This window comes from Larus michahellis, chromosome 1, assembly GCF_964199755.1.
Source record: "Larus michahellis chromosome 1, bLarMic1.1, whole genome shotgun sequence".
Taxonomy (NCBI): Eukaryota; Metazoa; Chordata; class Aves; order Charadriiformes; family Laridae; genus Larus; species Larus michahellis.
Window position 1 is genome coordinate 61,153,476 of NC_133896.1, and position 72,089 is coordinate 61,225,564.

The window sequence follows — 72,089 nt, forward strand, 5'->3', positions numbered from 1 at the left end:
TTCTCTGAGCTAAAACCTTTCCTGGTTCACCTCTGTTGCTTTGGAAATGGGGTGAGCCAAGCTGCCTTTAGCATTCAAGATGCTTGTGCCTCATAGATTTCTATTGCTATACAAGAGTATTTTTTTCTGTTTTGTTTTCAGTTCTCCTTAGAACACTTAGCATTGTATATGTTTTTCTGCCTACTCTTGAACATCGAGATAATGTTTCAGAGAGTGAGCCACAAGGCTTACGGATCTTTTTATGGAGTGCATATACTGATTTAAAGACCATCCTTGGGTCATGGTTATTTTTTCCATGTGCGTGTGGATTAACGCAGGATTTCATTTGCTGCCTGTCCCCCCTGACTTGATGTGAAGTCCTTTTGCAGCTTGTCATTCAATTGGCCTTACAGTTGACCTCCCCAAATATTTTTGTGACATGATATGTTTTGTTGCCTCATTATAACTCCATTTTCACCTGTGCTTTCCGCATAGTTATGCATCTCAATCTCACTTCCTTGTCAGTATTTCCTCTGTAATGTGAAAAATTGGCAATCTATTCTTTTCCTTTATTTCCTGAGTTTTGATCAGTTAATAATCCACTGGAAGAACTTTATTCCATATGCACTCTACTTCTTTTAGAGGCTTTTATTAAGGGGTATTACACTTTGCAGCCTAGATGGCTGTGTCATATAAATGGGTATAGCTCTGATGGAGTTGGGGATCTACACTCCTTGGAAGAGCAGACTGTCTATCTTAAAGAATTCACAATTCTTTAATCATCTATTCCTCTTCTTGCAAGTGCTGCATAAGAAAATCTATTATCTCAGTTTCTTGGCCAAGATGCCTTAGATGTGTCATCATCTTGCCATAAAAACATTGTATTTCATCTATCATTCCTTTATCCAAAAGGAAGATGTTGGTGCAGACTTATACTCCCACTTATTTTTACTCTTTGAAGCAGAGAAATTAAAAGTGTTTGGTCATCTGGCCCTCATGCGGAACTAAAATATAAGGTAGTATATCATAAAGTGAAATATTTATTATTTTTGCTTAAAGTTGAGCAAGAATAGCTAAACTATTTTGCTGGTTTTTATGAAAAGCTTGTCCAGTGAGCAGCATATTGCTCTATCCTTTGAAAGCAAAGGTTGCACGATAGCTGGAATTAGAGTATTGTTTTGAGCAGTCTTTGAATAATTTGTTTTTTGACTGGCTTGATGTTATAACCTCATGCTGCCCCTGGTGTAATGTCTTAGATTGGTTGGAAATTAGATACCTGCACGGAGCTGCAAACATCATCCGCAGAACATGAAATAGAAAATCTCAAATGTATTTGGAGTGAGGCTGCCCTATATATAACATACAAGGAAGTGTGCTTTGAGACATAACGTTGTGGAAGTTGTATTTTCTTCTTTCTATTATTTAAACCACTTGAGCTTGTCTCTCAAACTTAATAACACCATGAAAATCCCTTGGTGAAACTACAGTTTATGATACCAGGTAGGGTGCATTTTATTCTCTATTTCCTAAATTATTATTTGTCAGCAAGTGCTACAGATTGCTTTTCTGTAATTGCCTTCCGTGTGATAGATGCACTGAGATGTTCTGTCTCTTAGACTCTTGGTCATGCAGAGTCCTTTACAGAAGTATCCAGAAATCTCCCTCATTCTGGTTATTGCTGGCTTCAGAAGGGGTTTGGGTTTTGTTCTCTTTACCAAGGTAACGCTTAGGAAGTGCTTGGACGTATGGCCCTATCAATTAAAAACTCAACCAAGTGCAGCTGAAGACATGGATGCCTGGGATGACAAAGCATTTGGGCGTCCCTTTGACCCGCTCTCTCAGTGCAGTAGAAACGTCGAGAGCCCCAGAAGCGCCAGGCATGCCTGGGCACCTCCGTTTTGTCCCAGGGCCTGGGGACCCCCTCGGTTTCTCGGTCTGCAGGTGCCTGGACACACTGCCAGCCTGGCAGGAGCGGAGCAAAGCCTGAAAAGGGGTGAAGCATCCTTTTATGAGCCTTAAATGGCTTGAGTAACCTGACGGAGAGGTGAACAAATCTCTCTCTGTCCTTCATAAATGCTTGCCAGGCCTGTGTTGGTGTACATGTTGTGTTATTAATTCGTGGTGCTCATGATATTGTAAGTCCTTGCCTGACACCAGAGAGTACAACAGCACTTCCCCACCTGTAGTGCAAAGTAGTGCAGGCCGTGTGGTCCGCACCAAATTCAGGATGTATGTGGGTCATTGATGCCATATATATTTTCATTTGCACATCCCAGTGGCGTTACTGGTGCCACTTGTCGCTTGTCTTCTCTTGAACAGACTAGATGTTAGAGCAGTCATTCAGGAAATGTAGGATTTGGTCTCTCTTTGGCAATTTTTGTGTCGTCTCTTTGCTGCAAAATGTGTCACCAGCCCAGGGACAGGGCATGCTGCCGTGCCGAAAAAGTGTGTTCCTAAAAGGGTACCTTGGTAATTGTTTGTTTGGCAGGAAACACTTCTTTTTCTAAACTTCAAAGAAAAATTACAGGAAACAGACATTTTTAATGAAATATTTTTTTCTTTTAGGAATATGAAACATAATTAAGATTTTTCGTGAAAATTTTCATATTGATGCCGTTTGTCCAAAAATATCGGTTCAAATATTTTGCCTGTTTCTGTTCTGAACACTGGCAATTATGAATTCTGGCATGAACACATAGGCAATAACATAAGTTTATCTCTTATTGATATTAATAATTAACTGCCACAAGGCACTAATCTCAATGTGTTAGTATTAAAATGAAGCTCTTGGAAAATCTGGTTTTCCGCAAGAGATTAATGAGGCTAAGTCTGTTTAACTACACAAAGCCAAGAGGTAGCTAATGGCAAAAATGGTAGCTAGTGCCTCTATAATAAAGGCAGTAATGTAGGAGGAAAGCATAGCCAGACAATTTCAGAAAAGAAAAATAATGCATTTTTTTATATTCGGGGCAATTAGTCCAGATAATAACCTGTTGGGGTGAGCTGGATTCTCCAAGAACTGAATGAAGATTTTGGGTATCTCTTGAAAGCAGACGTTATATATAGTTGTACCACATAAAGGTATGACTGGGACTTAGTGCTGCGCTGGAGGGTTTAGGGTGGACTGTTAGGACGGGTCCTTAACTTCTGCCCAAGTTGCACTATGGGGCTTTAGCCCTTTTACAGATTTGGGCTTATGTGCATGCTTGAAGTATGACTGGACAAGATGGCCCATTTCACTTAAATCAGCTGATTTGGGGTTGTTATTAGAGAGATGTTAATGATGCCAAAGCTGAATTTATCAGGTAGGTTGAATACTGTATTTGTTGCAGCCCAAAAAGTGGTTTCGTGGCAGCAGAGAGTAGAGAAATTGCCCCTGAATGTCATTGAAATGTTTTCAGAACAAGGGGAGAAAAACTGTGATTTGTGACTTAAGGATGTATTTCCAAAATCCATTCAGGAGCAGGTAGAAAAGGAGCCAGTTAGTTGTAAGAAAAGGAGAGATTTATCCAAAGTGGTTAAAAAAGGGAGAATAGGCTGTTGGCTTTGCGTCCAGTCAGCCTAGAGATGTTATAGTTGGGACCACAAAAATAATTTGTGTTGGATTCATTCCCCTGAAAATCAATGGTAAACCACAGAAGGCCACACAGTGCTGTGATGCAGCATGGGATGGATCGAGGAAGAACTCGTATTACAAACTTACATGCTTTTATCCCATATGGCCCCTCTTGCGGCAAGACTCTTGTGAAACCTGGAAATTCCTCAGCTAGATCAAACCTACAAGAAAACGGGGACCTGCTACTGTCTAATTTCAACCTTGGCTAAATCTTCTTTATTAGCGTCTTGTTTTTTCCCTTGTAGAGATATTAAAACGTGCCAATAATGTAATTCATGAGAACGTGAAAATTCTCTGAAAATTACAGGTTTGGAAGTCAGACTAAGCAGGCTGAATGTGTAAAACACAATTTACACCACGCTGAATGGGAGGTCCAGTGGCATTATTACTTCCTCTCAAGTGACAGAGGTATGTGTTTGGGCATTAAGGATGTCAAATTCATACTCTGGCAACCTGTGTGGTACGGACCACTGTAAATCCCTCTCTAAACTTTCATTTAAAAAGGAGTACTGGAGTCTGTCCATAAAAGCCAACATTCTGTTTTCCCCAGTGATAAATTACCGTAACATTTGATAAACACAGTATGCCATAAGAGGGTATATCAGCCACTGTTATCAAAAGTTAATTTTCTAGACTAAATATTCATTTGGATCATTAGAGCTGTTAAATACTGTGTCAGTATTTAAGGAGCTGGCTGTGCCTGCGCGCTAGAAGGAGCCTGAAAAGAATCATATCCTGTCAAGATAAATGATTGAACTGTTCAATGAACTCTTTGACTGGCATTGGTTCCAGTCATGCCAGCTGAAGCTCAATTCCTCTTTGTCTGTGTGGTCTTGTTTTCACCTTGCCTGTGGGGTGAAAGCGGTTTGATGTGACCTCCTCGCAGACGGAGGCATGAGCCTAACCTCTATTTACACCCTGTCATAATAGGGAGCTGGCAAACACTGCCGCTTGCTGCCGCTCTCCTCATTTTCCCTGCCTTTTTTTTTTTTTTTTTGTCAAATAGTTAGAAGTTGAGCGTTCTAATAATAATCTAATTAGCATAGCGGGCTTATAACATCTTGTTTATGTTGTCTACTCTATTTTGAACAAAAAGGAGCAGAGAAAATATACTCCTTTGGACAGCTTAAGTACAGCCTTAGGGACCGCGTATGAAGCGGAGCAATAAGGTAACTGGCTGATGTATACACAGTGTTGTCATTTTGAAATTAAAATTTGAGATGTTGAACTAATTCCATAGTGTACCAAGTCTGAGGCTCAGACTTTAATGTGAAAGTTGGTGTACGACAATCGATACCTGGTTTATTTTTTGGCATTCAGCAAACCTTCTCCTAACAAGCTGAGTTCTTTTGATAGTGCTTATGTTTGCACTGACTCTAAATTCATTTATTTTCTGTAACAGTGAAACTATTGTTCAGCCCTCCTTCTTTAGGGACAGATTTTTTATGTCATCTACCGTCTCCCCCTTCCTCCCTCCCTTTCCCTCTGGTTCATCGACTCTTTCTTGGGCCAGGCCTGGAATGGCAAAGCAGCAAAGTCCCCCAAAATCTCTGACGGTGGCTGCCCCGGGGCACCTGGGCTCCTACAGAGCTCGATGGAAGCCTGCATGTCCCCTGGAAAATGGAAAGGAGAAAAGACCTGCTGGGGACTTCTCTGGAAAGTAACTGTGTGTTTGAGGATTTTCAGGTGAAGTGGGACACTGTGTTGCTGCATTAATGTGGGACAGAGCCCCGTTATCTACACAGTAGCTGCCTCCTGACAGTGATTTATCACCGTAGTGCGTAACAAGTTTGTGGCCCGCAGCAGCGACTCATAGCCACCCTAGACTTCACAAAAGGGAAGAAGAGAAGCCTTATTTATAACTACAAAGGCAAGAGGTGATTTTAAAAAGCAAGAAAGAAAGGAAAAAGACCCTGATGAATCTCCTTTGCGTTTTGAGGGATCATTTCTATTTGTACAAGAAGCTAAGTTATAAATAGAACCACAACACGTATACCATTCTTTTATTGCTGCATTAAAAGGAAACAAGATGCAAATGAGATGGTACAATGCAGGGAGACAGCTAGAAATCTGTCGCATAATATATGCAAATATAATTTTAGAAAAGAAAGAGAGTTCCTTTGTAAATAAAAAAAAAGAAAAATTTTAATAAATATATTTTTAATCTATTCAGCCTGTAATTCATATTGGTAAATTATTTTAAAGTAAATCCAGACATAAGCAAAGGGAACAGGGACTAGCTAAGTTCGTTGGACGTCATCTTGAGCAGTTACACACGTGTCCATACCAGATGGGAGATCTTGTGACAATTGTGTCAAAGTGCTGCTCTAACTGTGCAGCAGGTCAAAGCAAGCCTCTAAATTTGGGGCTGTGGAGAAGACACTAAATCAGGTTGCCTCAAAGGGTAAAATTCGTTGCCCTCTCAGGGTACTCCTGGAAATGGAGGAGATGGGTGGGCGAAATCTTTGGTTAGTGCTCAGAGGGAGCCTTGGCAACTCCTTCCCCGACATGTCTGATCTCTGCCCTCGAGGCCAAGGAGATGGGGAGTGATTTAGATGGTCACGCGTCTGATCATGGACATCAGCAGAAGGTCTCTCTTCGAATCTCTTCCTGCATCGTAATACCTCAGAAGGGAAAACTTGCACTTCTCTCCTTTGTCTTCCTTTGTCTTGTTTATATTACTCCTGGAAGGCAAAAACATGCAAATTAGCATATGAGTTTTAACCCTGTTTTAGACCTGCTGCCATGTAGGCTAGTAAGGAGTTGCGTGCTCTGTAATACTTCCTTTTTTTGGTCCAAGTAATTGCTTCTGCTACGGTAAGTCATTAGTCGCGTGAGCTGTGGGAAACCAGCACTTCTGCTGTGCAAATATTGTACTGTGCTACTCATCCTGTGTGACTCACAAGTGCTATAAGGGACATCTGAAGTCAGTTGTAGATGGGTCTACTTGTAACGGAGCTAGTTAGTTAGATACCTCCAGAAAATGTCTTTCTTCTTTCCTGTGAGACGGTATTTAGTTACAACAAGGCCTGTTTTCAGGAAAGGACAAATTCTTGAAACTGCCTATTTCAACATTTTCTAAGATGAAAATTTTTATTTTTCTGGGTTGGAGCACTTGAGACTATCAAAAGGAAGCATTTCAGCTGACCTTCCCCTTCCTTCTCTCCCCTGGGCTATTGATTCGCAAACTTTTTCAGGATTTTGGCTTTTTTGTTCCATTGGGAAGTGAAAGATTTTTGGATCCTCAAATGGGCAGAGAAAAGGAAGGCTGCTCCGGCCGGCTCTAATGCCCCGTGCCATGGTGGCAAGGGTTCACGTACATCGGCGAGCCGAAACCTTGCAGTATGTTACCTCAGCCGCCTTCTGGTCCCCGAGCAGGGCTCTGGCATGTGGCAGCCGCTGCCGCAGCTTACAGCAGAGAAGTCACTTGCTAAAGCCTCTTCCTGGAGCCACTTTGTATGCACAGCAAAGCCTTTTTACTCGGTGCCTCAGGGTTTGTCCTTACGTTACGATGAGCTTCGTGCTTCCAGGGGCTGCTTGGTTTCGGGGTAAGCCGTGAACTTAGAGCACCGATTGCATTAATTGTTTTCACGCCAGCATATTTCCATTGTGGCTGCCATTATAGTTGTGTAATGTTTCTTCTCTCTCTTCTTTCATGGCTTTCTTTGCCTTGACAGGCTCAGTCAGATTCCCTCATTCACATCTGCTAATGTGAGGGCTGAATAGAATAAATCTATGCAATGATGGCTTCAGAAAGGAGGGGAGGAAGATCGGGGGGAGAAGGAGCTGTCTCAAAAAATAATTTCTACTTAATAGGTGGGATTTCAATAGACAATTTCAGTTAGTTTGTCCCAAGCAAGATGCTTATGGTATGAATGGCAACAGGGCCCCACATCCAAAAGTCTTATCCCTCCCAGCTCCTTTATTTCCCAACTTAAAAGTCACCCAAGCGAAGGAATAGACAATGCACAGATTACTTTATTTGGCTCCGTCAGGTTTGCCAGGAGAGGAGAGGGCTGCCAAGCTCCTCAAGACAAGCTATGCTGGGTGCTTGCCCTTGTGCCAGTGTGAAGACAAAAAAAAATCAGGAGCCTTGAAAAGAAGCTGGTGCAGCACATGGCTCTTTCCCACTCCTCACAAATGATGGCTGTTGTGCTCGTTAACCTCTTCTGGGGCTCAGTCAGTTCACGCTGTGCAGCAGCGGAGAGCTGAATGAAATAAAAGGCTCGCAGGACCCATAGAAACGCCATAACTCCTTCATTCCCAACGCACACGCAAAGGCCGCCTTCCTCACAGAATACCAAGTGCCTCTCGTCAAACTCTTAATAAGTCAATCCCGGCTCCATGTGGCGGTGACAGCTCAGATTCCAGCACGGGCGTGTGGGGCCAAGCCCGGCTCCCCATTTACCCCACCGGCTTTGGCAAGCCACCTCGGGCTCGTGCTTGGCTTCGCTCTGACAACACGCTCTAATGAGTCTGGGTCTTCTGCAGCCACAGGTTCAGCTTGGTTAGACCAGCCCGGTCTCTACGCATAGGCTAGTCCTGCTCAGATCCTTAGCAGGGGTCTGAAAGGAGACGCGTAATGAGCCTTTAGCTTATAAGATCATTAAATAACTGTAACTCTGTATCATCACTTATAAAAAAACCTCCTTTTTTATCCGAGCAGCTACAGTTCTGATAAATGAAAGAGAATCTCCTCTTTGTGGTGATAAATGAACAAAGAGGACTGTATGAGTTGATCCGAGGCCCACAGAAATGAAAGGAAAACCAAAGACTTCAAGGCACTTCAAATGTAGGCTCTCCTAACTAGTAGCCTTTGATTTTAAGGATTTTTATCTCAAACTGAAGAGGACAAAGCTACTGTTTAAAATTAACTACAAGCAGGGTGTGATAAACTCTCGTCTGAGGCTGCAGAAGGAATCTGTGCTCCACAAACAGAGTGAGATATGAGCTCCAGTATTTAAAACAAAAGGGGGAAAAAAATTGAAACAAAACATAAAGCTAACTAGAAAAAACTCAGAAAATGTAATAAGGAAAAAATCTAAATAAAACTCTCCATGGCAATTCGAATGAAACAGGGAAACACATTGCACCATGACTGAATGTTTTTCATTAGCATTTTTCACCTGAATTTAAACATCAAAGGGAAAAGAAAACAGGGGGAAAAAAAAGGAAAGAAAATGCTACTGCAGCAAAACTTATGTTAAAACACATCAAATACATTTAATTATGTAGTATTTAATGCATTGTGTTGTGACCCTGAAATACAGTATTACCCTGTGATTCTTAGATGTCAGTGAGTGCAGAACAGAGAGCTGCTTTCTCTGCCTTGTGAGTTTGTTGCCTTTCTGGATGACAAACTATTGCTGGAATTGTTCTTCTCCTTTTTCACCTGCCCCAGGTCCAAACCACTACTGGTTCCTTGGGTTCAGTGAGCTTTCAGATGGTGTTCCTCCTATACTGAGGCAATGACTATTTTGTTTTGCTGTCAGAGACTGAAGAAACTTTTCCCTTGATGCCTTGGTCAAGCTGAGAAAGCTCTCTAGGCTCACCATGCAGTGAAAAATAACCAGATCAGGAATTTTTTATAATAGTAATTTTCAATTTAAAAACTACATCAAAGCTACTATTTTAATAATCCTGTATATCATTAAAGGAAATGTCACCAGAAAGCATATAACTTGTCTGACTTACCCTTGGAAAGAAGCATTTAATTGAATTTATTCTTGTTCTATTTCAATTTAAATCCATGAATGTCTGTGTGTTAGTCTTACGTGGGTATGTAAAAACCAGAAAGCGAAGCCTAGTTAGGAGAAGCAACAGCAAAATGGTATGAGTGTTTCTAAAGGATGAAAAGTGTGTGGTCTTCATTCAGATTTCAAACTGGTTTGACCCCATGTCATCCTATTGGCTTTAGTTATTGTCCTGATTTATGTTAGCGCAGACAAGAGCGGGATTAGATATAAGTGTGGTAGTCCATTGTTTAGAAGAAACATGTTTGTTTTCCATGCTCTCATCCAGAGAAATTGTCTAGAACGAAGTTATTTCAAATATCTTAATTTTTTAAAAAGGTATATAGAACCATCTGCATGTTCATTTCATGCAGAATTTAGAATTAGAGATTGAAACATTAAAGCAAAAACCATAGTTCCAGATCATTAGCAAAGCATTGTTAGACATATTTCTCTTCTCAGTATTTCAGTAATTAACATACATGAAGAGATGAATCAATTTTGTAAGTGAGCTACAAATTGTATCAGCTGCAAACCCCGTGACTATACTTTTGATAGGTTGGACCCAATTCACTGAAAAATGATTAAAAAAGTGCTATATGCCTTTTTACATGTACCTAATTTACAAGAACATTGCACTGTTACTAAAGCCCACCTGACTACGCTTATTCTTGTGAAGAGCAACTTTTTGAAACGGGCATAATTTATTGCTTGCAAGCTGAATGTAAAATAAGGCTGACTTAGTTTGGCTGATTTTCGGAGTTTTAATGTAGTTAGGGAAAAGTTGTGTCCTCACTTCCATACTCACTTGCATACCACCCTATGGACACCGGGACTGGGTGGAGCCCGCAGAGTGTAGAATATGGCCCTTACTGTAAAGTCTAATACGGCTTAAAATTAGAAAGCAATATGAATAATATATATCACATTTGTATTCGTCACCTGAGCTGATGAAACTAGGTGTACCAGCAACAGGGAGCTGAGAACACTTAGATATATGTGGCACTGGCTAACGTGAAAAGCCCAAGGAAAATCAAACACAGCATCAGTAGCGTGTCAATAACACGTTGGAACATGAAGACTGGCATGAAGTTGGCAGTGAAGAGTCCTGTTTAAAAGGCAAAGGGGGGTAGATAAATATCTTTCCATATCATGGTACTATTTCTGTTAATTGAACATGCTGGAGCCCAATGTGGTAGCCACTGATGGCCTCTGGTTTAACCCTGACTAACTTTAGTGGGACCAAAATGGGGCCGAGAGCTTCTAGACCAGAATTTTCCTCTTTTGCTTTCTCACTGCCTCTGCGTTTCTGGCTAAGTGACGTTTCTACAAGGTCTCTTCCAAAGGTGCTGTGATCCTGGGTCAGGCCAATCTGATACCTGTCTTCAGCCTCAGGGACACCGAGAGGCGAAAAGAGACAACGTAGGAGACCAACTGGGGAAGGTGGAAGGACTGGAGAGGGAGAGAAGGAGGGAAATAGGGAAGAGGAACTGTATATATTGTCTTGGGGCTAGATTTTGTGACCTCCATCTCGTGATGTGATCCCTGTGAACAAAGCTTTGTGGAGTCCTGCTCTCAGACTGATGTGAGACAGTGACGAAAGGAAGCTTTCTGCTTTGTGCTATCTCACATTCAGCATTTTGCCCGTAAAGTTTTATTGGTGAAATCGTATATGATACCGCCTCGAAGATATAGTTCCCCAGATAATTATGCCTCTGCCTCTGGGATTTATACTTCTGTTCTTAATTTTGAGTAAACTGTTTTAAAATGCCACATCAAATTATGCTGAGAAGTTTAACATTGTGAAAAAATGCGCAGGAGTCAAGAAACACTGAAACTGAATCACCTTCAGCCATCTCCTGCAGTATACGTGTTCTCATACAGCTTTTAATTGAAGAATGACACTGTTTTGCAATAGAGTCCCACTGAAAAGTGAACAAGGAATTTGAAAAAGCCTTTCAAAAAGATTATTTGTTTTTTCCTAAAAGACTAGAAGTAGAGATTTAATAGGTGGACTAGAAGCCTTGCATATACGATGTTTAGTGTGGATGTATGTGTTTAATGGGATGAAATGGTACAAATGCTCCTCTGGACACACAGCTGAGTGAACAGCAGTGGTTGCTACTGCTCTATAGCTGTGGTAAGCACCTAGCTCTAGCAACGTGGCCTCAGCATGAGAGAAGAAATGATTATTTATCCAGCTTCTGAGTGGACCTGCAAGCGTTGACTGCAAGGTAGAGACAACCTCACTATTAATCACTGAACTTGAAGTTGATGTTGATGTTCCTAGAGATGAGCCCCTGTCTGGTTTAAGAATTATATGTGGGAGAGGATGGCCTCTAGTTCAGAGTGCCCGCCGTGGTAAGAGAGGATGACGTATGGATGTTCTGGCCTTTTGGAGTCCTTTTAGCGTGCACTTTGTTGGAAAAAAAAAAGTAGGTATTACAAAGACTGTGCCTGAACTTTAGGAGGCAGACTGACTAAAACAGAGCTCTGGCAGGCACAGCGACTTCCCCAAACACTGGGAATAAAAATGATTAAGAAAAAAACCCAACTAAATGCTCTGTCAGTGGCGAAATTCTCCAGAAATATGGGAAGCCTTAAATGGTGCATCATTTTGTGCTTGCAAGCAGTGTGTGCCTGTAAAAGAGGACCGTAGAAAAGGTCTTATTATTTCTATAGGCAGTAGTTAGCTCCGTATTCTGGCGTGTCTTAGTAGTTTCAGTTAAATCTGGCAGAGTGGGCCAGGTGTGAAACTGCGCTGAGGAGTGTTGCACTAAATCTATAACAGAAACCAAAATGAAAGATGAAGCATTTTTGAGTGAGCTGAGGTTAAATCTTTCATCTTCGTAGGAGGCAACTCATTTTCTGAGGGTCAGGTCCTCACTGCAGCCCAAAGCTGAAGGCCTCAGACAGTTGAGCAGATCAGAAATAATCCCAAACTTTGCGAATCCACCGAAATAACCCTCTCCAGGATGAATTTTATATTAAAGGGTCAGGTCTTCCCTGAAACACTGTTGTGTTGGATTTGCAGTCAGGACATTAAGAAAAAAAGAAAGGCTGAGACAGAAAGAGAGATCTTGGTGTCAGAGCCCAAAGAGGATAAAACCTGCACAGTTGTCACAGGAAGAAAAAAGTAGCACCCAATGTGGGTGGAAAGGTACAAAAGTTGAGGTAGATGGGCTCAGCTTGTGAGATGCAGAATCCCACAGCCAGGGGAGGTGAGGCCAGTGCGGATGCCCACTGCCACCACTCCCGTGGATGCTGTCCCAGTGGGTACCACAGTGCTCATGGGTGAGCCGGAGGGACCTTGGTGCAAAACCAGAGTGTTGCCAGAGGTAGGAATCTGGCTGATAAAACTGAAGACATTAGGAAAGGTAGAGGTTAAATCAGAGCTCCTTCTGATTGAAAGAAGATTGAAAATACCTATCAAATCTTCTTGCTGCATGATTCCCCAAACAGTGTGGTAAGGAACATCTCTTATGAAGTGAGAATTACTGGGTTATGTGTATTAACTAGGGCTCTGATAGACGTTGTCTATTGATTTGTCTATCAGCCTCCTGATTAACATTTATATTTTTCCATGAAGGAAAGCACTGAAAAATAGCTTGATTCTTTTTTTTCTGCTCTCAAATGGCTGAGCAAAGCGGGGAAACCATTGCTATGGGTGCTTACCTGGCTCCTGGCTGCTTCTGCGTTCGACTTTCCGGCTCTCTAACTACTCATGACAACATAATGTGATTTTTTTTTTTTTCTCCACCATGTTTACAAACATTTTCATCAGCAGAGGAATCAAGCACAGTACTTAGTCTGCTTGTGATGGGTTATTAATCATAGGGCACCCTGACAGAAAGTTGCTCAAGGTACTACTGTGGGCAGAAAAAAAGGCAAAAGAAGCCTACAGTGCTTAGAAAATTATGGTTTTAAATACAAAGCAACTGTTTATGAAGACAAGTACTAGTGTAGGTATACCTATTGCCAGCTTTGTTTTGATCTTTGATTCTGAGATGCAAAGAGAAGGTAGTCCTTGCCCTCTCTGGCAACAGAGACTGAGAAAGTTTATTTCTGGTACTAAGAACAAAAGAGGAGGTATGGAAAATGATGAATCTTCCCTTTTTTGTCTTCCTTTTTGCCAGTGCTGCTGTAGAGGAAACCTTCCCCTTTAAATAAAGAGTTCCCTTGCTGTCAGCTTATTTGTCTACATGATTTTAAATCTCTCCTATAGCAAAGAAAAATTAAATGGGCTTTTGCTAGTTCTATGACATTTGTAACAATGCAGGGAAGAAAAAAAGCCCATACAATGAGCAGACAAAGGATAGGTGGAAGAAACTTCAAAGAAAAATGATGTACAAAGGAAGAGTAAGGTGGTAGGAACACCAAGTTAATGGAAGAGGCAAAGACTCTGTCTGAAATTAAACCCTAGATAAAGTGGGACAAAAGACAAATCCTGCAAATGCAAATATATTAATTGACTTGTATTTGTGAAAGATGCACCGTGTGGAGCCATGTTTTCCATTTTCATTTTGTCTTTCTTGAAAAGGCTACTGTTATTTTTCCCACTAGTATTGATCAATGCAATAGAAAGCTTGTTTTCAAATAAGATCATTTATTGGAGAATTAAAAAAAATGAAGATTAGTTAATGAAGCATTGGCACTTTTATTGACTCTGTGTGTGTGGGAGGCCCGAGAACATAAAAAAACCCCAAACCATGCTAATAGACTGCAGAAACAAGATAACACCTATGTATTTCGCTGTGTAGAAGACGCTTTTAACAAAATGTATCATAAAATGAAAAAGAGCTGTTTATTGGTAATGGTCATTGTTTGTTTGCCGTCCTGGTTTTGCTCTTCTCCCGTGATGAAATGAGTGTATGCACTACGTCACTACAACCCTCACTCCCCATGCCAAGCGCTTGAACTGAAGCTCTGTGATTCAAGGGGCTTCAAAAAAGAGCTCCCTGTGTCAAGATTTAGACCTCCAATTGTAATTTCACCTATGTGCTCACCTGCATTTATATTCCTTCTCTGCAAATGGAGGACTGGTGGTACTTGCTGTCTGCTTAGAAGGAGGCAGCACCCATCCTCTTCTCCTGTCCATTGCATCCGTAGCATCTCTTTAGTTCTTGTTCCCTTCCTCCCCTCAGAGGGTAAGATTTTTAAAGCAGCTTAGAAGTGTAGGCCCTAAATCGCAGAGAAATTACTGAAATTTGCATTTTTAAATGCTTTGTTTGGGTTTGTAATGGGACATAGGATGTACAAGACATGCTTGTATCAACTCTACCCCTACATCTCCAGAGGTTATTTTCACAGGCATTGTGGACCAGCCGGGCTCCATCTCAACCTCTCTTCTCTTAGAGAAAGACAGGAGACACTATTGAATGAATCCTCAAAGTCCTGGGACATATTGAGTGTTACGGGTGTTTTGATGCATCTAAAACCTTAGTGTTGCACTCCTCATCCATTCTCATGCACACATGTGTGGACACACACACACACAAACAAGCAATACTGAATTGGGCTTGTCTGTTCTCACACAAACTGATGAGTTAAAACACATGAATTGAAAAAATTGAGGGACTGACTGACAGTATGAAACTTCAGGTTACTCATATTGCAAATACAGTGTATTTGTCAGTTCACAATAAATCACCTCATTGTCATGTAACAGACAGCATGGAGAACGTTAGTCTCCATAAACATCCAATTTGCCTACTTGTACTGAAAGTGCTCTTCTCTGGGAACGCTGCTGCAGCGTTTTACACGCTCTCTTGCTCACACGTGCATGTTATTTGAAAGGATGCTGTTTTCATAACTGCAAAATACCACTGGAGACTAGGCAGTTTTATTAAAAGTGTGTCTCCTGCTGGCAGTTTACATGTTTTGACAACCACTTGGAAAGCAGCGATAATCAACTCGAGAGCGTGCAGCGTATGGCCTCGGTGATGCATGGCAGGAGCGGCGGAGACCCAGCTCCGCATCCCGCCCGCCCTCGCCCCCGGTGTGCTGGAGTGGAAGGCCAAAGTGCAGCTCCGCGTTCATTACCACCTAATTATCCGGCTCAACGTCTTTCAAAGTCATTTTTCCTCATGACTAAACTCAGTCCAAATGTTTTTATTTACCTGGGTGGACAGATATTTGAAAGGGTTTCATGTCATCCCATCTTTGCACGCTCGTGGCTCCAGTCTGAGCAGAGGCTGCACCAAGGTAGGTCTGTGTTATTTGGGGACGTGAGGGAGCTCTGCTTTCTGCTGGCCAACCATAACTAATTTTGCAAAAAAAGTAGTAAATTCTGGGCTCCCCTCTCCATATCCTAGTGCAATTTGAACTGTCACATGCATAAAATGAATAATTTTTTTTTTTCCCCCTAAAATTAATTATAGTGAATCCTAGGCCACAGAGTGAAGTCAGCACGGGGGTGACAGCACAGATCTGTCACAGGGAACTGTAGGTCAGCTTCTAAATGGACAAGCTGTTTTTCTTAAAAGCATCTTTCTTAAGCATCTTAAGCATCTTTCCAGTGCTTAATTAAACTGTTAAAAGAAGGCCTTTGGTATCATGTACTTTATCTGTTACTTACAGATGGATCCTTTGAGTGCAAACGAGAATATAACACAATGGTTGTGTCTTGTGGTGGTTGGATAAAATGAAATTTTGTTGCATTTCATGAATTTACTACTGATTTTACAGATACCTGTATGGAACTTACAAACAATAAACTTTGAAGGAATAATAGTGGAAGGGATGGAAACAGTTTTGAGAATGAGGAGAGCTTCTTGCAAACCCATGTAACTGCCATGACCAAAATAAGAGAGGCTTTCTTTTCCTCTGGTGAAAAGTAAAACAAAATTAAAGGCAAACTTCCTACCCTACACAGTGCTTTATCACGGCCAGATTGCCTTTGCTTAGACCCGGAGCTAAGCACGTCTTCTTATGAGGAAGAGTCTTATTCATCGTGACTAGAGTGGTTTAACAAAACATCCTGCCAAAACCTTTCTTCAAGCTTTACCTTGTCTTTCATTTGTCGTTCACCCTGGTGCTATATCGAAATCCATCCGGTTCTCCTCTTTATGTCTCATGAAGGTAGGCTGCTCTTTCCAGTCCATGCTGCAGAAACTTTCACCCAGGCCCTCACCTGCAGATTAATTAAACTTCTATAGATTCCTGAGTGTCTGCCCCATCCAGTGAACCTGCCTAGGTCTTTCTTTTGCATCTCACGGAGAATCTCACCATCATCTTGGAGTAATTTCTGCAACTTTCCCCGTATTTCAATATCCTCATTTTGCTTGTTATTTTCACTTTGTCCTCTGCAGCATCCCTATTAGCTATATCTAGGCTCCTTTTAAAAAACACCCTACGTCCCCTTAATTTTATTCAGTGGTGCTGGTTGTGACAAATGGTTTGTCTGTCCCCAGTTACTTTTTTCTGCTGCTGCTTCTTTTTCCGGGTCTGCTCCCCCCTTTTCTTTGTTGAAATGCTAGCTGAGAGCAAATGATCATTAAAATAATTCATACGCATGACAGCCAGCATGCAGCTGGCCTGTGCAACTAAGAAATCTTACTGACGTTACCTGTGTCTGTTTTTGTTTATCTTTTCAGTATTTGTTCGTTTTTAGGGTATTCCGGCTTAAGTAATACAAACTTGTTTGGACCAGAAGTTGTCCACCTTTTCAGAGATTGTCTCATAATAGTACTCAAGGGAGACTTAGTGTTAAATGACGCCCTGAGTACTAATTTAGCATAAACAGTAAAACTCCCAATAAATTTGGGCAAGTCTATACATTTCCAGAAGGAAATATGGGATAATTCTTGTTTGATAACTGGTGCTATCAGCAGGATATCCTGCAGATCCTGGTGGCAGGACAAGAGGCAAGGGGTACAAACTGAAACACATTAAATTCTCTCTGAACACAAGAAAGCACTTTGTTGTTGTTGTTGTGGGGGCTGCCCAGAGAGGCTGTGGAGTCTCTGTCTCTGGAGATACCCAAAACCTGACTGGCCACAGTCCTGAGCAACCTGCCCCTGTGGACCCTGCTCAAGCACGGGGTTGCACCAGGTGATATCAAAAGGTCCCTTCCAGCTTTGATTCAGGAATCCTGTGATGCCTCATGGCTGAAGCAGTGAATTAGCAAATTGACTATGAGACCAACGGGGAAATTTCTGACAAGAGGCTTTCCCAAGCAAATCGTCAGGTTCTACAAAATCAAAGTTATCCTGTGCACGAATTTTGTGTTTATTTAAATTGTTCAATGACAAGAAAAATTAAAGGGGTTATTTCACTTTGAATTGTTTCATCAAAAAAAAGAACGGTCTCTGGATTTTTGGAGCTGACGTTCATGCTAAATTTTAAGTGCGTTTAAGGGAAACAGCACTCTGTGGGCCGTGGGTGCAGTGCCATAAAGGGGGCACCATTTCAGCCTGCACATACGGCCTCGTCTCTTTGGGAGCGCCCGTCCCCTACCAGGCAGCTCTGGGGGTTCCCGGGGGCATGCCTGGCGCCTCCGGCTGGATCCGGTCTTACTTTTGGGTTCAAAGCTCAGGAGAAATAGTGTGGTTTACAAGGGACAGAGCTGTAGCTTTGCAATTAAAAAAAAAAACCCTGATTTTTCCTCTTCTCCAGAATTAACCTCTTGGCTATATGTAAGCCTCTCTGTTCCCATTATTGCAGTGCCTCTCAGTTGTCATTAACATCTCAGCTGCACAAGGAAGCAGGTTTGCTGTTTTGAAACCACAAGTCTGAACGCCTTAACATCCGACTGTGTTGCTAGACTTTTATTTTAAATATCCCTGGTGTTATTTTCTAGCAACTACTACTCTTCTAGGTTGTTCTTGGGGTGAAAGTGGTACCGGCGCCTCAGATGTCCTTTGACATGGTGCGAGCCTTGCATGACTTGCAGAAAGCTGCCTGCATTTCCAGTTTGGCCCAGGGAGCCTGGAAATTACTGTTACTGACAGAAACATGGTTAGTACTGTCTGAGAAGAAAATAAGACTTTTGACTACAAGACATATACACTAAGCAGGGCGGCTTAAAGGTCATGGCATGTTGTATCAAAAATATTTGAATGTAGTATCCGAGCTCCTTGTCTAATGCATTAAAAGTGGTTTTTGTCAACACTAGTCACTTGCCAGCATCAGTGTGCGTCTTATTCAGTGTATTTGCTGCTGTATACGGCTGCGTGGGAGCCATAATGTCAGGTCAAGAATATTGTCATGGGCTTTTTAAAATACTTTGGGTATACCTAAATTCTGACTGTTAGTACTGGACGTTAGCGTCCTTAGGCTGCTGCTCTAGGTAACGTGGAAAGATATGCTCTTATTTTGTATCACCCTCTAGCAGAGCTTGATTTACGTGCTCTCTCCTACTTGCCCCTTTGAGGTTCAGTCTCTCCATGCTGCAGGCAGGAGACTGGAGTCTGCAGAGCCATTCTGTGGCCCTCCCCGTTCCCCAGCCTTGAACGTTTTAATGTACAATACAGACCTAAGCAGAGCTTTAATCTTCACAACTGTTACAGAAAACACCATTTCCAAGAACACTGTTCTGTATCCATTGCCCCGGTTCTGTTAGTTTTTCTGTAGTTTTCTACTTCGTAGTTAATTCATGTAAATATTGAAACGTGGTCAGTCACGCTAATGTTATTTTCCTTAGATAGGTTTACTTAAAAAGGAATAATGACACAATTTTGCTAGTGGATTTCTGGGGATCTTGCAGGGGTGAGCTGGCTGGATGCTGGTAGTGTTCCCCTTTGTTTCCAAATGGAAATAACAGCCTGGACAAAGGTGGCTGAATGAGTAAAGAAAATCAGTATTATATGAAAATTCTCAAATGGATAGCGTGCTTGTGTTGGCCAAAATACGTTCATCTCAGGCTCTGTTCCATGCAAGAAAGCTCAGCACTTGTACGCAGTCTCTGACTGCAAAGCGGGTGTAAGAAAATTCCCAGTCCTGTCTCCTGCACACAGTCCTCTCATGATTGGTCCAAACATTTCCAAATTGCACAGTTCCCTCTGGAAGTCTCTCTTTGACAAAGCATCTCATGACTAACAACTCTGGTTTGAGAAATGAGCCCACGAATCAGTGTTTATGTTATCTAATGCATGTCACGTTCATTCCACACAATGCTGGTTTCCCTCAAGGTGCCACGGTTCGCTACGTTAGATGTCTTGTGTAAATTCAAATGCACCGTTATCAACACAGCCTGTGCAGTAAAAAAGTGTGAGGAACTCTAGCTAACAACATATCCTGTAGTGATATTCATTGACCTGAACGGCTCATTTTCTCAAGTGCACAAAAACATTTAACTTTGCTCCCCTTGCGCAGGGTAGGTCTTGGTGTTTAGACTTCCAAGGCTCAGACTGGAAAAGGCATTCATTCAGGGTATCGCGTCCTAGTGGATGGAGTCTTCTAAATGCCTTCGTGAATCTGTGCATAAGGCAGTGAAGAAATAACAGAAGCCCATTGTTTGTATAAATCAGGATGTTTCTTTAGCTTTCTTGTCCTGATGCTTTGCATCTTGAATGGTAAGCAGTGAATTCATTAAAATATTCTTTCTGGAAAAAACAGGATAACAAGCTAGCACTGGAGATACAAACCACTTCCTCAACAAGTTGGTAAAGGAGATTGCAGAAGTTGTACTTTACACATTGTCATGAGATGTGTGCTTTACCTTTGTTTCTCAGTATTAGTTATCCACCTATTGATTTTAGTTTTCCTAGAAGTGATTCTTGCTGTTTCTTCCACATTTACCTTGTAATTGATGCAGTAACCTTTTGTTAGCTTAGAAATATACTCTTTAAAAAGTGCAAGGTACATCCAGAATGCAAATATTCCATATTCCTTCTGTGTGGATTGCTCAGAGCTGATGATAGGTAAAAGAATAATAATATTCTGGGCAACGAAATATCCATCTTTAAATCTGGTTTCTCCTTATCGATTCACGCAAGCACTGAGGACTATTAGCTGTGACACCTAAAAGCATGTACTGCTTGTGTTCCGCATGTCAATAGAAAACTCCATTAACATTTCTGAGATCTGAGTGTGGTATCATGTGAAAAAGTGCTTTAACAGTGATTACAGACTAACAAGAAAGCACCTTTCTTCATCTTGATGTGTCCTATGCACTGGTTGTTTTGATTTAACGGCTTGGAAAAAATTTCTGTGGTGCTTTAACAAGCTCCATTTGTCAGTACAGTAAGTTGCCATTTTCACACAGATTATTTAATGAAAACATTTCATAGCTTCAGAGCTTTACAAGCATTCAGTTAGCAGCCCTTATTTCACCTTAGAAGGATGAGTTAAGTGCTACCCTGTTTGACTTATGGTGATACTGGAACAGGGGCCATGTCATCTGTTAACTTGCAGCCTCTCTGTGCGTATGCCACAGGACTCCGTGTAACAGGAGTTATTTCTAAAACTGGAAATAGTTGCTTGGCTCTGCTCAGTTATAGCTTTGCAATGCGTAACAGTATCCAAATACAGTTGTTTGTAATGCATGTTGCCGGTAGCTTTTCACCCGAGGAATCTGCTCCCTGATGAGCGTTGTGTAAAGAGGAAAACTCTGCAGGGTGAGAGTTTAACTTGGCTTCTCATGCCCTCCTGTTTGTACACCCCTCGTCCTTGCCTGGAACTTCTATTTAGGGTGAGAAAAGTTCAAAACATTTGCTAATGAGAAACTCAGCAGACCAGCAAGTTTTGCCAAGGGGTTTTGTTCATTTATTAGGCAGCAGGGTGTGACGTTTCCCAAGATCCTGGTGGTGTTGATTTAGAAGGGTAACTCCATATGGACCTTCATTGACTCCAAAGGGAGAAGAATATCAGCCTGCTTTTGGGACAATCTGATTCACAGGTGATGTTTGTAATCAGATGCCCAAACATGACGGCTGTGAGCATTCGGGCTGGCAGTACTGCAGCTGTAACACACAGAGAACAGCAGGCCCTGGAGTCCTCAGCACAAGAAGGACATGGATCTGTTGGAGCAGGTCCAGAGGGGGGCCATGAAGATGATCAGAGGGATGGATCACCTCTCCTATGAAAACAGGTTGAGAGTTTGTGTTGTTCAGACTGGAGAAGAGAAGGCTCCGGGAAGACCTTATAGCAGCCTTCCAATATCTGAAGGGGGCCTACAGGAAAGCTGGGGAGGGACTTTTTATAAGCGCATGTAGTGATAGCATGAGGGGTGATGGCTTCAAACTAGAAGAGGGTAGGATTAGATTAGATATTAGGAAGAAATTCTTTACTGTGAGGGTGGTGAGGCACTGGAACAGGTTTCCCAGGGAAGTTGTGGATGCCCCATCCCTGGAAGTGTTCAAGGCCAGGCTGGATGGGGCTTTGAGCAACCTGGTCTAGTGGGAGGTGTCCCTGCCCATGGCAGGGGGGTGGAACTAGATGATCTTTAAGATCCCTTCCAACACAAACCATTCTACGATTCTATATGGGATAAGGCATATGCAAGGTCTCTTGAGAGGATGATGTGTGTGGGAGTGTGTATGTGCAAACATGCATATATATACGTACTTAAAACTCTATGTATGTACAACATCCCCCCCCCCGCAAGTCAGTGAAATCATATATTGCACAGAAGAGTGTGCTCATGCAGCTGGTATGGGGATGCTCCCGAGGCCGCTGCAGGGGTGCACCCAGTTGCGGTGAGGAGCAGGAGGCAGCCCTGTCCTTCTGCACATGCCAAAATCGAGGGTACTCCACACCGGACACTTTTTGTCTCCTCTGACAGTTTCTGAGGGATTGGTTAAGCGCTTTGGTACTACTCAGCCTGGAATCCGGGGAGCTATAATTTATCTGCTTATCGAGTGGATGGCATTTAATATCATACGTATTCAAAATCATCCAAAAATCAAATAATTTTGGATCGCACACACAGACTCAGCACCTTATTTGCATTCATTGCTATACAACATCTGAGGGTTTCTGCCTCCCCCCCACCCCCACCTTGCATTTAGCCTATGGAAACGCAGGGATTTTGTGGTGGCATTAAAATGCCTGGGTGACATCCTTGCGCTATTTCAGCCTTTTCTTCCACACCGAATTTTCTTGCCGGGGGTGGGGTGGGGGGGGAGGATGTGAGAGCACTGTGCCTTCTTTTCCTTTGGTGACTCCGGGCGATGGGACTGGCTTTACGGGGACCCCTCCGCTGCCCTTCCCCCCCCCTCCCCCCGGGATGTCCATTGTGCCAGGCTCACTCATGCATCCCTAAAATTCCGCGCGTGCAGCAAAACGCCGACTTCCAGGGGCAAGGAAGGACTTTCCCGGAACTTCCCCCCCCCCCCCCCCCCCCGCTGGCTACAAACACCGCGTTTGTTTTATGCCCCCCTCTGGAAACAGCCCGGCCCCGAGGAGCCCGCCCGGCTCCACGCTCCCCAGCCCGGGACAACCTCCCCCTCCCTGCCCCGGTGGCGGCGGGGGGGGACAGCCCCCGGACGGGCCCCCCGGTCCCCTTAATCCCCCCCCGGCTCCCTCCCCAGCCCCCGCGTTGCCCAGCCAACAGGCCAGACAAGCAGGTGATGCATTGACAGGGAGCAGATGGTCTCCCGCCGAGGTAAGCGGGGGCTCAACAATGAAACCATATTGATCATATTGCTCCTTTTCTCTGCTTCAACTTCGCTCTTGAGGTTTCGCCGCTAATAGCATCTCCCCCCCCCCCCCCGACCGCGTCCTTCCTCCCTCCCCCTTTCTCCCTCCCCCGCCCCCCCACCCCGACTTCCCAATTTCATCACAGCCCATCATGTCCCAGCCCTCACCCTGCCCACCCAGCTCCAGCCCTGTGTCCTCCCCGCCCGAAAAGCCCCTCTGCAGGCCGGGGAAATCACAGGGTGCCCACCATTTCCATTTCCCTTCTCTAGCTGTGGCCGCCTCCCCCCACGACACTTTAACCCTGCCCCCCCCCACTTTAACCCTGCTCCCCCCCCCCCCCCCGCACTTCACTCACACCCCCTCTCTCCTGCCCTCCCTCCCCATTCAGTGTGGGGGGGAGGAGACGGCCAGCCCCCCCGTCCGCCTCCCCCCCCAGTCCGCCCCACGGAGACAGGGCTCCCTTCACCCCCTGACTGTGCACCTCTCCCTCCCCGTCCTGTCCCCTTGGCCTTTGTGTGCATGTGTGTAAAAAATAAACTGGGGGGGGTGACAAATTTGCTCCCACCTGCCTTGGGGAGAGACCTTTAGATCCCCCCCTCTCCATTTGCTGTCCTGTCTGTCCCCTCCTATACCTGCCTGTGGCCACAACTCCTTCAGGCTGCTCAAACACGTTAAAATGACCGCAAAAGCTGATGCCTTTTGCTCCCTGTCCCCATTACATCCCCTCTGCGCGCCCTGCTCCGACGGACAAGCAGCCAAAAATGTCCCCAGTCTCTCCCCCTGCTTGTTTCTCCCCCCTTCTCCCTCAGCATTCCCTGGCAGAAGCACAAGAAGGAGCCCTCATGTTTCCATTTTGCTCTTTCCATCATGTCCCCCCCGCCCCTCCCCACTTCCCTCTCTAGTCTAGTGTTGTGTACAGATAAATAAGAGAGAAAACCTGGGCCATGGGCCTGCCTGTCCCCCTCCCGCCCCGTTCCCCAGCCGCAGCCTTGTTTTCACTGCTGCGTGAAGATGCTAACGGCCAGGGCTTGAGCACCGCTAGCCACTATTCACAATTTTAATACTAGCTTCATAGCTGTCACATAAATTCATTACCGACTTCAGGCTTCGAATGGCAAGAGGGAACTTAAGAAAGAAAAAGAAGCAGCATGTAAGGAAAATGAAAAAAAGAAATCCTCAGGGCAGTTTTCTATGGTATCTGCACTTGTTTGCAGGTGGTTTTTGAAACTATAACTACTGTAACTCCACGCAGTGTTCTCCAAAGTAGCTGTCACATTGTGTGGGTTTTTTTTAAAATCTATTACCCGGGCACACACACACTTTTTTTTTTTTTTACAGTAGATAAAAATGCCTATAAAGCCTTCACCCCTCCCATTTCTTTCTGAGAGAGTGGGGGGGGGGGAAGGAAAGCAAAGAAAAAGGCTTGTGAATGAATGGAAAACAATGCAGGGTCACAAAGCTGTCGCAACCAATGTCATAGTGGCGCTGCTGGGCAGGCTTACAGAGGACTTCTTGTTCCTTGATTTTTATGGTGATCGGTAGAACGCATGTAGCACTTTGCGAACAGGTTTAGGACAAGTGGCAAAGAAAAGGCCCCTCACAATAAACTCTTTTCTACAGCATTGGGAGCATTATGCCCGCAAACACCTGTGGTTTGCAAAGAGGGAGCTGTAAAGGACACACACAAAAAATATATATAAATAGAGGGGTGAGACATTGTTTTCAAGTTACACTGCATGTCACAATTGTGCACAATGGAGTTTTGTTTTTTTTTTAACTCATCTGAGACTATGGAGTTTAGAAAAGCACCAGAAATATTACTGAATACAAATGCCAGCATTTAGAGGATGCTGAGCTTGGGAGACAGAGAAATGAGATGAAAAGAGAAATGGAAAGATCAGCCTAGTAATCCGGCAGGGTATCGGTGCTGCTCTGTGACGATGTGGCAGGAGCTAAGACTCTATTATTCCTTCTGAAGCGTGTCTCCGAAACAGCCACCAAATCCCCACGCTCTGTGAAGCAAGGGCCTGTGCTGAAGGTGGAGGAGCATCCTTGTTTATACCACCCAGCCCAAGGGGGGCTGGTATTACAGTCTAGACTTTCTTGTCTAGGTACTATAAACTAGTTAAATGGGATTAGACTATAAAAAAACCAATTTCTCTTCCTCTTGTGTTGAAATAAAGTAAGAAAGTAGGATTAAGGAAACCCATAAAAATGCTCCTCAACTTCACCGACTTCAGGCCGGTGAAGAAGACATCTCTGCACCCCAGGGTTTCTCATTCCCCTAAGTGTATTCTGAGTAAGGCCCCAAAAACTTCTTGGGGTAAACACTGCTCTTCATTTCTGAAAGGACAGGTATTTACTTTCAAAACCTGTAACAAAGGTGCTCACTAGCATCCAGGAGAGCTCTGCCCAGGCAGAAATCCTTTCTTCCCCTACAACAAAGTAAGTTGTTCATTATTTCATAAAACTTAAATGTTGTATGAAGCAGACTTTCTTGCCATTTGAAAAAATATAACTTATTATGATTCTCTAGATCCTTGGGCCATTCCCCTTTTCAGTTCCCAGTTTTTCCTTTTGGATGCAGTTCCTTAAGACTTCACATTTCTCTTTGTACGTTGGTTTTTCTATTTATTTATTTACTCTGCAGTCTTAAATTTACCAAAACCTGTTTTACTTTGGTAAATTATAGAAAAACCAACATTCCTTGTCTTGATTAGTTCTGTGTCTAAGAACTTTGTTTTTAAAAAAAAAGAAAAAAAAGACTTCTCAATTGCCCCCAAACTTCATCCTATCTCTTTTCAATTATCGACATAATTATGGATGCAACTTTGTTGATTTATTGAAATATGGCGTATTTGAACCAGAGAAGACTGCTGCATGTTTCACTTGGAAAGTGATCTGATATCGTGGCGAGGGCGTTAACTGAAGGTGGGGAAACCAGAGCGTGGTCACACATCTCTTGTATGACAGGCAGTGCTCGGAAATATCATGTCTTGATTCATTTGGGAGCCTCTGGAATCACGCATGACTTTTTTAACTGGAACAGAAATAAATAAGCAGGCTTTCACTTGAAAGAGAGTTGTATTTCTGAGGGACCCACAAAAGTAAACTAATGCTTGGTAGTTTAAGATCACTAGCCTGAGATCTGCAGCTCCTCTGTACAGCTTTCCTGCAAATTGGAATGAGTCGGGAGCAACTACAATGAAGGAGGAACTGAATGATATGATCTACTTCATTCTTAATAAATGAAACCGTCTTCTCTGTTCCCCAAACAATTTGGTTGTGTTTTATTTTAAAAAGGGAGATACTTTTTTTTTTTTTTTTTTTTAAGGTGAGTTGGAGCTTTTTAGTTTTATGTAAGCACTCTGAAGGTACTTGCACAAGAGTTTAGTATGAAAACTCTACTACTGCAGTTTAACCTTGCAGGGGTATGGCTTGTCCTATTAAACCTACAGTTCAAGGTACTACAGTTCAAAACATCGGTTCTTAGTGCAAAATTCTTGCTTTCTGGTAGTTACCTCTTGTATCGATATGACGGAATAAATGTGAGGTTTTTTTTAACTCCTCACATAGACCTTAACTATGGAGTTGAAACAAAGTACAATGAATCTTTTGTTGACCTTGGCAGGCTTTGCCTCGCTCAAAATTTCAGTGAAGTTGCTGAGCAGGGAGTTGCTACTCTGATTCTGTGGTTTTTTACCCCTTTGAGCAAGCCTAATTGCCACAGTAAGTGTATCGCATCTAGGAGTTTCAACCCCAGGTACATGCATGTGTTCCTCTCCTGTTATGAGTTAGATATGCTTACCTTACAATTGGCAACTGCATTAATTACCCTGAGTTAAACAGCAATCTGTTATCTTTGGCTAAAGCATCACCAAAACCTTTTGTGTGGGACAAGCCTTGGGATATTTTGTGAAAACCTGACTCTGACTGGGTGTGCTGGTGCTAACACCGTCACTCCTAGACCTTAGCACGCAGTGTCAGATGGGGCAGGGGAGCTCTTGCTGCTCCCATTCTGTGTGGGCTTTAGCAAAACAGGGTTGTGAGTAAGTGGCATTTCCTTGCAAGTTTAAAGAAATATCAGTCAGGGATTTTAGCACCTTAATTATGGATTTTAGCACCTTAATTATGTTACCAGTGAAACTGTGGTTCTCCCATGCCTCTTGAAATGCTGATGTGCTTACCTGTGCTTTGTGATAATGAGGTTAAGTAAGTTCAGCATGACCAGCAGTGATTTACTAGTTGGGTGATATTTTGCCTGTAAGTACTCGAGACTGATAGCTTGATTGTGTGGGGTAGATCTGCTTTCTGTATGCTTCGCTAGTTGTCGCTTGAGCGTGGACTGAGATTAAGATATTTTCTTTGCCTTTGGATCTGTTCCAGACACTTTTTTGGACATCTCTGGACCGTTCATCTTTCAGAAGTCCAGAGAGATGTATACTATGTCCTATTTTGGTCAACTTGGAGTTGATCAGACAATGAACCTCACATTCAAATGGATATTGGCTAGGACAATTACAACATAATTAATTATTGCAATTTATCACTTTGCAAATCACTAGTTTGCAGCCTAATCCAGGAATTCTTTAGACCCTTGTGTAGTTCTGTTAATACCAATCAAGTGTGGGATCTTAAGGCCAAAACCTTTCAGGGTTATCCATCTGTATACTTTCATATATAAATAGTATTACTGAAGTTGATGGGACTAGTTAGAAGTATAAAGCAATGCATGGAAGTGGTTGCAGCAGTGAATCCCTAATTTGCCTTCATTCATTATGAATTACTTGGCATAATTTGATTTACATATACAAATACCTTCGGACATGTATATTTATATAGGTGCTTAGGCACATAAGCAAAATTTACCTTCTCTTCCAATAGTGACGAAGTAGAACTTTTTTAACCATAAAGCAAAGGGCAGGTCAAGCTTTTTGAAAATGGCTACATACTGTTATTAGGACTTCGTCATTTAGTTTTGTAAAGTCTGTAGTCATCCTTTTTTGCAGTTCTTGTTGGCTCTGGGGAGTTTGCTGACTGTGGAAAGACTATTCTGATTGAGATAAAGTCTTCCTGACACTCAGAATATACCCTTTGACCCATATCCTCTATTTCTGCTTTCTCATACGCACACTCTTCCTTTTGTTCATGGCAAGGAAACGGATTAAAGAGATAGCAGGCAGTGTGAATTTTCAGCTCTGACAGAGCCTTGAAGCATCATCAAATAAGATTATTACTTTGAGAAGGGCAAGCAGTGTGCTTGTCTCAGCAGCCTGACAGCGTGTACTGACTTGTTCTTAAAGGTGCTCTCCTGGGCAAGAATTGCTACCGCTGAGCTGAATTTATCTGAGTAAGGAGTGCTGGAGTGGACGCTACGGAGTTATCCACTATACAGCTTTTGGATTCAACCGTGTTTCTGTAACAGGGTTTCTATGTAAACATTATTTCGGCTTCCAAATGCTTCAAAATGTAGCCCTGCCACATCCCTGGTAACTGCAGTCATTGGTTTCCACACTGTGGCAGCAGTCTGGTTGTGTGGAGTAAACTGAAGGACAGGATCCCAAGTTTCCTAATTGTTTCCTGACTGCGCTGAGCAGGGAGCCTATAAAAGAGTTGGGATTAAATCTGCATCTGAGCAAAACAAACAGGGCCCATTTATTGTATGCTGAAAGAGGCAGACTGGTTGTAGTTTCTGCCTTTCGCATTATTGTCACCGTGCTACGAACACCATGGCTGCTTCCTTCGCGCTGACAATTGAGAACTCCAATATTCCATACCTTAAAAATCTAGCGTTATAGTTTGTTGCATGGTTTTCCACTCATTCATGTTGCTCCTCAGTAACTTAGCAATGACCAGTCAAGATATGCACACACCATATTGTTTCACGTGTTTGACTAGAACACTGACAGATTAATAGGAAGGGTAAATAGCTACGCACTCTGTGGTGGCTCAGTGTGGGCTGGCAGGATTGACTGCTGCCAGACTTTGTTGTATTTGCACAGAGGAAGCCGCAGCAAAAGCCTGCTGGGGCAAGGTGACGTGGGTCATGGGTATTTGTTTCTCATCTCTATAGAAAACAATTGTCCTCTCAATGGAAGACAGCTTTTGGAAACTATGTGGTTCCACTAGTGGGGAAGCATCTGTACTTCCACAGCACTAAATAAAATGCAGCTATAGAGAGGCAGATGTGTTAAGTGTCCGCAATACACTCCTTATCACGCATGGGACTTTGCGTTCACACACCGTTAAATTATTTTCGTCTATTTCTTTGACTTGCTCAGTTTAGAAGAAAAAGGGTATTGCTCAGATTTTTATTGATAACTTCCTGGCAATTTCTTCTATGCTGAATACTTCTCTATGACATCAATTTAAGAAGAGCACAAGGGGCTGCATTTGTCCGTGAGAGAACTACTTTGGTTATTAGAAAAGATCATTATTTTAACAATTGCTAGAGCATCACCTAGGAAGCTCATCTGAGACCACATCTTTACAGAAATAGATACCATAAAAACCTACAGTGACACTGAGCTTCTAAAGTCATTATAAACTAGACAGGCACCTAGAGTAGTATTTTTTTTCCCTAGTTTCCAGTCGGAGGTGCATTACAAAGCCAATTTTAGACAGGTCAGATACAGGTCTGAGGTGTAGAGTCAGGACCATGGCTTCTTCAGCTATGGAGATGCTGGGAGGGCAAACTGAGGCACTCAGGTTCAGTTCCTTGGGCAGGTGGTCTCAGTGCCTCCCCAAGAGATGAAAGTCCTTGTGAAGATCATGTGAACATATATCAGCTGGATGTACATTAGGTAGTTTAGGTACTGCTAGTGTCGTTGTGGCAGTGCAGAGCGCTGGGGAGGCTGAAAAAACCCACTCAGGATGTTACCGTGTGCTATTTCCAGGCTGCCCCTCCTGCCCACCTCAGAATACCTGAGCTTGGTTGTTGGCGCTAGCTTGGGGGTGCATCCACACAGAATACAGTCATGTTATCAGGCAAACCTGATGTCATCTCCAAAGGTCACACAGAGTGCCCTGCCCACGGCAATTTTAAGCTAGGGTTTCCGAAACTCAGTCTTGTGTCTTAACCTCCCTCCTTTCCTAAATTGTCCTTGAGGGTAAACCAGGTTTTGCCATGAACTGCAAAGATGCAGGGACTTCCCACTGTGTCTGACCACCACAGAGCGCTGATTACACAGCGTTAGGAACTTTTCTGTGGATGAAGGTTTGTGTAATGTTCACTTATGGGATGTCCTGCTGTCAATTTGGTTAGTATATATGATTTTATTCTAGGTACGGTGGTGGCTGCATGCAGTGCGTGAAAAGCGTCAGCCTCATGCAGCGCAGGCATATGCCCAATATAATATTGTTTTGTCTCACATTCATGCGGTTCATTTCCTTGAGGCAGAAAAACCCAAACCAACCAAAAGAATGGATGACTCTAAGTTAACACTTTCTTGAATTCATGAGACTCACTTAAAATAATCTGTGGTAGCTGGAGAAACTATTCATTGCCTATGTATAATTTTCAATGTTAACAGCCCATAAGAAAATCAGTGTGGGAATCAACCTCCTATTGTTAAGATAATGTAAATACCTGACAAAGAGCATTAACTCCAAAATGGGAGGAAAAAGGCAATTCCTGTCCCTCCTTCCTGCAGTCTGTTTTACCCTTTCTCTGCTCCAGTGTAATTATTTGCACTATAGCGAGGTGGCCATAAAGTACTATTGGCCTGAAAGCGCGGTGGCATGAACAGGTTGCTGTGGGGTGAAGCGGTGTGTGAGCTTGCAAAGCCTCAGTGGCTCCCTGATGAGTTCCCCTGACTGCGCAGTAAATACCAAAGGGCTCGTCTTTCAGTGCAAGCTGCAAAAGCTACTTTGCATTGCTTGCAGGATAAAAGATCATGCATGAGGGTTGTAGACAGTAATAGTCTCTATATTAAGGCTCCAGTTTGCCTCACTGTATTTGTCTCATATAGATGTGATCTGATTTGGTGATGTTTTATGGTGACTTTTGTAGCGGTGGAAATGACTGCAGAAGACCTAAGGATCCAGACTGGGCCCCAGACTTTTTTTTTCCTCCTCAAGTAGAATATTTGAATAGGTTAATGGCCACAATAAACCTGTGGACAGTCCAGAACCACATCATCATGTGACAGTGATTAGTTGCTGCCGTTTGGTAATGGAGACAAGACTCTCTTTTTCCCTCATTTACAATGACCTCGCCAGCTGTCACTGGATCTTTTCAGCATATGCAGAGACACTGTGAGGCCTCCATGTGATGGCAGAGGGCTCTGGTTTTTGGGTGTACTAAGTTTTACTGAAACTTCAAGTTTACTTGGACTATGTATATTTATATACTCCATTTACATGTATATGAAATTCAGGCAGTGCAGTCATGGAGAAATTAAACGTGTTGTCTTTCAGTTGTCTTCCAAGGTTTCTGGGCTTGCAACAGATATATTCGATCTGTTTGATGGTAAAGACGCAACACAACTGCATCGTAAAGAATCTTTACCTTTATGCCAGGTATGCCAGACTGTAGAGTTTGTAGAGCCAAAAGGAGAAGAGACATAAATAAGAAACAGTGTCAAACATGAAGATGCCTCTAATAACTTCCTAACTCATATCGCTGGCAAAATACTGGAGACTCTGTGTAAGTTTTATGGTGTTTGGAGCCTTTTTGATTTTTCTTTGTTCAAAATGGAGACGTCCCTGCCTGTCTCTCAGCAGCTATTGCAATATTTTCTTCCTGATGTCTCCCTGCCATGGGGCAGGCAGGCTCAGGCATCCCAGGAATGGCAGCGACTCCTTGGTCAGTGCAGGACACGAATGGCTTCAGGTATTGCTGAAATAACTACCTCAGGTAGACGTCTTGCCTCGGGAAAGGGAAATGCCCCAGTAACTATTTTTTATGCTATATGGCTTACGCATCAATATTCATAGAGGTCTTTACAGAGGCTCCCCATGAAATTAGGGTGTAGTTTGATGTTCCCTATGAAGACTTTGGCTAGTAGGGCCTGGTGCTGTCCCACTGCACAGGGGGTGGCATTTTCATCCCAACTATTTTGGTGTCTCAAATTATACAGTTCCGGCATGAAAAAGCTGTGCAGAAACTGTTCTGGTCAAAACGCTGGCTTAAGCTTGAGCAAAGGAGCTACTGCTGTCCCCTTAGAGCCCTAATAATTGCCTTCTTCAAAGTAGTTGCCTGTGTGGGTAGAAGGAGAAACTAGATATATGTGGCAACTGGGATGTGAGCAAATATACGGGAGGTCTGAGAGTGTGGGGGAATTGGGCTCTTTAGAGAGATCATATCCTCACTTCCCGGTGTGGCTTTTGGCTGTCTGGATCTGTACAACATGTTTGATTCATTAGTGTCCATCATATTCATGATGGATCTTCATCTGAATTATACATGGTGGGATTCATCAGCAGCTGTACATTTAGGATTGGTAAAGAATGGAATTAAACAAAAGTTGTTTCAAATTTTACTGTTATGATTGGATTTTCTTTACAAGTTGCCTGTTGCAAAGTTAATGGTTATATAAAGTATTACTATTGGTTATTTCTGGAGAATCCACCTCATTTGAAATGTTTGAGGCATTGTTTTTGTGGTTGCAGGTAGCACAAACTGGTACTGTCAAAGATACCACTGGAAGTTAGGCACCCAGTCTCTGCAGAATTTAAATAAAATTGTGCAGAAAGAATGTCTCATGTAAGCATATTGCCACAAAGTATAGCAAAAAAAAAAAAGCAGACATCAATTTACTTTCTTTAATGAACTCACAGCGAGCATCGGCACAGGCAGCAAGGAAGAGTACATCATACTGCAGTACACATGCACAACGGCTGCTTTCTAATGTACATTTAATTTTTTAAGGACAATAAATTACGCTGATAGAGACCAACTAGCTCTGGAAGACTCCAGATAGGCACTGATGAATGATGAGCAGGACTAAATCCATAATGCTGGCTTAATTGGTTTATTTATTTTTTAATAAATTGCTGTTTTTGCATACTCATTGCCAGGAAAAAAGAATGTAAAATTGCTGATTTACTTTCCTTTCAAAGCATTTGAAGGAGCAGGGCATCCCACAGTGTATTTCAGTGCTGCCGTTTAGGCTTGCCTGACGGCCAGGAGGAGAGGAGGAGCATCAGAGGAGTCGCTGTGTGGCGCAGGGGCTGAATTCTGACCCACTCAGTGAGGAGGCGGGTAGAGGAGAGGGTACGAGCCTGGGTACCGGCGGAAGAGAGGAAGGAGGGAAAGCTCAGTTTGAAAGAGGAACAGGTGCTGTAATAGGATGAGCAACATAAGGCAGGTGGTATGGGCATGTAATAGGAATTAGCCCCAATCACCCGCACAGTTTGAAAGTTTCAGAACTGAGAAAGACATATCACATTTGCAAACAACTTTGGCATCTCCCAAATGCTATGAACAATGTGGGTGGTTAAACCCCTGGGGGCTCAGTTCTGTTGCCTTTGCTAATTTTACTGCTGGAGTAGTCCCTCTTCGGTGGTAGTAAAAGGGGGCCCAGAATCTGGAGTTCCCTTCAAATGTATGACAGAAAGACCTCTATAAAATGGACTCTGCCTAAATGATTCAATAATTAAACCTACAATTAAGATAAAGATAACATCTGGAATCTTAGAGGAGAATTGCTGGAAAGTAACAAAAGGCATGTGAGTAAACCTGTCAGGTACAAAAGTCTTAGAGAGAGAAGGACTGGCCTCATGGAAATATGAATAATTTGGCACTGTTGTCACCCTCCTGCCTTGTAGGGAGATGTACGTATGAGCTCAGGTGCAAGTCTGTAGTTCTGGATCTCTGTCGCAGCCCCTGAGCCCCGCTGGCAGAAAGCGTCTCCCTTCTCTCTCAGATGCACGGCCACTGCTTTGGGAGCTTGTCCTCTTTCTATAACTTACAGTGCCACTGGCTCCAGGTTTCATATGAATAATCCCTGAGCCATTACCCAGCCCTTTCTGTCAATATGATGGTAAATACTGACAGCAAGAACACTTTTTACTGGAGCACTGGTTCTTTGGAGGCTGTAAGTAACCCTGCCCTTCTGCAGAGCAAACGTCACTGATAGTTTTCTGCCGCAGCAGCTTGTACAAATCCTGCAACAAAATGATGATCTGTTAAAAAGGGTGGGTCACTCGCGTTTCCAGTTCAGGAGGTATTTTTCAGGAGCTTTTATTTCTTGCAATGTGCCCCTGCGCTGCGGGGCAGGACAGGCTGTTGTTTTGGAGGACCTGCTTGCTACTGATCGCCGCTTGCTGCTGCAGAGCTTCCCTGCTGGGCGAGGAGTGGGGTGGAGAAACCTGGGTGGTTCGGGGGCAACCTGTAGCCGTGGGGACTGAGGACCGAATTTGGGGTTCTGCATGGAGCTCACCCTGCTATTATTACCTAAAAATTTGTAGCGTGGTATTGAAGTTCATTCAGGCTGAAATTTCATGGAAGCAAAATTGCAGTTGGGAAGTAGGTGGGTGGTTTTGTTTTCCCCCCTCCCCTCTTTCTTTTTTTACAAAAGGTCTTGAGCTTTTGTGCTGGTTTCAAGCTGGTTAAAATATTCTTTTTCTGGTGAATTTTAGTATTTCTTTAGCTTCAAAGTGCTCATAAGCAAAATTATAAAAAAAACACCACACGGTAGCATTCAGAATGCGTATAAAGGCCAAGATACAGGATTTCCGTATTTGTTGTACCATATTCTTCCAATGGTCAATGAACAGAAGGGTTCAGTTTTACTTGGCCATATTGTCTGGCATTGTCTGGTGGCTGTGGAGACAGTAGTCAACTTACATGCTATCAGATTAGTTCCTGCAGAATTTAATTAAAGGGGTCTGTCTACACCAGCACTTTTTCTGGGTAGGGTTTAGGAAAACCCTTCCCTCACATAAAAATATCTTGGCTTTTGTGTTTCTTTATTCCATTTGGAGTGTTCTTTTTATCAAAGCTTCTGCTGCATTGAAAACCTGCATCACGTACAAGCTCACTGTGGAGTCTGTAGCTGTGATGAGAGATTGTTAACAGAGACAGAAAATGCTGCCGAAAGTGTCAGTGCTTTTGCAAAACAACCAGCTCTTAATGACTAGAAAGTGTCATTTGAAATCCAAAATTCTTGCCCTTCTGCTACTGGCTGGTTTGTTTATTGATTTTTCAGAATATCAGTTTGTTCCTTCAACAACAGCTAAGTTTTTGAAAGGCAGACGTGAAGGAAGCTTCCACTGAACTCAAAATCCCTTTTCTTTTCAAAAATGTGGAGATGAGCAAGCGGAACTGCAGACCCCGTTTGCTTATTGTCCCACAGCTTTCGTTGAGAAGCAGAACCAAGGGCTCTGTGCCTGCAAAAACCGTGACACTGAGCTAGCTACGCATTTGCCCTCTTCCTGATTTTCCACACGGAAGGTGTGTGGCCCTCCGGGATCAATCCCCTAAACGCCTGGTACGACGGCAGCCTGACGCCTCACACATCCGCGTCCTCCAGCTCCCCGCTGGTGGAAACGTGTCCCGTACGAAGGAAAAGGCAAAGGCAAAGCACAATTATAGATCTTTGCCGGGTTTCTGATGCTGGAAAGACCCAATCAAAATTTCTCATCCGGCTGTCCCGAAGAGAGGAAAAACACTTATCGTAAAGATTCATGATCTGAGAGCCCGATAGGATCTGCCGTTTCCATAGAGCCGGGCCCTAGATTTCCCTTTAATGTAATTAAGCCTGAAGATTTATGAATACAACAGGCCAGAACTTGATCCATGTTCATTTTCAATTACTGCAGTGAAAGGCCTCCATCCAGATGTCTCTATTTACAGCATTCACACAGGCAAGACTGGGGGCTGGCGGCGGGGGGGGAGGAGGGACCGCAAATTGTCACACTTGTTAATTCTTCACTGAGGACACTCAGCAGAGGTCTTGGCTTTGACCCGGCGACAAAAGGCAGGGGTCCGCTGGAGCAAGTGCATCAATGATGAGGGGGCTGACCCGCCGACCCGCCGGGGTCACTCCCTCTGCTTTGTAGGTATTTGGGTAATAATGGGGGTTCATTCCTTATTTTTATTTCTGTTACAGTGCTGGGGCATGGAAAGAAAGAGAGGAGCTCTGATGTGAAAGACAAACATACATAATGAGAGGATCAAGCTTCCCCTGGCAACAGTAACCACTATGAAATGCTACAGGGGAAATACACAGTACTTAGTGACCCACATAATCAGGCCTATTTTAGCAGCATTGTTTTATTTTCCTTTTGAAGCCTTTTTTTTTTTTTTTTTTTCCGTGTTCCCAGATCTAGACTTTAGTTTGACGAGCAATATTTGGGCATAACGTCTTTTCTCTGTTACCGGACCTAGCCTGGTGCCCTAGGTAGGCTTTTAAATCACGCGCGTGGCGGCTGGTACAATACCAAGCCTTGTACTGTCTATGTGTGTTTTTATTCCAGTTCCTCGGGGCTCCTGACAGACTCATGCTAGACACTTTTTTTCCCCCTTAAAAATGCTCAAAGAAAAGTAACTGAAGTGTCACTGTGAAAAGAATACTGTACCTTTCAGATACGCACATAGAGCTCAGTGCTTTGTTCGTCTTCGCCAAAGCTAGTGAAACATTGTGTGTTCCTAAAAGCGGCAGTTTCTCTCTCATAATGGCGTTTCTATTTTCACAGCACAAGGAGCGAGGCTGTGACAGCACAATATTGTTTTCACTGAACTATAATTGCATGTCATAAATTAAAATATCTTCATTAGAGCAAACCCTTTACAAATTTTCCAAAAGGCTAGATTATTTCTTGAAATAGCAGAAAATGTTCCACTCCATTAGCATTTCAAAGAGATTTATTTCTTTTGCCTTCTGAAGCCGTACCTTTTTTGGCTCACAGATAGGTTTAGAGGTTTTAACGGGATTTGAACAAACTTTGCCAATGTGAAATTATGAGCAAAACCAGAAGCCCAAAGCATCCTTTCCACTTTCAGGCAGTGAATAAAAGCTGCACAAATACTGCCCAGGAACGGCTGCTATATAAAACTATGTGGAAAAAAAAAAAAAAGGGGGCATGAAGCACTGATGCTATCAAAAATGTCCATTTTTTATCACTTATCAGGGTAAAATTCAGAATTTCCTAAAAAAAATAAGAGAACAACCCTGAATAGTGGGTGCCACTAATTAGGATAGCCATCTTGTAATCGGTGTAAGACAAGGTTGAATCCTGCTCAGTTGGCTTCAGAGATAGAATTTGAATGCGATTCATACTCGGCCATTGCTCTCACCATGAGGTATATTTTATCTTCAGTTTAAAATCTATTTTAGCTTTAGGCTGTCTTGGTTTTTAGCACAGTTGTTACCTGGGACTTGCTAAGCCTCGTGGCTCTAGGTTTCATCTGTAGTGGGGCTCCTTGTTCTCATAGACAGACGGGGAGAGCAAGGCACAACCATCGTTTCAGGGCCTCTATGTAGTTCTCACCTATCTTTTTGGATTAGAACCCTCTTGTCACGCTCCTGGTGTCCCACCCCTGCAGTACCTCTGAGGAAAGCCAAGGCAGGCAGCTACAGGTTGTCAGGGAGGGACCTGGTGGTTCAAAAGGCTGATCAATAATAAAGAGAAAAACTGATAAAAATATTTCAGTAAAAGAAAATTCCAGAAAATTCTGCTACTGTTTATGGCTAGGGTGAGAAGATCAGAATCCTCAATAGCAAAACCTACGTTAAACTGATTCCAAACCATCACAGCAAAAGGAATGGAGGAGTTGGCAAAAAGGACGAGAAGGATCTTTCTTCTCATTAACCATCCGTGGGAAGGATTGGACTGATCCCAACCAGTCTTTCTGGCTATAAATTACAATTTTCCTAAGAAACAACCATTTTACTTCTACGCAGAAAGTCAAGGATTTATTTTATGAACTAAGAAGTGAGGTACAAGATATGTGGCATGATCTTGTTGCACTCATCCGTTCAATTCTTCTCTTGAGGTCAGGAGAAAGGATCAGCCCGTGATGGTGATGCTTTCCATAATCTTTATTAACCTTGATCACATCTTACAGAGCACCCTGTGCGGGCCTACTGGGAACTGGGCCAATGCAGAGCATTTCAGAAAACCCCACCTGCAGTGCTCTGTGATTAACATTGCAAGTATAGACAAGTTGTTGTAAGTGTGCACTGGTAGTTTCCATGCCATCTTGCTCAGGTGGTGCTCGTACTTTGTTTGGTTCTGCAAAAGGCATCCTGAATAAACGTTGTGAATTTTTATTTAATGTAAGATCAGAAATTCCATAATTTTAGTTATTTCTGATTAAAAAGCCTTCACAAAAGATGACGAGAGAAACCCCTTGTTTGAATGAAAATGTTAATATGAACATGATGGAAAAGAAGGTAGATGTTTGCTATTTATAAGATTTGTTTTATTAGAGAATGCTTTAACTTCACATTATTTAATATCACAATTAAACATGATTACATCTTGATACAGTAAGTAAAAAGCCAACAAAAGTCACCTTTCTTCTTTCAGGGAGAAGAGACTCTTTCTCTCTCAAGCAGGGAATTGAGGCAGTGCAGTTCAAGCTCCTCTTTGAGGGAGGAGAGATTGAAGCCCACAGTGTAGACCACAGCTAGCAAATTGTACGGCATTGTTGAAGCAGCCCAGGGGCTGCTCTGTCCTCAAGATTCACTTGTGTTAATATTCAAACTGAAGTTTTCTATCAGATTTTTACAGAAGCACGGTCCTGCTGAGGTCCATAGAGATGTGCTGATTTAAATCAGTCATTATTTTTTCTTCTTCTGCAGGTAATGATGGTCTCGTCTTGCATCCCAGGACTTCAAAATATATATTCCAAGGTTTGACATTCAAGAAGTTGCATATTTGTTTATTAGGTACTGAACATGAAGTATCACCATGTTGTAATTGTAATAAATAAATACTTAGTGGGATTTTATCATCTTCTTTCCATGACATACTGAGACGCTTTCAACTTTTAAAATACTCTTTAGGTACCTTTTCAAAGCTTTTATTCTGAAATATATTGCTCCAGTGCACTTGAATTTTAAATGCTGTTGTAGGTAATGTAGTCAGTTTTCTCTAACCTTGTACTTGGTGGATGGGGAGGAGTTCTGCCGAGGCAGGGTTTTCAGGGTCAAACATGCTAAAGGAACGGAGTTTGAGAAAAGAGCTTGTCATATGAGTAAAACTTAGCAGAAAAGTAACATTGTGGGAGCTAGCTTGTGAATGCAGCTGTCATGGATGACAAGCAAGGTAGCTGGTAGGTGTGACATTGCGTCTGGACTTGCATAGTTTTGGTGACTAAAGGAGTTGAGGAATTTGGATGTTTGAGGTTCTGGTCTCTCCCTCATGCCCAATTTATCTGGCAGAGGGCAGCATCACAAACCTGCCAGCTCTTCAAGGGAAGACACCAGTTCCTCTGTCTTCTCCTTCCACAGGGGGAACTGGGATTTGGGGACCTCTGTGGTACTGGTCTGTCTCACCTATGCCCTTATGGAGGGCTCTGGATTTGACTTTGAGTCTTCAGGGAAGACTTTGGGGTAAAAACAGGAAAGGGGAGGTGTGGCTGAGGTGTGAAAGGGAGGAAGACTCCTCCTGCAGTGTCTCCTCCTGGTGTCTGTATATACCGTTGTATCAATACAGCTGGTGCGCTCATGAGTATTCTTTTCTGCAGTAAACCCGTCTGCAATGGTCAGGGGTCCCACGTATACCCAGGATTTATGCATGGGCTTAACCTGGACTTGGTTGGTTGGACAATGGGACCGCTCTTGGTACAGATGGGGTGCACTTATCTTTTGCAGGTTCAGGACCGAAGCTGATGGGTCCGTAATTGCATCTCTTCCTTACACAGTTGAATTTGCCACTCGGCAAAACGACCTGAGATGATGTAAGCTGCTTTATTAATAAGATATAACCCTCCCTTTTCCCCCATACCCTCTTGAATTCTGCTCCAGGGATGACTGAATTCATCCTACATAATCTCAGCAATGAGATCTGGTTGCTTTACTCTTTTTGGAAAGATAGTGTAAAGGCCTGAGAGTGGTCAGAAATTATGATTTACTGCCGGCACCTCTGACTGATGCCAGTACACAGTCTATTTTCCAAGGGTTCCTCTTTCTTTGTTAACCACAAACAGTAATGGTATCTTGAACTTTGATATACTGGACAGTTTTGATCTGTTCTTCTACAAAATGTTAATTTCATCTTATTGTTTTTTGTCCTTTAAACAACCAGCCTTTATGCCTGCGATCACATTTATTGGCTTTCATCAGGCCTCAAGAGTGTACGTTCTTCCTTTAGTTTATCATTTACAAGATGAGCTCATACCCTCACTGAAAATGCCTGAGAAAAAACACTTGGCTGCCATTGGCACACTGTGGATAATATTCAGGTAAGCATTTATTTATTTTTCCCACTCTACCATGCCTTTCCCTGAAGATTTTGAACACTTTGTCTTGAGCCACAGCGCAGAAGGTTAAGGTACACTTATGAAAGCCTTTGAAATACCAGCAAAGACACCTGTTTTGCTTTCTCAAAGAAATCAGACCAAGTAATCTGCTACGCAAGGCATAAATGACTTCCTATCACAGGGAAGGCGAAAGATGTATTATTTTCAGAGGGACAAGAAAAATCTTAAACTGACCAGCAGCTCAATATTGCAATATTCAGTAAAATATTTTAAAGCAATTCATATTAAAGAACTCCACTTTAAACAAGGTTAGTGTGAGCTTGACGATCTTACTCACTTACTGATTCGAAGTCTCCTGAAGGCCAGAACATTTGTAAACCTCTTTTAAAATAGCCTTGAATCCAGTGTCATGGAAACATGAAAAGCATTTTCCTAACCTCTAAACTGTATGGAGTTGTGGAGGACTGATCAGTCTTTCTCTTAAGTATTTTTTTCTGACTTAGGTGAGCTGTGCTTAGTTGCTTATTTTTTTCCAAAATGTGTTTTTTTGTTAAAAACACCTGATATAGTAAGTAGAACTGCAAGTACTCCCATTTGCCTTTTGTGCTGTTAATGTGATATAATTGCTGTCGTGAGGATGGTTTTAGCTTGTTCTCTGAACAGGGCCAGGAGTCTGTTGTCACATTGGTGTGTTACGGATACCAGTGCTCCCTTCAATATTCAAGTGTTTCATGAAAGTAAGAGCTAGAAAATTAAAGTAATTAAAGTTGAAAAACCCCATTGCAACTTCATTTTAACTGAGATGCCGTTGATCACTTGTATTTTGTTTTTCTCCTTGCGGGTTTGATAAATGAGGCACTTGCCACACCAGTTAAAATTTCAAACTGCGTGTTTTGCTGTGAGGTTTCAGATGAAGTTTATTTGCTGCCTAGGTAACAAATCCAGATGTGGCACTCGTCTGTGTATTTTACTGAATTATGTGGAACAAGCTGAGGACAAACACGGGAGACCGAACTCAGTTAAAGTATATGCTGTGGTATCCCAGTGCGTTACTAGGGAAAACAAATATTGTACTCCTTGTCATTTGGATTTGTCTGGAGGTGAAACCAGAAGCTTGGCATTTGGACATGAAGAACTGCCTGTATGATTTCCATTATCTTTCGTTGACCTAAGATTGTTTTATTTTAGAAAGTAATTGCTTTGCGTATTGATTAAAGCCTCATGACTCTAGCGTTTCAACAGAGGAGAAAATTCAAGCAGAGGGAAGAACAGGATTGATTGCTGCCGCAGAAAACTAACAGCAGTCTGTGTCTTTTTATCTCTGACAACTTTAATCTTGGAACTGGTTTTCTAGTTGTGATTCACTTTAAAGTGTATACTTCTGAACCACAAAGCTCGGTTTGCTGCTGGAATTGATAGTTATTGATAATAATTTTGCACGTTGGTATAGTACAGAGATATGCCTTCTTGCCTTCTTGGAAGACCAACTGCATTTTCTAGACAGTAATTCACCTGGCAAACAAAAGCACCGATACTTTGCCACTAAAGGGATTACTGAGAAAAAACCCCACAGCCCTGCCATAACATATCTAACTTTCTGCTCTGGGCTGTTTAGCATGATAATGACCTGAGATTCAATACTGTAGACATTTAGAAAATATAAAAGGTATTTTATGTGTTTAATAAGCTTAGAAATGAAATATTCACAGTACGAGTACATTGTGTTTCTAATGCACCTAGAATCATACTGATTTCAGTGGGAGATTTCGCAGTATCACAGCAAATTATCCTCCCGTTGCCAGACCTCTCCTCAAACCAGAATGAGTAAGTGATCTGAAAGGGGATGGAATCATCTCTCTTTATTTTGATGAATGGCTCAACCGCTAAGAACAAATAGGATTTAGCAGCTATGGTGGTGTTTGTGGTGAGTGCGGTCTCAGGCTCCCTCTCTGGGCTGAGACTGCCCCTGCTACAAGTCTTTCCATCTCTGCCCTGGCTTTGGAAGCAGAGTTGAGTCTTTCACACTTTAGGAAGCGGACTGGGGGGATTGGAGAAGGAGAGAGAATGAGCTTGATTTTGAGCAAAGAGCTGGGAGCAGTCCTGGCTCCACCGAAGTCAATGAGAGTTTTCCGTGGCCTTGGAGAGGGTCATGATTTTGTGTGATGGTGGGGATCTATCAGCAAGGCCGTGGATGCCATCCCATGCTGGATCTGAACAAAGCTGCTGACAAGTTTCCTATGAGGGAAATGTTCAACAGAAGGCAGTTTGCTGGGCAGGAATGAGATATAGAAATACTCAGTCGTGAGGGACCACAGCTGAAGAGGCTGGAAATAGTTTAAAAAACCCCCACCACTCAACTTGCATCTTCTCAGAAAATAAGAGAAATGTTGGCTCCTAATGTCTAAAGTTCTTGCACTGTAAAATGATTAAACACATTCTGAAGGTTGAACAACTCCATTTTATCTTATCGTCACTAAAAGGATGACTAAATTTGGTTAGCACTCCAGTCTCGTTAATATTGATTGGAGTGCTTTAAACATATTATGAGATGTTCTGAAATCTTGGGAATTACACAGACTTTTCCCTTGGATACTTAAGGTCAAATCCTGTCTATTCTGTGCACTTTGATAATTGCAGGGACTGTAGCGCACATTTGCTGTGACCAAAGTAGCCTGAAGGAGGATCCTGACAGTATTGTCTCAACCTGCTCAATAGTTTTGCTTGTTGTGTCGGTGGTTTAAATGTGGATTTGTACATTTATGGTGATAGCTCTTCCATAATAGTTCAGAGAAATATTGGGAATACATTATATATTCAACATGGATCTGTACTCTGAATTATCTTCCATTTTTAAAGGCAGTTGTTTGACTTAGCAGTGGTGTGTTTGAGAGACTCCATAAGGTAATATTAAATTTTAAAAAAGCGCACATCTGTCAGCTCTTGACAGCAATGAATCTTAAGTAGGTTTGCAAGTTATTTATGGGTATCAAAGTGATGTTCCTATTGTAGATCAAGAGCCATAGCGTGCTTCCCCTCTCTCCTGCTTTCCCCCTTGCAGTGCTGTAAATCTAACTTCTGCCCATCCTATTGTTCGAAGAAAAGCAGCCATATTGTGCTGATTGCTATTAAATTAAAGCAGAAAGGGAGGGAAACAAATGCGGAAGCCAATCTTACCAGCAGGGATACCACTATCTTTTATCTTGCCTTTTGGGGGTCACAAAGTCATGGCAGGCAGCTGACCTCTGATAACCTTTTCAGTGCCACAGCATGCAGTTTCTTTCGGAAGAACTTAATTAAACACAACTGAAGTTCCTGGCTAACATTTGTTCCTGAAAAGAGTCGTCTTTGATTGGTGTTTTCTGCCGAGGGGACAACAGAGATGCTGCTTTTGTTCCGAGGAGAAAAGTTAGCATATGTTAGTTAAGGATTTGTGGTTTCCTATAGTGGTGCTGGGTGTTTCTGAAGATTCACCGGGGTTCTCAGCTAGCACAGGAGCACCACAGCAGTGGAGAAAAAGCACAGCAAACAAGCTTAAAATGTTTTAAATGAGGCTGCTCCAACTTACTGAGGGCTATGTGTAGTTTGGTCTAAGGGAAATAAAATTATATTCTCCTGCTAGAGTTGGTGATGTATCTGTGATAGGCCGTGTCTTCGGTATGGACCATGCAGTATGGAACATGTAACCACTAAAGCTTAACTGTGAGCCCTGACAAGATTAATTGGAGCAAGATGAGATTTATTTATTTCTTCTGTTGTGGGAATGTGCTTGCAAAGAAGGAGAGAATAAATAGTTTTTATGGTACAAGATATAAATTGAGAACACTGAATTTAGACAGCACCTGCCAGGTGAAGCGTGCGTTGTCGTGAGTAAAGCTTTTTAATTGCAGCAATATCTGGATATAAGTCATCTTCAGTGTGCTTTTTTTTAGTTCGATCATACTGGAATTTTGTACGTGGAATCAGTGGTAGAACATGTGACTAGAGAGAAAGGCTGTTATTAATGCCTGGAAATGGGAGCTGGGTTCTGTACTTGGTGTTTGCTGAATCTCTTCGAAACAGGAACCATTACTGACAGGTCTCTTGGTCTAATTCAGTATATGTGAGCATCTGTATGAGCCTTTGGTGGAGATAAACTTAACATTTTAGCTTTACTGCACTAGCAACAGGCAGAGAGAAGACCTTTCCTTTTCTCAGTGTCGTGGGCTGGGAGTTGGCAGCACCTAGGTCACAGGTTTGGGCAGGGAAGATGTTCCAGCTCACTGACAGGAGGAGTGATATCCCGACAGAGGGGCAGCTCTCATCAGCTGCTACCCGCTGCCATAGCATACGGGCTTCTCAGTTTGCAATGTCTCACTTTGTTGCCTGGGTCGAACCGTGTGGCCTCTCCGGCAGCTGAGCTCCTGCTCTGCTGGAGGTCCTTTCTCAGTGGGATAGGAGCTCCCTGTGAGCTCTTGGGGCAGACAGGAGCAGAACAGCAGCTCCTGCACCTGTGGGGTGTCCTGGTTGTTGCCATGGGAGGTGGCGCTCCTTCATAGAGTGTGCTGGGACAGGGTGTGGGGAGAGAATGGGGAAAGGGATACAATATACCACAGGAGACCCCTTCTCCTTGGCTAAAGAGGCACCCACCTTAGCAAATCCCAGCTAAGCAAAAATTTTCCCATTATTTGCTCTTCAGTCTTCTCTTGCCTCCTTTTGCCCCGATCTTTGACACTGTTTGTCTTAATCTTGCAGAAGAGAGGCATGGATGATGTTTGCTGAGGCTGCGTCGCCTTCCTCGGAGTTAATGTGTCTCCGTGCAGGCAAAGGGTGCGGAAAACATCTGTTTTCGGGGCTGGGGCCATACTGAGCAGAAATGATGCAGTCAAAACTGCCTGGGAAGATCAGGTTACCAACTCATTAGAGGGAATGCGTCCTAGTAACTGTAAAATGAGCTTCCATATTCCCTCATTTCTAGCATCTAATTTGCTAGGTGGTTTCGTATATTAGCATACATTGAAGTGTGTGGGCACTTGTGTGTCTCTTTCTTTAAGAAACAAAAACATTAACCCTCTAGTACACCACCTGTTTGCACTTCATTGTCAACTGTGAGGGGTTATTTTATTGGCTTCATTGTTTCACTTTTCATTAACTTTTTTTCTTTATTAACATGCAGGCTGCAATCCGATTTCTTTTTGCTAGAAATGGACTTCGTTTGTCATTAATACCATACTTCTGGCTGCATTTCTTTATTTAAAAGAAATAAAGGTTTTCTTTTATATCTAGTCTTTATATCTACCCTTGCTCTGTGTGTCTGTCCTAGTGGCTTTCCAAATGTACTTGATTTAGCTTTTCAATATGTAATTAATGCCAAACAAGTTAATTGCTTTACAAGTGTCCAAAATTCCCTCGTTTCATTTCTATTCATTTATCAACCTTCATTATACAGCCGCTGTTCCACATAAACACAAATGATTGTTAATGAATGCCTAATGTCGTATTCATTAGAAAATCAGGTTAATGGCTAGTAATGAATATCCGAGCTACTTGTTACTTTCAAGTATGGTTTTTTTTCCCTTGTTGATTACAATACGTCTTTAATCGACAAAGAAATCATACCTGTGTGTTAGGCCAACTGAAACATGATGAGGTCAAACCTTTGCAAAAACCCACAACCATTCCCATATTGCAGGTGCTTTCTCTTTGGGGGGAATACTAAAGATATTTGACAAAGACGGACAACCTGTAACTGCTAGTTTATCCTCGGTTTGTGATTAATCTACTTAGGGGGACTACTCATGTTCTTAAAACTGTGACAAAGATCATTCCTAGATGCCTTTCTACAGTGAGAAGAGATTATAGAGGATTAATATCTGTAGCTGGCACATACTGAGCCATATAGTAATTCTAGTGAATAGCACATTTCCCATTGTGGCAGTGCATGGTACAAACTCTAACACTTTCCACCTAGTTTTGCAAGCCACTAAGGTTCAAGATAGGTAAGCACTCAAATTGAAAGCGGTGATAATTTTTATACTAACTAAACTTGATGAGATAGTACTATTTCACATGCTTCTGTATATCCACGTGCTGTTACAGATCATGGGAATGAGCAGCTCTTATGTAATTTAGACCCCAGATCCCCAGCTGCTGTATATTGTTCCACCCCATGAAGATGATCTGCCCCTATGAACTTCTAAAGCAGCATTGGAAGAATACATCTGTATGGCTAAAACCGCTGCTCCGATCTGCTGTAGGGTAGTTTTGGGCATGGAAATACAGTTCTGCACTGAATGTTGGGTAGGACCTGAGACATTCAGGAAATGTGATTTGGAAAAGACCTTCTTTGAATCACAGGTAAAACTGAGTCCTGAATTTTCTGTAGCTTAAAGTTTACTTGAACTTACCCCAAAGCAGATATGAGACTCTACCCTGACCAAATTGCTTTCTAGCTACGAACATTCTTTTGCCTCTACCGGAGGTAGCTCATTTTAGCTTCTGATCTCTTTAACTGTTGTACATTATGTTAACTCATTAGCATGGCTGGTGTCTCCCTCCTCAGTTGTGGCTGCATTTTGATGAGCGGAGCAATTCTTAGATGTTGGCTACAGTGAAATGTTTTAAAATGTTGTGTTTTGACTTACAAGGGTTCAGTAATCCTGATCATGCTAGATTATTCAAATACAAATGTGTGTATATGCATGCATGCATGGTGTCTTTTCGCAGATATTAGAGATAAGTAATGTTGAATAAAATCTCTTGTCTTGCTTTATAAGGCTTTGCCTGCCAAAAAGATTTGGCTATTTGAAGTTGTATGTCCATAAAAACTAGGCTGTATTTCATATTTTATTTTATAAAGCGTTGGCTCATCTTTGTTTGCTATCGCTTCTGCCATGGTAACATGAAGGCCTGGAGATCCTAGGAGCATTTGAACTGGAGCTATAGCTCTTCTGAGGGCTCAGGAAGCAAAATATCTGGTATTGTTTGCGTTGACATCCATCAACAGCATTCCTGTTTTGCCTTATTAGACCTTTAAGGGACTTCACAAACATATTGAACAATAATGGTGATGAACACAGTCCTGCTGGACACCCCAAGCACAACGGCTCTTTACAGCTATAAAGAAATTACTCCTTATTGGTAGCTAAACCTTGAAATAACACATTTCCCTAATTATAAATGGTCCCCAGAGTGACTGTGCAGACTGCTGTTTGTCAGACATTGCAGATAATTTTTTTAAAAAAGAAACACAATACAGTTAAAATGTAATTGACTCTTTATAATGTCCCTGTCAAACAAATTACAATGTGAAATAAGATGAGAGAATTTATGCAATGAAAGACAGTAAATTGTATTTATCACTTAATGAAAGTATTTAAGTGGCAGTGCTGCATCAGAGGGCATTATCTGCTCCCAGTTCATGTTGGTAGTTTGGTCAGGGTCCCTGGACCCATGGTCAGGATTAGGGTCCTGTATCAGCCCAACAGGTAGGTGTGTGTTACGTATGTTGTTTGATCTCTGGGAGCAGCACTTAACACTGCTTATGGTCAGAATAATTCCCAAGTGTACATCTCATATGTTGAAAGTCGAATATGTGCTGTGGGATTTTTCTGAATCATTTCTACTGACATCCCAGATTTCATCAGCCCCCTCTCTGTCTGCTCAGCACTTTGCACGACTGAACTTTAATGAACGTCCAAAAATGTAGGCGTGTGCTGGGGTTGCTCATTAGGCAAAGACAGCTGAAATGGCTGCTAGATGCAATACAGAAGAGCATTGTGGTATCTCCAGGCACATCTTTTGTGGGTGGCTTTAGAACGTATGTATGATGGATTCCTGGGTCTGGCCTGGAAAGGTGACCAATTAACCCCAATATAGGGCTTTAACCTACTATGACAATAATAGTGAGTTAAGTCCCGGGTATCTGATTTTACTTGCTTATGATTTTTTTGAGCAAGTCAAGAGTGTCAGCCAATATATGATGGAGAAATCTCATGCTTTGTCTTTCAGTTGGGCTTGGTGAGTGGAAATATCTGTTCAGGCAGTCTGGTTTTTAATGGTGTCTAGCCCTAGATGATTTAATTTCTAGTAAATTATCAGCTGAGTATTTGATTTCAGAAGCTGTTTACTAGTGTGACATGTACAGAGCTGAGAAGCCGATTGAGGAAACCTGATTATGACAGATCACCCTGCCATACTGCAAACCTGCATTAGGCAAGACTAAAATATGAGATAAAATTTCTGTTATGCCACCAGAGAGTATTTTTAGGTCTGTTATACCTTTGAAATCTCTGTCTGAAGTATCTTCTAGAAGTGATGTGCTCAGCCTGCAAAACCAGAATAAATAAAGCCTCAAGTAATTTTTAAATACATTACGGGCTGTCCCTTATTACACAGCCTGTGTGAGTGGAGTGTAATGGGATGGAGATGTTTCCTGTTGCTCTGTTACTGGCACCAGTCCTCGGTTCACAGAGGGTTGTTTGGCTTTTCAGTGCTCTTCACTGACGACCATCCTGCACCCAAATAGGATGGCTTGTATTTTTGACCCTCTCATTCTGCTGCAAGGAGGAGAAAGACCCTTTGTAGCAAAATGTGTAGACTGTAGACATGCTTGGTATTTCAGAAGTGTTGCTGGCAGCTGAGGAAGGACTGGTGGGACAAGTAAGGGTGAGATGCCCGGGCACGTGGAAGTCCTGGACTGAGGGACAGAGCTTGGCATGTAGCATAGGGAACTCATGGAGTAGCACAGCTCATCGCTGCCAGGTGAGCCAGACCTACAAGCTGGCAGCGAGCAAACATCCAACGGGAAACACCATCCTAGACCTCCCTTTTCCACCCACAAAATTAAGCAACTTTTAACGCTTTTTAGTAAGTGCTATTGCCACATCAGTAGTATACAGCATGTCCAAAACTCCCTTCATAACTGTGGGAGATGCTTTTGCTTATTTTCTGTGCATACTTAATTTCTCATGTAGTTTTTAGGAATTTCTGTTTTGATCAGGCTTGGAGCTAGTATTCTCATGCTGTTGGATAGCTCTTGATCTTCTGACTGATTAAATAACACCTTTTCCACACACAAGGATTATAAAGCAACACAAAACAACAACAAATAAAACCTCGCTTGGTGTAATCTTTAGTACTATTTCTAGTACTATCACCTTTTGCATTTAGTGTGCTATTCAGATGACTCTGTGAAGAATATTGTAGGAATACATAGATGTTGAAGCATTGATTTTATTATTCATCTGCTATGTAATAATCAAAATCAGCTTTATAGGTGCAATTTTCTCTTCACTAGAGGTACAAAGCAGAAAAATTACAAGAATAATTTCATCTTTCTCTTTCAAATAAAAATAAATAGATGAGTTCATCAAGGAAATTGCTGACCTGTTATATTTTTTCTTTCATTTGCTAATGATCCCCTTTTTGAGTGAATGAAGCTTGAGCCTGGTGATTTTTCCTGCAATGTGTATGTGTGTATCTGGTAAATTAATGTCAGTGTGCTGGGGAAGATGGTAGCCATAGGCCAGGGCTTTTCGTTGCCATGGATCCATTGCAGACCTCTCTGATTGTAGCTTGTTACGGCTTTGTTTAAACAAGTAGGAACTGGGGGAAAAAAAGGTTTTCAGCTATTTCTGTCATTTACATTTTAAATGTTCTAATTGTCCTAATTTCCTTCCTATTTACGATGAATGGTTAGGGGAGTAAGCCTTCAGTGGTGACCACTACACTCTTCAAACTCAGGCCACACACTCTGTCCATGTTTTTTTTTCCCGGTGCTATTCTGGCATGGAAGGATTTAAGCCTGCCTTGGGCTGCCTATGGGAGACAACATGCTGTACCTTAGATACACGCATACTCATCACCTATAAAATATTGTGTGAGAAGTGACAGCGCTGATTTGAGCATTAGTTTTAGAAAATATTGCTCAATGCTACCATGCTATTGGACTTGGTCAACTGTGGCACTTGCTGGAATTCACCAGAGTGTTTTAAATAGAGAAATACACCCTCATAATATTTTCCATTGCTGTTTGTATTGAGGCTGGGTTTGTGTTGAACACAGCTTGCCATGTGTGAAGGCCAGCGACCTGCTCTGGCCGTGGCAGTGGGTACCAGCCTGTGCTGCAGCCGCTGGTGTTGTGCCGATGTCAGGGACAGTCATGGCGACAAAATGTCAGTGGGCATCTGGCCTTGTATGGACAGTAATAAAATGTCTGTGTCCAAATGTGTCTTCCAGCGTGGCCTTCCCATGGGGTCTGCGGTGAAAGATGGGAAATGTGTGAAATTCTGCAGGGGTCTGAAGAATCAGATTTTTGGTACATTGCTGCTGGTCTGAACTCCACCTTCACCAGTGGACCTGTCTTATCTCTGTGTCCATGTCAGCTATACCTGTGCAGATAGTGCTTCCCATCTCTTTCTACAGACCTTCTCCTGTGTATCGGAAGAGCTGCTAGACCTTGTTTTCATTGCAGTTAAAGTCCTTTTTACCTTACTATATGAAGAAAATTTAAGGTGGCTTCAAGTGATGTACATCCAGTTTACTGTTACTTTAAAATCCTTTTTTACTCATCGAGTGGGTGTATTTGCTTTAATGTAGATGAATCCAGCTTGTTTCTAAAATTGAGAGCGGTATTTTACCCTAAGGGTGAGTATTGTGACTTTGCTGTCACTGGAGATTTTTAAGGTTGTTACGCTTACATGCAATATTTTGTAACGGTGCCAAGATAAGATTGATAATTATTATCCACTGACTATGCGTAATGATGTAATTAATAACAGTGCTAATAATAAAAGCCAATTTGTTGGCTGGCGTTCATTTATTCAAGTCTGCAAAGTGGGGCCCAATCTCTTTCTCCTTTCTTTTGTTCAGCTGTAGCATACAGCTCGCTCAATGACAGCGTCTAACTTTTCTAAGACTGCGTGTAACCCAAAAGACTCACCCAAAAGACCACCCAAAAGGGTGGCCACAGAAAGCTGTCCAATGAAGTGCCCCAGCACTGTAGAGGGAAGGGGCAGGATTAGTGCCGCAGTTACCCCATTTTCTTCCTCTTTTCTCATGGCAGTCCCAAACTGTAGTCACCTTTTGCATTTCTTCAGCCGTGAGGTTTTTAAGGCAGAGGCAGTGAGGAAATAAAGCTGGTGGAGCAGCTGATGAAACATCACATAAATGCTATTCCACCACCTTTCACAAATGTCACTGTGATGATGCTGAGGCAGTAGTCATTCCTGGCCTTTTGGCTTTGGTGTTCCTTCAGCTTGGCCACAGACCTTTCTCCCTGCCTGTGTTGTCTATTTAGGCTGTGAGGGTTTTGGCTCAGGATCTGTCACTTGTTTCCTGTGCAGTGTTGTGCATGGTAGATCTCAGTTCTTCTTGGCCCTCAAGTTGTACAATTATAAAAGCTGTAGTCACAAAGACAACAATCTGTCTGGGAGGGAGAGGAAAGGAGATGGACTGATAAACTTTAGCCTAAGGAATTATCGAGTTAACATTTGCCTATATGAATCCAAATAACCATGGCAGTGGGCTCACGCTTTTATTTGGCCAACGTATGGAAGATTCCCCACCTGCCTTTCTGACATGATACATATTTCCTCTGCAGTACAAATAATCCGAGTGTTTGTGGCAGCTTCTTCACGTTGCATTTTCCTCTGCTATAAATGGCTCTTAAAGCAAGACATACCTTCTTCCTCTTGTCGCCCAGTTGTGGAGGCACGCAGAAGTGAAGTCCATAGTCCTGCAGCCTTGAGGTGTGCAGAATGCCGCTAGAGTCAGCAGCGGCTGTGTGCAGAAGTCTGCAGGGCTACCTTGATAATTTAAGTTCTGGCTCTCTCACAGCACGTCCAACAAAATAATTTCTCGTTGGCCAAGTTACGCAGGAGCTTGCAGCCTTTCAGGGTATTTCTCCACAATGCAGCAGCTCGGGAACATCGCTCCGACTGACTGCAGCGCTGCGGGGAGGCTGCTGGTCCCTGACGGGCAAAACTTGCAGGTTTTGGTGCAAATTCTGAGCCTGGAAAGGGAAGAGGGGATGCAGGCGGTGCTGGTGTGCCTATAGCGATATAGCTATACTGGTAATACCCTCTAGTGGAGACAGGAGGTCTGCCAGCAAAAGGAGGGGGTTTACCAGCAAATTTAAATGCCAATTTGAACAGCTTCAGGAGGGCTTTATCAAATAACTGTATGGCTGCTGCAGGTTTGTGTATAGGAAATATTTTACTAGTACATTTGTGCTAGTTAGAGAATGTGATTTATTTCTGAGAGGCCTAGACACTGTTGTTACTCAGGCAGAGCTGTGTAGTGTAGACCAATCTTTTGCTACATCATTCTTAGTGTTATACATTTACATGGGGCTAAAGCATTGTATTTCTAATTAAGTAATTTACACTCTATATTGCATAACTACACAATAGAGAGGCTGTTAGCACTTTTTTTTTTTTTAAACTTGTGTTTTCCTGATGACTGCAGGTAGCAGAGGTGAAAATTTGTTGTGTGCAATTTATCACTGCTATTACTCCTCTGCTTCCCTGTGAACTCCATGGGAACATTGAAATTTCTGCTGGTGAAATAGAAAGAGGAATATGAGAATTCAGATGAATAAATAAGTAAATAAGTGAACAGCACCAAAACTTTTTTATTCTCTGAGTCATTTGCATGTAGAAGATTGCATGATATTTTGTCAAGATTTATAGCAATATTGTACTGGGATGTTTAGATATTTTTCAGTAATTATTAGTCTGGCATATCTTCTAGTTCTGTTATAAACCACCTTGATTTTAGTAGGAATAGAACTAAGATATATTACTTTTCCCTGATGTCTCTGTTTTGTTAGGAAATAGTATCAGTGTCGTAGAGGAGCCTCAAGAAAGGGACAATATACATAAACCAAAAAATCTCTAGTCTCTGCCTTGAATAATTTATCACTTAAGCAAAGAGTATTACTTCGAATTGGAATATGTTATGATGGAGGAAGAAAATTTGTTGGAGATCTATGCTATTTTGCATAGTTCAAAATACACAGTTTTACAAGTTACCTTTCACTCACAAAAGCTATGTGAGAAATTGTTTATTTAATAGTACAATAGACAGAATTTTAACATATTTTTCCAGACTTTTATCAGTGTTGCATGTAGGGAAGCATTTTAACATAAAATATCCCAGTGGTTACATTATTTAAAAAAAAAAAAAGGAAATTAAACTGCTGTAGATAGTGCAGCATCAAAAATAATAGGAAAAGAGCAATGCTGGTCCTTCAGTATCAATACTTAATATATCAATGTGTATACTCTCATTAGCACGTTGGTTTGATTACCTGGTTAAGTGAGAAAAGTTTCCATGCCTTTGGATTTTGGATGTTTTTTGGATGCAAGGCCAACCTTTACTTCTGCTTGTATCGTTTTGTTTTGCACACAGCTGGAAGAGATATAAAGTGCAACCTGGTTGTCCACACCCTAAGGTAGTTCAGTGGTCGAGAAGTTTGCTTTCCGAGGTGCAAGTACCCACAAAATTACTGGTGTAATTTTGCTGACGTCTGAGGAATGTCTCTGGACTTACACCTCCGTAAACAACAAGCTTAATTAGGCCGGTCGTGTTGCCTGCTTAAATTCTGATGGGCTCAGCTTGTTAAATTGGGTTTTAGTCAAGCTCAGAGAGGGTGGCACTTAAAGAAAACGCTTAGTATTGGCATAACGCTGCTTTCTTTGACATCTACTGGAAGTTTTGGAAATCCCATCACGGCTATCTGATTGTTGAAGCCAACGTGATTAATTTTGCATGAGTGGGTTGGCATGCTAGGTACGGCATCTTAAATTTGTGTGAATGCAACAAAAACACAGGAGCCAAGGTTACTTTCTGAAGAGCGAAGTGGCTATGTTGGGTTAAGACGTATTGATTAAGAAACGCTGCTTGAATGAGACAATGGCACGTGGCTGGAGCAGCGCTGGAGTGACGAGCTCGTGGATGGCTTGTTTACTCTCTGTCGAAAGCTTCTCTTCAAGGGAAAATCACACCTCTAAAGATAAAATGACACGAAATTGCAGTTTAGGATCGTGTGAGGCTATTATATATTACATGGTCTGCGTGGGATAGATGGTGGGGAGAAGGAGGCGCAGCAGCAGAACTGCGTAATCTTCCCTCCAGGTATAAGCGACTTAAATTCACCGGCAGGTCCTGTGAGGCACTCCTGTTTGCTATTTGTGCTCTGGAGGTAGTTATTTCGGCTGTGATCTGAAAGGCAGCCAGCCTGCAAGGTGCCAGCCTGCTAGCCGTTCACACTTTTTTATCACAGATTTCTGGAGCTTGGTTTTGTGCTATTTTTTTTTAAGAACCATAGAACAAACTCCAGATTCTTGAAATTAAAGGACATTGGCAAATAGCGGTAAAACATTTGCCTATTTTTTTTTGCCATTTTGAAAGGGATTCAGTTTTCCCCTAGATCTATATAACTTCTCAAGCTTAAACAAAGTGCAGAGAAATTAATCTGTGGTGATTTTAAATTTTTTTTTCTTTTGAAAGCTGTTAGAAAATGAAATGGTGAGTAGAAGAGGGAGGGACACTCAGCTTTTACTGGAGCAGCTCTGTTATTTGCCCTGAATCCCTGTGTCCTTGGACGACGGAGAACAGGTTGCCCAGAGAAGCTGTGGATGCCCCATCCCTGGAGGTGTTCAAGGCCAGGCTGGATGGGGCTTTGAGCAACCTGGTCTAGTGGGAGGTGTCCCTGCCCAGGGCAGGGTGGTTGGAACTAGGTGGTCTTTAAGGTCCCTTCCAACCTGAACCATTCTATGATTCTATGATAAGTCATGGCCGTGAGCTAAACAGATGGGTGGAAATGCAGGACTGCCTCTCCCCTGTGGTCAGCGCGTTGCCCCAGTCTCCCCATCCTGCTCCGGAATGATGCTGGGGCTGGACCACAGCCACTGCCCCAGGGAGCTCACGGTGCAGTGGGAGGGCAGTGCCAGGAGGCAAGGACACGGCAGAGGCAACGCTTATCACACCACAGTTACTGTAGCAAGAATTACGAAACTAACTGCAATATGTGATTCGGACCAAGACACAAAAATAGCCCCAAATCCCCCTTTTTGTATATAAAATCCTAAAGGAGTAGTAAACCGTGTCTTGTGTGATGCCAACTGTATAGAAAAAAATGCAGTAAGTTCTCCTGGTGTTTTCCTTTCTCTGTATACAAAGGTATGTTTTAACTCACAAGAACAGTCTAAATATCCCATTAATGCCTTATGTGTAATATTAGCAAAACCCCTTTCAAGATAGATTACAGTATTTTGATTCGTTACTCATCAGTATGTATAATTATCGTTTAACAATGTTATGAAGGACTGATGAAGGGAAGCAGGTGTTTAAACATGCAGTACCAGTAGTTTGACACAGCATTTAATTCTCTTTATTTGCGCTTTTTAAAGACATCTATTCAAGGAGGGAAAACAATGAGGCACTATATAGTCATGAGTGTTTGCAAGAGAAAGAAAAAAGATGTTTAGTCAATTTTTGGAGCAAGTATTTTTTAATTAATACGGGTGAGGTTTTTAATGGTAGTGTAACATTATCTGAAGTTAGTGAAGGTAAAGAAGTGTGTTACAATTTTAGAGAGCGCAAAGTTGATATCCTTAGGTGGGCTGTAGACCCATAAAATGTTTCTGGGTATCAGGGTTATGAAAATTACAGCTTGGTTCTGAAAAGCCAAGTATGATTTTTGAAGTCCACACACTGGAGGGTGCCGCTGCCAGGAGGTGGCTACCAGGGCCACGAGGAGGGCCAGCACAGCCCCATGGGTGATGCCCACCCTCCCTGCCCCATGCCAGGCTTAGCTGTGTCCATTACCTCCAAGAGGGTCAGCATCCCTGCTGGAGGACACCAGAGGGAAAGAACCGCCACCTCTCCAGGGCTTTATGTGTCAGAAGTTGGGATCTTCAGGACCAAAGAGTACTGTGAACTTGTGCCCAACCATCTCCTTGAATGAGAAAATTCCCATTTACCTCCAGGCAGTGCTTTCTGGTAAGAGGTGCTTACCTCTTAGGTAAGCATAGAGGTGCAAACCTCTATGATTATGAGCCAACCTTTACCAGTAGCAGTGGTCTCCCTGGCCACTGCAGTTTGTCTTCTTGTAATTATTACTATTTAGCTACCAAGTCTTAATTTATATAGGTTACTAGAGCCTTAAAAATAATCTTTATTTGGGTTAAAAAGTTGTAATTTCCCTCCCCTCCCCCCACCAGATTTTTCTCTAGTGTCCAAAATAAGGCAAAATGAACTGGTTTGCATTCTGAAGCAGCAGATTTTGTACGGAGGTTTAGCGGGCACTAGTGTAACCAGAGTAGACTCTTTGAAGCAGTTCCGTAATGCAGCAGCGCCAGCGCTGAGCTTCCTTTGAACAGCAATGTGGCACACCTGGCTGTTGCTTCTTTGTCAGTGGCAGACAGGCTGAAGTCTTACGAGGCGATTCGGGACACCTCTATTTAGTTATTAGCTCTGTTCTGTTGTGGAAGACCAGTTTCAACAGTCTGGGTGTGTTTGGTATTAATGTTGCAGCCTGACAGTTCTTCCCAGTGAGACTTTCATAGCATCACAGAATGGTTTGGGTTGGAAGGGACCTTAAGGATCACCTACTTCCAACCCCCCTGCCATGGGCAGGGACACCTCCCACTAGACCAGGCTGCTCGAAGCCCCATCCAGCCTGGCCTTAAACACTTCCAGGGATGGGGCATCCACAACTTCTCTGGGCAACCCGTTCCAGTGCCTCACCATCTGTTGATGGGGGAGAGGTAGGTACCTCCACAGAGAGGGCAGTTTAGCCACGTCTCCCAGTCCTGTTGCTACTCTGGTGGCTTCATATCTCTTTTTTATCACTCTCCAACTAATCTTCAGCTAGTTCTGTGCTGCTTCACTTGCTCTGTTTCCCAAGAACCATCCTCCGCAGGAAAGAAACCTATGGTTACAAACCCAATGATTGCTCTTCTGAGAGGCAAAATGATTTTTGCATTAGCAATTGTGCTATTGCCATCGTGACTTGCTTTAAAGGTGACAAATCTATGCCCTGCCTTATGGTGAAAGTCATTGTAAGTGATCCTAATGATCCCTGTCAGCCGTGAAATGCACACATGAAAAATAAACATTAGACGGTGTTTCATGATTACACCTGTGTTTCTCTTTGCCTGATAATTTTGTTTTTCCTGCACGGTATTCTATTATTTATGAAAATGGTGTCTTTTTAAAGTGACTTACTTTATGGGCAACCTTAATATTTCTTTTCCTCTGTTTACTTTGTCTCCTAATTGCTATTACATGTCATTAACAGGGAGGCTAGAATTATCGCACCTGCTGGGTCAAATAGCTGAGATTTTTCTTCCATTTCTCATTGATCGCCTTCTTCAAATTAGTTCTCAGCGTGCTTAACAGGTATAGAAATCTTCCGTCTTGCTTGTGCTTTGCTTTTATTAGGCAAATTTATTTATTAGTTCAAGGGTAATGCTTACAGTGAACCGAATTGCAGCTTTGAGCAGATCTGAGTTTATATACTGAGTTAGGCCCTGGGCAGAGGCAGTTCGGGACCCTGTGTCAGCTCTCACCGTTTGTCTTGGAGACACATCTCTCCTACCATTTAGCACGGGAGACAACCTGGGCAAGGTATTATCATGCTCAGCAATCAGTCCTTTCCACTTGTGATGAGTTCGGTGCAAATTCCCTAAGGATGAGGCTGTAAGGCTGTAGTTTCCTTTGGGATAGGGTCTCCCCCCAGTCTGCCCCTGTGAGAAGTAAGAGGAAGTAAATATAACAGTATAGGCTACCTGTGTTTTATAAGTGTTCTCTAGCTGCTAAGGACTTTTCCTTCTTAATATGAGTGTCAAATGTTTTTATCGGGGAACTTTTTTGCTCTACACATGCGGTTGTCTCGCTTTTCATCTCTAGCATACGTCGTGCCCAACCAAGCCCTTCAGCTACCATAAAGCACTTTACAGAATTTGCATGCAGAGGTGGCTGTGTAAATGCCAACTCCTTTAAAGGCTGTATTTGAGTTAAGGAAGGGGTTTGGGGATAAATACAGGTGGTCAGCATCGACTTTGTCCAAGGGACCTACCCCCTGGCTCACCAGGTGGCTGGTGCGTGGGGCTTGGCAGATCTCTGCTAAGATTTTGCTGAATTGCCTTCTATTTTTCATGGCAGTTTGAAGACTTAAAGAACGTATTGCCTACAGACCTCAGCGTTGGTAGCTGGCCTGTTATTTCGGGTGCAGAGATCACCCCTGATGCTCCTGGGCTTCTGCTCAGCAGAGGGGAGTTTTGGGGGAGCGGCTGCTGCAATTTTGAGTGTGCAAGTCAGGTGCCTGCTCTGCATCCTCTGCCAGCGGTGTCTCTCTCTTTTGGTTTATACTGTAGGGAGCTTAGGAAGCCGAGCCTCCTTATTTAGGCAGCTAAATATGCACCCTGATGCTTCATTTCCCGAGGTTTCTGTCACGGACAGACCCCTGTTGTGGGGTCCCAGCAGTGACAGCGTGGCTTCCAAGCTCCCCCCCTAGGGTGCCCTGCTGCCTGCAGTGCCAGCACTGCCTCTGCCCCCAGCCCTGCCTGCCCCCCCTGGCCAAGGGGCTTTTCCTTACCCACCCCCTCCCCAGCATCTTCCAGCCTGTTGAAGAGGGTGAGTATGAGTTCAGCTCCTTCCCTCAGATGGCATCCGCTACGCCGCACGATGAGAAGTTATCAGGGCACGGAGCTCTCTTGACACACTGTGTCCGTGATGCGATACCCAGAAACGCACCAGCTTTTGTGATGAAATATTCCCATTTTGTCGGAGGGCTCCAACACTGAAAAGTTAACCGGGCTGACTTCAGGAGGAGCGGAGGCTTTGGGCACGCCAGCGGACACTCAGCCCGAAGAGCAGATCCTGCAGCGATGGGCTCGATGTCGTTTTAATATGGCTTTTGTGTCTTCATAAAAAAAAGAAAAGAAAAAGTAACTTCTGGTGTCAGTTGCATGAGAGTTGATGTTTAACTTTTTGGCCTTTAAGAAATTATAGTTTGACATTAAGTTTAACTTTCCTGGCTAATGAAATTATCATGATGGAACAGCCCGAGTAAATAGTAAATACAATAACTCTTCTTTGCCTGTTGTGTGCTTTTACTATTCATAATTTTTAGGACCATAGATATTAGATACACTTACGTAAGACTTAACGAACAGTAATTATCTTTTGGCTAAAGAAAAAGCCCAAACGAATGCTAAGCTGCATTATCGCTTGGCTTCTGACATGAGCTGATAATCAGATTTTCTTGCTTAAATCCATGGTGCTTGAACAATGCTACCCACTGTCTGTCCTTCCCGATATTACCCTTAATTAGAAAGAACAGAAACACAAATCTGAATTATTTCAAAATCTGGTTTCCATGGTCAGTGGTTGGAAGGGCTTAACTTTATTACAAATAAACCTGGCTTTATTTACTAATGAAATCTGAAATGTTAGGCCTGTAATAGTAGATAGTCTAATAGTACGGTGTTTACATGCTGAAAAATCTTGTGCGGGCAAAGTATTTTGTAATAAATCGTTAAGTAATTGAATTATGATTCTTTTATCCCATTAATAAAGCAGAAAAGGAGACCCATAGGCAGCCCTATACCATAGTTTAGGGCAAGCAATGAGACATTGTTCTCTAGCCTTGCTCTTTGTATGCAACTTTTTTTTAAGATGCGTTTGGCGAATGCCTGTTTCTGTCTTTCCAGATATTTGAGGTTTTGATTTGTGTTTTTTCCTAATCCTTTGCATTTACTGGCCCTTTGTTTCCAAACACTTGACATAGTAAAAACTTTTTTATTTTTTATATATGTGGCTGGGCAAGTCATTGTATTTCTTTCTTTTTATTTGCTTAGAGGGTTGGAAACCCGCTTTTCACCACTACATACAATCTTTTAATTTGCAGCAATAACTTTTATTCTCTTTAAAACACCAGAAAGATTATTTTGTGCTACCCGATCTCTCTTATTCCACTCTGATATAATTGCAAATCTACTTCCATAGTTACTGTAGTGGTACAACGTAATTTTAGCAAAATGTAACTTTAAATCTACCACAAAACCAGAAGAGTACATAAATAATTTTTTTACTGCATGCTTTTTGTTCCACAGCACATGTGTATATATATATATAGCACATTTGTTAATGTACCAGCATATGTACAAACCTTGTATCATTAGCTGGAGTTTTCTGCAGCATTTTCAAGTTATCTTCTTTTTCTAGTAAAATACATCTTAAATAGATGTTTGGGGCATAATAAATAGTTATTTAAGAGAAAAGCCAGGAAGAAAACCGCAGTGTTCTTGGCAAGCCAACAATTGAAAAGTACAGGTGCTAGGAGTGGGTATAGGCCTAAAGTAAATAGTTATGTTGTTTTTTTTTTTAATCAAAAGAAGGTACCTTTCATTCTGAGAAATTTATTTCTTTTAAATATTTGCAATCCACAACCGATAGCACATAACGCCACTTTTCTTTCTTCTTTGACAAAGGGAATAGCTTGTGGTAACAAGCAGATGCTTGAGTGGGCTGTGTGGCATGAGGTGTACCATCAGCCAAGAAAATCAATATTTACTGTTCTAGTATCTCTGTGGTGTGGGAGTTTGCCTTGTTTAAAAAGAGGATTGTGTATAATATATAAGGCCTTGCTTTTAGTTAATCAAAAGAGGGGTATTATTGAAAAGGGCACGTTCTCTACAATGAGTCACACTTAACCCTCCATGTCCTATAGTCCTGGTCTGTTCATTTATTATGCAAAAAAAAATCAAACTGAAACCAGCTGAACGTTTGGATCCGAGAGGTGCTTGCAGCCAATCTCTTCTTTGACAGTATTGGTTGCTACATAATAAATATGCTTAATAACAATGGTAAAAATGGTACTCGTTCACTAGCAGGGAAGGCGAGTCCCCAGCCACTGTCGGAGACCCCCCAGACCAAATGGCCTGGTCAGGGCTTGCGAGAGCGCAGTTCTCCTGCGGGTGATGGCAGCAGGGGCCAGCAGAGGATGCGTCAAACCCACCGTATGGAGAAGTGCTGAAATACATGTCTATGCGCTACTTGGGGAAATAAACGTTTGCCCTCAAGGAAACATTTGTAATGAATAGTACGATTAAGAAATCTCAGAAACAGTTTCCCAGTAATAATGGTTTACTTTTCGAGATTACATTTTACTGGAAAGACTGAGATCTCTGTTTTGCATTGATCTCCCGCTTTTCACTTTACATTATGAAAAGAGAGTTTAATCCATTGTGATAAATTCTCATGCTACCTTTTCCTGCACTCAGCCTTTCATCTGTAATTTTTAAATTCATAGTGGGGGAGAATAAACAAGGAAAAGAGATGCTAGAGATGGCTATAGGGAAGCTATGAAGTTTGTGAGCCAATTTGGTGAAACAGAAAGGTACTTACTCATGGAATGGAAATTATTGTTCATTTCACTGTTCGGCTTTGCTCTTCTCTTTCTTCTTCCATGGTTTATTAGGCAGATGCTGTTTACGATGCCGCACTTTAACTCCTGTTTATGGGTTTCAGTTATGCAGGAGCATAAGCCTCTACTTTGTAAAACTCTTGATCCTATGGAAGGCTCTCAAATGTGTCAGAAACTGAGCACTGCTTATAGTTTAATGAAAAAATGGAGTAGTAAGAGTTCCTAAGTCAGCTTTCTTACTGCTTTTCACTGCACTCTTCTTTTGCTGTCTTTGCCAGGATTGCAGGATTTGGGAATCCAGAGGGGAAGAGGGATTCTGTATACAACTAGAGTGTGGAAATGTTTTTGAACATTTCTCTCTCTCTCTCACAGAGAATGAGAGCCCATGCAGAAGGGTGCTAAAGGAGCGTGTTCTGTCTCCCAGGAGCTCAGGAGCTGCATTACCTCAAGTCCTGAGCCCGGCTCAAAGACCAGGGCTTGGCTTTGGGGGCTGGTGGAGGGACATCGCCCACTGAGCTACTTCTTCCCTCTAACTACCTGTGCGCCTCATCCCCTGATGCTGCCAAAATCTCATCCCTTGGCTTTTCACGGCATTCGCTGGCTTATCCGGGAGATTGGGGTTAAGTGCCCAGGGTGAATACTGTAGAGCTGCCGTGCGTAATATAGGCAAGAAATTTATTTCAGTCATTGATGCCTCTCTTGACAGCCGGTGGGTTGAGCAGCACAGAGGGATGCGAGGGGATGTGGAGGACCAGGTCGGCGTGTGTCGGGGACTGGCTGAGGTCACGAATGCTCACCCAGGTCCCAAAGCTGTGGAGGAAGGACTCGGTGAGAGCTGTGGCAGACACAGGAGCGCTGACGTGCCAAGTTAAATGCACAGTTACTGTGCATCTGATAAACATTCGTTCTGCATAAACCAAAACAGATTCTCTGGTAGTCATCATGCTGTGATGTTTAATTGGTCTCTGTGCAGCTCCTGGGAGTCTGCGGGCCTTATCTTGCCCAGCTTCTGCTGCATAGCCTTAAAAAGCCCACCTTAAAAAATGAAAATAAAGTTACTTGTTTGACAATGAATGTGAGAAAACAAGAAGTGAAGATGAATGGAAAAACCCGTCTACATTTCAAACGGCATCAAAGCAATATATAAATCTCTTCCTTCTCTTTATAAACTCTTCATGTTCATATGCCTGGATTTTAAAAAAGACAGATTATGCTGGAAAATACTTCCTACACCTCCACTTCAGTGCTGTTGCTTTGGGGCAGCAGGACAATGTCTCATTCAACATGCACAGAGGTGTGTTGAATCTCACTCGTGTTTCACTTTGCACAGTGGTCACAGAGGAGGAGCCGTCGCTCCTGGCCCCAGACTTGCAGCATCTTTGAGGACGTTGTGTGATCCTGGGCTCAGCACCAAGCTCCAGGGCCTTCCAGCTAAACTGGGGAGTCAAACCGAGGGGGGAGGGTGTTTCCTTTCTCAGAAGAATACGTGTGAAAATCCAGGCAATAAATTTGTGTTTTCAGTCAAGGGAGGCTTAGGATGTTGGACCTGTCAGTGTTATAATTGTGAAGCTTTGCAGTTTGACTGTTTTTAAGAAGAAAATAGAATATCAAAAAGAAGTTCAGATGCGTGCTCATAGTGTGGGTGCACAAACACACATATTGTACGCAGAAGCATTCAGTGTTTAGTGTCTAATAAGACTCAAAGTGGAGAGGAGTTATTTGCTATAACTACACTTGTACAATAAAATTATTCTTGCATTGCATGTGGTAGCATCATCTGGTGATGTAGACATACAGTAGAATCAGACCACATGCCCTCTTTATGGTAAATTTTTAATTTTCAACAATTGTAAATGGGTAAAAAATATCATATGCCAATGAGTTCCTCTTTCTTGCTTATTATCAGCAGCATAAAGGCATCATGTGTTGCTTATTGCATTACTTTCTTGCTGCTCTTGTCTTTTTCAACAATGATGGTTGTAATTTGCCTGAACACACCAGTACTTTTTTTCATGCTAAGAAGAACTATTTCAATTATCTGGTTTAATCTTCCCCATAGTCCAGAACAGGTCACCTGGTGGACGGCACTAACATTGAAGCAGAGCAGTCCAATCTACATTTAAAGAGTTCTCAAGATTGAGGAGGCTGCTGTATTTCCCCCAGGCCAACTGTCCCAACAGCTATGTCACCCTCAGCAGCTTATACTTTTCTACATCCACCTTCCCACTTTTGGATAATACCGTACATTTATTGATCTCTTCAAGGTAGTCGTCTTCAAGGTAATTTTTGCAGGTAGGACTTTTATGGCCTTTCTTTCCTGCCTTGTTGCAGTCCATAGGCGAAGAAAGCTTTCATTGTGGCTTCTTTTCTGCGTTTCTGTATGACTTTGACGCAAAATACTGCTTTTTTCAAGATGGGCTGGAAGTGCACCAGAAACGTCATACTGATTTCCATGAATACCATATTCTGTGTTTTGGAAAGAGCCATGACGACACCTCGGCATGCAGGACCTACTTAAGAATATTGCCTTGAGTTGTTAGGACTCAGCAGGAGGGACTGTGTAACCTTTTAGCTTACCCTGAAAAGCAGAAGGTCCAGTTTGTTCCTTCCCAGTAGTCGAGGGTCAAATGTTTGCTCAGTGGGGAGCAAGACATTTTCTGTATAGTCTCCAGCTTCAAAGGAGAAGTGGTGTGAGGCCAAATGCCAAGTGCTTTGGAAATTTCTCCCAATAGACTGAGGGCTACAGTTTATCTCAAATTATTGCTAAGAAAGGGCAGGGATTCACCACAGGGAGTCTTGATAAGCAGCTCAAATTTAGGAACTCCCTCAAATCCTTAGCAATAGGTGTTTGGAAAGATACGCTGAGAACAGGAGGGGAATTTCTCCTTTTAGAAAGTCTGATGTTTCCTTAAGATAAACTTGGATCTGAGAGATGTGAGAATTTTCTGACTTGTATTTTGAAAGTGACAGAACAAGTGTGACCTAGGCATATAGTTTCCAGCAATATATGGGGCAAAATTAAAATGTTCTCCACGTATTAGGTTGCAAGATTGTTTAGCATTAATTCATAATGTATTTAAGTGTCTCAGACTACATCTACGTATAGATTGCAAGTTGAGTGTCTGACACGAAACTGCTATAAACAGATATGAAAAATAGTTAATTTGTGGACATCAAAAAGAATATTGGTAAAACAGGCAAGTTGGAGCATTCTGAGTGTTTTTCAAATTTTTACATGAACTAACTTCACCCTATGCAAGTGTGTAAATAAGTTGTAGTTCCTAGAATATGAAGGAAAATGTTTTATTGGTATATTGATTACCGGACATAGATGCTGCATTTTTAATCTTTATTCATTATGATAAAGTATGGACATCCTGCTCTTAAAGTTGCGTGCTATTATTAGTGATTGAAGACAACAAGGACATATTGCCAAATTTTAACTATGCAGGTTTAATTTTTCCATATTCACTGTCAGCCACAGGCAGAGTCTTCTCTTTTTAGCAGTTTCAGCTGCAACAGCCATGCTGCTTCTGAGAACGGCGTCAAGGAAAACAGCTTTACTTTGCTAATGTGGACAGATTTAGACTGTTTCTTTGAGAAACACTGGTGTTCCTTGGGACCAGGGACTAGATCTCAAGCAGGATTTATGCCTTTATCTAGGATTTGCCTTTTACCAGAGCCCTGAACTTTGCCAAGTGTATGATTATACGAAAAAAAAAAAATAGTTTGTGCTTTGAGAACGATTAGGCAGCTAAACTCTTGGAAAAGTCCGCAGACCCTGAGAGCTCCCTCCCTTGCATCCTTCTGAACCTCCCTCCCCAGGGCTGTCTGCCTGGGCAGAGCTGCGGTGGTGAGGGGCTGGCAGCCCAGGGACTGGGGGTGTGTTCAGGTAGTCCCTTATTACAGCTGAGAAGCAGAGAGGACGCTGACGATGCTACACAACCCCAGAGGAAACACAGAAGGCTACAGAGCTTTGGATCAGTTGCTGCTCATCTCCGCTAGCTGAGACCTGGTCGCTCCCTGTCCAAGTTGCCTTCCTCCCTTTCACCGCAAATCACCCACAGGCACAGCATTTCCTGTGATCATGTACCCCTGACATTTATCAATTATCATTTACAGACGAATTAACAGAATTGCCTCTCTCGGTTTGGGCTGGTCGAGTTAGCCTTTGTATTTGATAGCATGTGTTTCTTTTCCTTGTTCTGAGCCTAGGAAGGATGAAAGTGAGTTAATTTCCCAAGAAAATGTTCGCCTTGATTAAAACCAGCAAGATTAGCGAGTAGTAGGGAGAAGCTAGATGCGAGAGGTAGGGGAGAAGCAAATCACAAGAGAAAGGAGAGGGTATAAGGAAGCCTGTAGGTAAAATTGAGAAATGGAGGTAGAGACTACTGGTGGCTTTTGAGCATGCCAAGGCAAAATTTAGACGCTGCCATAGGAAATGAGCTGCTCAGTTATGGGTAGAGTTGATAAACTCGTGAATGCTTCTGCTTAGATGCTTAGCAAGTAAGTGGTCCTCTGAATGTGAGTGGGATGGCTCACTGGAAATCAGATCCTGAATTTTTTGTCAGTTAGGCTGAAAGGTTGTCCTCTCTGGCTTTTAAATCCAGTTTAGTTACAAGGAAGCTGTCTTGTTGCAGTCACTCCCAGTTCAAACAAGGGGAAAATTTAGGCTCTGTACAGCAAAGCGTTTGAGCCCATAAAAAGTTAAATGCAAAGCAGTTAAGTCTGGCTTTGGCTTTAACCCTAAGCATAGACTTAAGTATTTTGTCAGGTCCCACGTACGATGCCTGAATCCTTTACTTTGCCAAAAAGAAATCTGCTGAATTATGTTGTGGGCCTTTTTTCCTCCCCTCCAACATAAATTTTGAACGTAGCCAGTGTTTCTAATTATTGTCTGGTTACTTTAGACAGGTATCTGCCTGATTTATAGAAAGCTCGCTCAGCAGCACGACTGTCATTCAGGATTTGGCAGAAACAGCCTTCTATTATTTGGTAGTGGTTTGGTTTCTGGAGGGCAGGCTGTAGACACAAACAGGAGACGTAGCCCTCAGAAACATTCATGCAGCATCCCTCAGGAAGGGAGGGGAGGTTATCCAAGAGTCCCCATGCTGCTGTACTCATATAAATGCTCCCTCTTTTGTTGCTGCTGGACTCCAAAGAATAAAACCAAAACACAAAGCAGAGGCGGCACCACTGAGCGAATGCCACAGTGTTCCCTTAATCCATGTGGATCAAAAACACGAACGTTTTGATTCTGTAAAGAATCTTCCTCAGCATGCTGGATTAATCACATGGATTAATAAAACACTGTTGCACTCACTCAGTGGTGCCTCCTCTGCTTTGTATTTTCTTTTATTATTCTTTGGAGCCCTGCAGGAACAAAAGATGGAGCGTTTATAAGAGTACCATAGGCACTGGGAATTCTATAAACCTCTCCCTCTATAAGGTATGCTTCTTGAATTTTTCCCCATGGATCATGCCCTGCAGATTTGTCTGCGTACTAAGCCCTGTGTTCCTATCTGCCTGAAGTACACAGAGTTTAAAACCTGTGCTTTTTCCTTTCATTGTGTTTCTATTTAGTTCTGCAGAGAGTGTGGCAGGCAGCACATGTGGAACGCTCTCATTTAACTGCTTTTGTGGAGCAAACACTTTTGTGTGTCATTTCAGCCACTGGTTGGAGAGTGGAGCTGGTGGGCAGGGGCCGGCTTCAGAGAAACCCTTAAATCCAACAACTTTCATACGCAGGAGTGACTCAGGAGGTACATACAGACTGCACTTGTGATTAATGTATACTCACACATAAAAATATATGCTAATGTTAGCCTTCGTGAAGCCATGTGATAAGCTGCCAGCATCCGGCACCTGACTGTTCAACCTCCTCTCTGTGCACTCATTCCAGCTCTCTGTATTTTTTCCAACATCTGCTTTCTGAAAGCACCCTTTTCTGCTTTGTAAATGTGAGGCTGACCCCTTCCTCAGCTGTAGGCCCCCACTTCTTTTCATAGGTGCAGGACGTAGGATGCGTAGTAATCAATCTTATCTTATAGATAGGTTAAAGGTCTGAAATCTCAGGGTTTAGCAGAGCTAAAATTGAGGCTTTAAACTTTGTAAACAGCATACGTTAGGGTCTCTGGATGACCCTAATGGAGTTAATTTCAAGCATGCAAAATCACTTCTTTTTCATGAATAGGCTGCAATTGAAGTTTTTTTGATCTGTTTATGTATGTCACTCAGAGGGTTGGCTATACAGTAGTAAAAAAGAGTCCTAATCAAAAATAACTTGAAGACTTTCTAAAACATTCTGCTCATGGCTTTGCATACCCAGGTTTTGTATGCATACAAGGAGACCCTGTAAGTGTTCCTGTGTTTATTATTTATGCACTGTAGTTAGAGATTTTGGCCTTTATCTGTTAGTTTGGTCTCACAGCCTTTCCACCTTTCAGGGCACCTGGGTTACGTTGAACCTAACAAATTACATCACGGTCTGTTATAGGAACTTAACATGCATATGAACTGATGTCCTCTATCCTAGGCCTTCTGGACACTAAGTTATCTACTCTGTGGATGAAGATCTGTTATAAAGAACGTAGGTGCCATAACAAATCAGTCCAGCGTAGTAATTTTCCTCAAACAGTGAGTTTCTGTATCCTTACGGAGATGGACGTTTTCTCACGTGGCCAGGGGAGCATCTTTGTTGTTACATTCCTCGTTGTTTCTCAGGCTTCCTAAATTCTTTCTCTTCCTACCCACGCCTCTGTTCTGGCACAGTACTGCAGCATCTCCCATTTATGTGCACTCTATACAGTGCTGGATGGCTGTCATATTGCACCCACCGCTTGCTGAGTGCTCCAGGGTTCAGCCACACAGATTTCAGTCCTCCAGCATCCCCTGACCTTCATGGGATACAGCTCTTCAGACTCGTTTTCTCTCGGTGCCTCCATTTACTTTCGCTAAGACCAACTTTCCTCCCCTCTGCCAGAGACTGGTGCTTGATTGACTGTAGCATTACACCACCAGTGACCTGACTTTTTCTTTTCAAATGCTGCTCTGAAAATGAATCTCTTTTAGGCTGATAAGGCCAATTTCAAGCAGCAGGACGTCCTGCAGTGAGCTCCTCCTTTACTTTCATAATGTATCTGCTTTGCCTAGGATTCCCTTTTTTATAGCCTGCTTTATTCTTTGAGTTTTAGAAATTCTCCTATGAATCATGTTCTACTATTGATTCATACTATGTACTATTCATTTTTCTACCATGTATTGCAGAAATTGTGGCACTTTGTTCTGTGGTTTTATTGTGCTAAGCACCTTCTGCTATCGTGTTTTGTAGTCAATAGTGTTGAAATATTGTTTGGGACTATTATCTATTGGTGATAAGTGATTCCAGGGTTGTGCAGCATAATTTTCCATAGAAATTGTGAAAGTAAAAAGCATAACAACATGGAAAGAATTGCTCAATAAACAGAATTTTAAACATATGGGGTATAAGCTCTTTCACTCTGTGGTGCCATTCATTAGTGATGAATGGAGAAATATTTTCCTGTACAGACTGGTGTCATATAAGTATCCACTATAAAGCTTTTTACATCTTCCTTTCATGTCTTAGGTGCTGACCAAAGTCCTGTGGTGAAAGGAGAAGCAATGTCCCTGATAATATGGTATGGCTACTGACATATGTGATACGTTGCAAGGGAATCACATATGATATCTGAATATGTATTACTACTGCTGCCAACATGAGCATCAACTGTAGAGTTATAGTTGTCTAGAGTGGGAGCAATGACTGCTAGGTGCTGCAGGTACCTATCCAGTTTCCTGTAATGTTTCCTTGTTCAAAGGTATTTCTCATCCACCAAGACAAAAGAAAACACTTCCTTCCCCCAAGTCTTTACCTGGTAAACGAAACGTGTATATTCCTTTCTATTCCTAGATGAGAAGTGTTAGACTTCATATGTTTTGAGCTTACTAAGACTTTAGAGAGAACCTGATGGACACCCTCCTAAGCAATTAGAGAATTATAGTCAAGGTTACTCTAGAATAGACTGGATACAAAACTGACTACATAGCTATTCACCCAGTGCTACAGTTTGCAGTGCTGGAGATGATGACTTAAGAAATCTGGCGTACCCTGTCAGACGCAGGGCAGAGCCTGTCTGTTCTACTCAGCCCCGATCGCTGGAGTGTTTTGTAGTAGACCACAGGAAAGATGTAGTACCCATTTTGGAGCAGAAGGGATGATAAAAGTCTTGGCAAATCAGGGAAGAGTCTTCAAGAATACGAAAGGCTGTTGCAAAGAAGAAGGGAGTAATTTTTTTCTCTCCTTCCATGACTGATAGGGCAAGACATAGTACTTTTAAACAATAGCCTCGGAATGTAGTTTCAACCTTTTTTTTTGTTGTTTTTTAAATGGCAAGGATATATACTTTGAGTGCTCATCATTTCTCAAAATAGCTCTGACAGAAATCTGTCAGGACTAGGACAGGTAAAGCTGATCCTGCCTTGGAGCCGGGGATGGAATAAATGACATTTGACCTCCTGTGATCCTGTACAGATGCATTTAGAAGTGTTTCTCTCAATACTGTTGTCACATTTCCCACAGTAACGGAGTAGGCATTCTGCCTCTCATCAGGCAAAGCCTCATAAACCCAAGGCTTAATGTTTTGGAGAACTAGGGATTCTTTTAAGACCTGGGGTCTAAATAAAATTATTTTCTTAACTGACTGCCTTGCGTTAGGTTCTAAATCCATATTTCAGCATCTGACTAGGCTTGGGTTTCACAACTGATGAGTGTTTACCAGTTAGCAAATTAGTTCATATATAGAAACCATAAATGTTTTATTCTAACATATCGAAGACATTTCTGTTGGGATGGCAGGGGAGTGGTAGGATAATTTTTTTTCAATTTTTTAGTACTAATTTAACACATCATTGTATCTGAAAGACACAACAGCAAAGTCATTGTCCCAGTGCATTCTTGCAGTTTTTTCCTTTGTTCTTGTTGCCTGAAGTTAAACGTTAATGTGCTCAAGCACAGAAAGAACATAAGCCAGCTTTAGGTCAGTCTCATCTCCCAAAATTGAAAGGACGGTCAGTTTAATCTCTCTCCACAGACTTCCGAATGATTTCCTCAGTCTCAGACATATTACCTTCTGAATTTTAGATTTGTTCTTTGTGGACTGCAGGGCTTTTATCTGCAGAGCCAGAGCAGTTAACCTGGGGGTTATTGGTGCATTTTTAGTGTACGTATACTGTACAGTCTGCAGGTTTTGTACATAATGATTAGAATCAAGGTTTGCCCTGGCTATCCTGATTGCTTGTAAATGAAAGGATAACATAATACATGCTTTTTACTCTGGTTAAAAGAACTATGGACAAATTTCTGGCATATATTTGGAAGCAAGTGATTATGGGAGAAACATAGCTTTCCTTTTATAAGTGCAGGTTTTAAAAAGGATCAGCCTTTAGAAAACTTGTGCTAGGAAGTGACTTCCCAGCAGAACTAAACTTGAATATGCAGTCCAAATGCAAATTGAAAGTTCCAAAAGGAAACCAGCCCCCAACTTTTTATTACTAGGACTATTTGCTTAATGTCAGTTGGTTTTAGCCTTCCTCATAACTCTTGGGAGCATAACACATGATTTCTAGTATATGGGATGGATAAAATTATGGCTTAAAGACTGCATACCGGCTGGGCTCAGGCAGAAGAGCTGAGACGGGAGGAGAGAAGCAGATACACTTTACAAGGCTGTTCTCATCGTCCAACTGAAGGTCTGATACAAGGTGATTTTGGGCCTGCCAGCATAAGTTTGTGGAAGGACTGCTGGGTCCCATGTCTTCAGCTAATCAGATTTGGGGTGAAGAGCAAATTTATTCTAAAAGCAGGAAGGAGGAAATAGGGTGACAGGTAGACCACTGACTATGTGGTGGGTCTGGAGAGATCCCAGGTGTCCTGGTTATGAAAGAAAGGCTTCAGTAAAATCCCCCTAAGGAGCCTCTCATGGTGGAATTAAGAGGACCAAAGTGACAGGAAAGGTAAGTAAGGAAAGGATAGAAAAAAATCTGCTTAGAGTGAGGGGCCGTGGAAGATTTGTGCAGCGTTTCGTGGCAGAGAGGGAGGGAGCCGCTCCAGAGCATGGGACGCTTGGTGGGTCAGACAAAGGAGAGCCCTTGTGTACGCTGCAGCAGCCCTGGCACGCAGCTCTACTTGGCAGAACAGACAGCAGAAACACCAGACCAGCAAGCGGAGAAAAAACCAAGAAGCTGCATATCTGTAGAGATACATCCAACAGCTGCAGGACACCTGCGTGGGTTTGTGCCTATTCCTAGAAATGCTACCGTACGTCCCTTCCCCAGAAATATCCTCTTTGTCTGGGAGTGTGGGAGTCCTGTATT

The 72,089-nt window shown here is 42.5% G+C and overlaps 1 long non-coding RNA gene across 1 annotated transcript; it reads left to right on the forward strand.

The window, feature by feature from the left end:
* The first annotated feature begins 22,749 nt into the window (after positions 1 to 22,749).
* On the forward strand, positions 22,750 to 40,120 carry LOC141737769 (uncharacterized). Its single transcript, XR_012585240.1, has 3 exons — positions 22,750 to 22,873; positions 39,675 to 39,760; positions 40,108 to 40,120. It is a non-coding gene; the product is annotated as an uncharacterized LOC141737769 (long non-coding RNA).
* Positions 40,121 to 72,089: the final 31,969 nt, after the last annotated feature.